The 71,449-nt window shown below is 42.0% G+C and overlaps 2 protein-coding genes, 1 non-coding gene and 2 pseudogenes across 4 annotated transcripts in view; 2 read left to right on the forward strand and 3 right to left on the reverse strand.

Moving 5' to 3' along the window:
- Window positions 1-5,576: 5,576 nt before the first annotated feature.
- Window positions 5,577-6,219, reverse strand: LOC124972461 (60S ribosomal protein L7-like; annotated as a pseudogene).
- Window positions 6,220-14,368: 8,149 nt separating this feature from the next.
- LOC124972668 (60S ribosomal protein L12-like) lies at window positions 14,369-14,945 on the reverse strand (annotated as a pseudogene).
- A 12,522-nt stretch (window positions 14,946-27,467) lies between these two features.
- Itih6 (inter-alpha-trypsin inhibitor heavy chain family member 6) lies at window positions 27,468-55,477 on the reverse strand. Its single transcript, XM_047536824.1, has 13 exons — window positions 55,352-55,477; window positions 54,113-54,267; window positions 48,901-49,011; window positions 47,828-48,075; window positions 45,569-45,738; window positions 40,973-41,089; window positions 35,706-35,877; window positions 32,975-35,005; window positions 31,120-31,212; window positions 30,344-30,379; window positions 29,994-30,107; window positions 28,696-29,073; window positions 27,468-27,787 (listed from the first exon to the last, which is right to left on the reverse strand). The coding sequence occupies exons 1-13, from the start codon at window positions 55,451-55,453 to the stop codon at window positions 27,576-27,578; spliced, it is 3,939 nt and encodes a 1,312-aa protein (XP_047392780.1). The 5' UTR covers window positions 55,454-55,477; the 3' UTR covers window positions 27,468-27,575.
- A 9,030-nt stretch (window positions 55,478-64,507) lies between these two features.
- The window catches only part of Maged2 (MAGE family member D2), an 8,282-nt gene continuing 1,340 nt past the window's right edge, over window positions 64,508-71,449 (forward strand). Inside the window, exons 1-10 of one of the 2 annotated variants that reach the window (XM_047535781.1) lie at window positions 64,508-64,590; window positions 66,075-66,148; window positions 66,488-66,979; window positions 67,592-67,900; window positions 68,021-68,084; window positions 68,311-68,390; window positions 68,875-68,969; window positions 69,794-69,873; window positions 69,967-70,009; window positions 70,326-70,388. In XM_047535781.1, the coding sequence (XP_047391737.1) occupies window positions 66,104-66,148; window positions 66,488-66,979; window positions 67,592-67,900; window positions 68,021-68,084; window positions 68,311-68,390; window positions 68,875-68,969; window positions 69,794-69,873; window positions 69,967-70,009; window positions 70,326-70,388 (1,271 nt within the window). In that variant the 5' untranslated portion in view covers window positions 64,508-64,590; window positions 66,075-66,103. Of the gene's footprint in view, window positions 64,591-65,129; window positions 65,221-66,074; window positions 66,149-66,487; window positions 66,980-67,591; window positions 67,901-68,020; window positions 68,085-68,310; window positions 68,391-68,874; window positions 68,970-69,793; window positions 69,874-69,966; window positions 70,010-70,325; window positions 70,389-71,449 lie in introns of those variants that run through there. The other variant, XM_047535780.1, reaches the window with a different exon arrangement.
- Window positions 71,235-71,362, forward strand: LOC124972762 (small nucleolar RNA SNORA11). The gene has a single exon (XR_007106538.1). It is a non-coding gene; the product is annotated as a small nucleolar RNA SNORA11 (small nucleolar RNA).

Raw genomic sequence — 71,449 nt, forward strand, 5'->3', positions numbered from 1 at the left:
TTCTACTACTATGTATAATTATAATGCACCAACAAAAAAGAATGAGAGCCAGGTGTGGTGGCACACACCTGAAATCCCAGTGGTTCAGGAGGCTGAGACAGGAGGATCACAAGTTCAAAGCCAGCATCATCAGCAGCAAGGCACTAAGCAACTCACAGAGACCCTATCTCTAAATAAAAAATACAAAATAGGGCTGGGGAAGTTGTTCAGTGGTTGAGTGCCCCTGAGTTCAATCCTCAGTACCAAGAAAAAAAGAATGGGAATAAAGAATGACAGTCATTGCAGGGAGAGGGCTTAATTTGGAGTTTGTTTCTCTGAAGTTAGCAGTTGTCAATTGTTGATTTTATAAGTTCTACTTGAATTTACTTTCTTGCATTTGATTGATGTGATCATAATCTTAAAAAGTCAGACAGTACATCAAACTAATTTAAAATGATATAATATAGTATTCTGTTGTTCTTCAGGTTTAATTGGGTTCAACTTTATTCCCTGGGAACTTGCAATGAAGTACTCTTGCTATGCAAATATTACTTTCTCTGCTAGCAACTGTCTGTGGGATAGTATGTGAAGAGGTCTGAATGTGTGATGCATGGGAATAATTTGCTTAATTGGAAAGGGGTTTGAATGTGTTATTAATCTTTGTGATTAACAGAAAGAGTCCCGTTGTATTGAGAGACATATTACTGGTAAACAATATCAAGTTCTCTAGGGTAGATTTAATTTCTTAAGCTCGCCTATTTGACTCTTTTCTCTGATTTTCTGTGGAAACTGGATACATTCAACATGCTCAAAATTATACCCAAACTTTCTGAGTTATGGAGAGAGCAGTTGAGACAAAGGTGGAGAACAACCAGAAAGAATCCAGTCCCTGTGGTAGAATTTAAATGCTCGATCCAGGTTTTTTATTCTTTCAGATGAATTTCATAATTGCTTGCTCTATTTCTGCAAGGTACATCATTGGGATTTTAATTGGAATTGCATTGAATCTGTATAGCACTTTTGGTAGTATGGCCATTTTGACAACATTAATTCTGCCTATCCGGGAACATGGGAGATCTTTCCATCTTCTAAGGTTTTCTTTAATTTCTTTCTTTAGTGTTCTGTAGTTCTCATTGTAGAGATCTTTCACCTCTTTTGTGAGATTGATTCCCAAGTATTTTATTTTTTTCGATGCTATTGTGAATGGGGTAGTTTTCCTAATTTCTCTTTCTGAAGATTCATCACTTATGTATAAAAATGCATTGGATTTATGAGCATTGGTCTTGTAACCTGCTACTTTACTGAATTCACTTATGAGTTCTAAAAGTTTTCTGGTGGAATTTCCAGATTCCTCTAAATATATAATCATGTCATCAGCGAACAGGGATAGTTTGAGTTCTTCTTTTCCAATTCGTATCCCTTAATTTCTTTGGTTTGTCTAATTGCTCTGGCTAGAGTCTCAAGGACGATGTTGAATAGAAGTGGTGAAAGAGGGCATCCCTGCCTTGTTCCAGTTTTTAGGGAGAACGCTTTCAGTTTTTCACCATTTAGAATGATATTGGCCATGGGCTTAGCGTAGATGGCCTACTACAAAGCAATAGTAACAAAAACAGCATGGTATTGGTACCAAAATAGACAGGTAGATCAATGGTACAGAATAGAGGACATGGACACAAACCCAAATAAATACAATTTTCTCATACTAGACAAAGGGTCCAACAATATGCAATGGAGAAAAGATAGCCTCTTCAACAAATGGTGCTGGGAAAACTGGAAAACCATATGCAACAGAATGAAATTAACCCCTATCTCTCACCCTGCACAAAACTCAACTCAAAATGGATCAAGGACCTCGGAATCAAACCAGAGACCCTGCATCTTATAGAAGAAAAAGTAGGTCCAAATCTTCAACTTGTTGGCTTAGGATCATACTTCCTTAACAGGACTCCCATAGCACAAGAAATGAAAGCAAGAATCAACAACTGGGATAGATTCAAACTTAAAAGCTTTCTCTCAGCAAAGGAAACTATCAGCAATGTGAAGAGAGAGCCTACAGAGTGGGAGAATATCTTTGCCAACCATACTTCAGATAGAGCGCTAATCTCCAGAATCTATAAAGAACTCAAAAAACTCTACACCAAGAATGCAAATAATCCAATCAACAAATGGGCTAAGGATATGAACAGACACTTCACAGAAGATGTACAAGCAATCAACAGATATATGAAAAAATGTTCAACATCCCTAGTAATAAGGGAAATGCAAATCAAAACTACCCTAAGATTTCATCTCACCCCAATTAGAATGGTGATTATCAAGAACACAAGCAACAATAGGTGTTGGCGAGGATGTGGTGAAAAAGGAACACTCATACATTGCTGGTGGGGTTGCAAATTAGTGCAGCCACTTTGGAAAGCAGTATGGAGATTCCTCAGAAAGCTTGGAATGGAAACACCATATGACCCAGCTATCCCACTCCTTGACCTATACCCAAAGGACTTAAAATCAGCATACTACAGAGATACAGCCACATCAATGTTCATTGCTGCTCAATTCACCATAGCCAGATTGTGGAACCAACCTAGATGCCCTTCAGTTGATGAATGGATAAAGAAACTGTGGCATATATACAATGGAATATTACTCCGCAATGAAGAATGATAAAATTATGGCATTGCAGGCAAATGGATGAAATTGGAGAATATCATGCTAAGTGAGATAAGCCAATCTCAAAAAACTAAAGGATGAATGATCTCGCTGATAAGCGGATGAGGACATATAATGGGGGGGTGGGAGGGGTTAGCATTCGGTTTAGGGTTAGGTTTAGGGTTAGGGATAAGGAGTGTGGTAAGAATGAAGGAAAGAAGGACTGTATAGAGGGAAAAGAGGGGTGTGAGGGGTGGGGGGGAAGGGAAAATAATAATGAATCAAACATCATTGCCCTATGTAAACGTACGATTACACAAATGGTATGCCTTGACTCCATGTACAAATAGAGAAACAACATGTATCCCATTTGTATACAATAATAATAAAAAAAATAAAATGAACATTTACTTAGAATGGAAAATGTTAATAAATTCAAATTTAAGAGCTAAAAAAAATAAATAAATAAATGCTTGATCCAGCAGTCCTAGAAGGTTCTCTCTTGGCTATCTCTATTCAGAGTAGTTATATTCAAAAGGAGTTTCTGTACCTGACTTATCATTCGACCTGGGTAGGAAAGAGGGAATAAGGTGTGGAAGTTAATGTCACAAATGTGAAGCATCACAGATATATAAGCACAAATTCAGATAAGAGTCAGTTCTAAAACAGTCAAAGATCCAGATAATGAAAGCTCTCTAGAGGTAGTATTGTTCAAACTTGTTCTTGATAATATATTCTCTGCTCTGTCAAGAATACGACTAAGTTCTGATAGTTCCTCCCAAAAGTATAGGTCTTACAAGGTAATCCAATGTATGTTTATGTGTTGTTTGAGTTATGTGAAAAATGATACTGAAGGCTACTCTAAAAATGTACACATCTGTGTTCTCAAATTAGTGGAATGTAGCTTTATAAGCCATCAAAAACCTATCAAATGAAAACAAAGACACTGGGTAAAAATTTTACTTTTTCTACTATTCTCAATGTACTAGACCGAATAAGTTGATTAAAATAAATTCAGGGAGCCATGAAAATGTAGATGCATTGACTCAAAGACATATTAACTATAAGTATTTGATGCTAGAAAATTTGGAGAAGGTGGCATAATACTTAATAGAATCATCGGAAACAAACAGTAATACTTTTTAAGGTTTTTTACTACTCCACTGAATGTATAGATCATATTTTATTTATTTTGTTCTGGTTATTTAGGTTATTTTCAACTTTCCCCCACCAACTAATGTTGCAGTGAGAATTCCTTTACCTTTCTTGTTGTATATACAAGCAAGAATTTCTCTCACAAATGTACCTGAGTGAAATTGCAGGAAGGAATACTTTGATGAGTATGAGTGATATCAGAATGTGTCACTAATTTATTTAAAAAACCATTTATTGAGCACTTGATAAGCTCTTGGAATATGATGGCTAAGGCTAATGAGATTCAGTTCTGATGCCAGTGCTTTTCATTGTATATAAATCACCTAGGATTCCTGTAAAAATGCAGATTTTAACTGATGAATTTTGTGTGGGATTGAGATTCTGCATTTCTTACAAGCTCCCATGTAATGCCAATGCTGTTCGTCCAGGGACCACACTTTGAATGGCAAGGGATTTGAGGATGCCTGGATAGCTGTTATGATATGTGATGAAGCACAGGTAGCATCTGCATTGGCACTATCTGAGGATTGTGGGGCAGTTAAGTGTACATGTGTGACATCTAGGTGATCATAGATAGTTGGTTAAAGAAGAGATGACATTTGAATAAACATGACTAAATTTGAATGAATGCATGTGACATCTGAATAAGAAAAATGTAAGGATGTGGGAGTGGAGATACCTGAAAGAGTGTGCATAACCTTCGAAGTCCAAGTGAATGTGTGACACTTGAGTAACTGTAGATCCTGTGAATAAGTGTAAGTATTTTATTGGAGTTAATAACACTTTAATTGGCCCAGTGCATTATGTATAATTTATATTAAGTCTCCTTTCAATAACGTGGAATAATTTTCCAATTTTTATCATGCAGAACTACCATCTCCAACTTCCTCTCCTCTTTACTTGGCCTTACATATATCCACCCATTTCTTCAGAATCCATTTGGTTCCATTTCTTGGGTGGGGATGTTGAAAATATTCAGTTATCTTTAGGTGTCCCTTCCATTTTAATGCCAGGGAAAGTATGCTCCAAATATATCAATCATCCACTCCTGAGCTGCCCCTCGTTAGCCTCAGTGCCAGAATCATGCATCATAAGAGGTTTTTTTGAGTATCCAGCAGTCATACAGTTGCATTTTCCTCTCTCAGCCCAGGCTCTTCTCCAGGTGAATGAGCAGCACCAGAAGTTAAGGGAGTAGCAGATGGTTTTATTTCACTTAGCATGATGTTCTCTATTTCCACCCATTTACCAGCAAATAACATAATTTCATTCCTTATAGCTGAAGAAAACTCCACTGTGTGTGTATTATATCATATTTTCTTTATGTGTTCATCTGTTGACTGATATCTAGGCTGATTTCATAACTTGGTTTTTGTAAATTGCACTGCTAGAAACGTTGGTATGCATTATCACTATAATATGCTGATTTTAGTTTTTTTGAATAAATACCAAAGAGTGGGAGAGCTGAATCATATGGTGGTTCCATTACTGGTATTTTGAAGAGTATCCACACTGCTTTCCAAAGTGGTTGCACTAATTAATAGTCCCACCAGCAATGTTTAAGTGTACCTTTTCCCTCACATCCTCATCAACAATTACTGTTATTTGTATTCTTGATGATTGCTATCCTCACTGGAGTGAGATGAAATGTCAGTGACTTTTGATTTGCATTTCCTTGATTTTTAAGGATGTTGAACATTTTTTCATATATTTTTTGGCCATTTGTTTCTTTTTTTCTTTTCTTTTTTACGTTGAGAGGAGGTACTGTTTTATTAACTGACCAGATTACAAAAATATTATTAGTTCATTCTTCTAATAAGTCTGTTGATCTGGTCTTCCCTGTTGCCAGCATCTCCACCTTCTACAAAATGGGTGGTCTTTTTCTTCACTCCACCTCTTGGAGAAGATAATTTGAAGGGCCACAGGAAGTTATTTGCTTCTTTGAAGTGTTTTCCAACAGTGTAGGTCTCATGAATCAGATCCTTCATGCAGATGATGCCATATTTACTAAGAAATCATGCAATCAAAGCGTTATCCGTCAAGGCAATTCGTTTCTTATTGATTTTGCCATAACCACGCTTGTAGATTAGTTCATTCATTGACTTCAGGTTTGGGTACCCCCATGCAATATATGGTTCCATGATCCTCAGCATGTTAATTGAAGCATCGTTGAGCTTAACAAGAGTGCCATTGAAGATCTGGCGAAGGCGAAGAAGTTGTAACACCTTATGAAACTTTGGGTTCACAACCGTTGATACTGCTGATCCTGATGACAAATGCCAGTTTGGGTTCTGCAGGTACATAGAAGTTGCCAGCTTTTCTTGCCATCTTAGCCATTTGAATTTCCGTTCTGTACATCTGCCTATATTCCTTGTAGTAATGCTTGGCTTTTTCATAGATAAGCTTCCTCCTTGCCTTTCGAAGCATCTTTTGGGCAAACTTCTTCCTCAGGTGCTTTACCTTCAGCTCTGCATAATTCCTTCACTTTTTCTTAAGCGTTTCTGGCACAGCAGGAACCTTTTCTTTCTTCTCTTCGGCAAACTTCCATGGTTCCAGCCGGAAAAAGAGGAAGTTTCCATTTATTCTTTTTTTGAGAAATGTCTTTTAAATAATTTGCCCATTTATTGACTGGGTTATTTGTTATTTTGGTATTAAGTTTTTTGAGTTCTTTATATATTCTGGACATTATTTCCTGTCAAGCAGTAGCTGGCAAAGATATTCTCCAGTTCTGTAGTCTCTCTTTTCATGCTCCTTATTGTTTCTTTAGCTGTGCATAAGCCTTTGATCTTATGGCATCCCATTTTTCTCTCATGTGTGGAAGCCAGAAAGAAAAAAAAAAAGGAATAAAAATGGGATCTCTTGGGTTGGGGAGACAGCTCAGTCGGTAGAGTGCTTGCCTTGCAAGCACAAGACCCTGGGTTCGATCCCCAGCACCGCAAAACAAAACAAAACAAAACAAAACAAAAAACAAAAAAACAAAAAAAAGAGTGGTGATTAAAACAAAAAGGGGATCTCTTAAAAATAGCAGGGGAGATACAGACAACATACACAAGAAGATAACCATCTGTAAGCCAAGGAAGCAGGCCTCTGCAGAAACCAAATTGGCCGATTTCTGGATCTTGAACTATGAGAAAATAAATTTCTGTTGTTTAAGCCACCCAAAAAAAAATAGCAGGGAGACCAATAATGTATGGAAGGGGATTAAGAGAGATGGAGGAGGAGAGGGCATGGAGAAGTACTGGGGAATAAAATCTATCAAATTATGCTATGTCCTTGTATAAATACACCACAATGAATCCTGCTTATATACATAATTATAATTGACTAATTAAAATAATAATAACAAAAATCAAAGTGAGCTCAGTTGAGTAGACAAGTGTATTGGAGAGGGAGGAGGGCAGAGGAAGGAAAAGTACAGGGAATGAGATTTATTAAATTATGTAATGTGCATATATGAATAAAGCACAATGACTCCCACTATTATGTATAATTATAATGCACCAATTATAATAATAATGATGAATACTGCATTAAAATAAAAGGTATCTGATGGTATAGGAAGAAGAGTCCAGGGCCCAGGTAGTTTATTGCCCACTGGAAGTAACTACTTAAAACCTGGGCCATCTTCTGTAGGTTACAGATTCCATTAAGACCAAGAGTAGAGCTTCCAATTTTTAGTAGGCAAACAGAAGGAAAATATTATTGATAACATCATTAGTCCAGCATCTCAGGACTGGAAAAGACCTTGGGATTATCTGAAACCAACTATTGCCCAGAATAACTCTCAAGGAATAATCCATGCTCTGGACAACTCCATGTATATAAAACTCATTTTAGAAGCAAACTATGATTCTGCTTTCTGTCAACTTGAGATAGATTAAAACTAATTTGAGTGGATTGGCAAGAAGTTCCTCACTTCCCCTAACCAAAAGAAAAACCTCTCTTACTGTCCTTTTTGCCCAGTGCCTGAAATATCACCATTGGTGAAAATAATTTCTCTGGGATAAGCATGGCTAGGAGACTAAATTGCCAGGGAGTTAACTCCACTAAGACTTGTCAGCTTCCTTGTTAATGAATTTCCCAAATGATTGATTTATAGGGGAAGAGGATGGGAGGGTAGGAGGCATGTATACAACTTAAAGTTGGTAGGTTTTCTGTCTGTGGGATCTCTGCTCCAGCACCCATCATTCCAGGTGCTAGAGCCCAGGGTTGACATGAAATAGGTTTCCAGATCCACTAGTACAGATTGCTTTCTGAGAGTTCCCTCCTATGGATCTCCTTGTTGATCTGTCCACTTTGAGCCTTAGCCTCCTCTTTTCTGTCATCCACAATATCACCTGATTCCCTGGAAAACCTCATTCTGCTATCACAACCTGATCTTGTTTAGAAACATTCAGTGGTGACAGAGTAAGATCCACACCTCAACCTGGCATTCATGCAGGGGCATAGTAAAGGGAGAATATAGGTCCATGAACACAAGTTTATGAAAGTACCATGAAGATGTGAGTCAAGCATGTATTGTGACATTTAGATTTGTTGAATATTGAATGTATGCTGTACATTTATTCAGTTATTTTTTTCTTAAGTACTGGCACATAACCTCTATTTATTATTATTTAAAGTATTATTATTATTGTTATTAACACAGGTTGTGCACATCAATGGGATTAACTGACATTTCCATACATGATCATGTCCACCCACCCTTCTTCTACCATTGACCCCGCTCTCCTTCCCCCAAGCACACTTCCTAGCTGTTAGAACTTCCTCTTAATTTCTATCTGTCCCTCTCCTTCCTATCCTTCCTCATCTCTAGTAACCACTATTCTATTCCATACTTCCTCAAGGTTGGCTTCCTGGTTTCCATAATGAGTTAGAACACGTGGTGTTTGTCTTTCTGTGTCTGGCTTGTTTCATTCAACATAATAATCTTCAGTTCTGTTTATGTTGCTAAAAGCGACAGGATTTAATCTTTTTTTATAGCTGAGTAGTATTCTATTGTGTAAATATAGCACAATTTCTTTATCTGTTCATACACTGAAGGGCTTGATTCCATATCTTGGTTGTTGTGAATAGTTCTGTAATAAACATAGTTCACGTATTTTTTGGCATAAAGATTTCATCTCCTTTGAGTGTATATACCCAGTGGGGAAATTTATTCAGTTCTGAGCTATTCTAGCACCTATATAAGGAGAGAGAGCACAGACACATTACATTGAGCTCAGGCACCATTTGTACCCCTCAGTCTTTCTACTCCCTCTTTCCAGTCTCCTTCTCTTCAAGCTGGGCTGTGTGTAGGTGGAGTACTATGACGGAAAAGACACTTTCTCATCCTGCTGCAGTGGAAGAAGGAAAGTGCGTCAGGTGGGGTGTGGCTGCTTCTTATCAGGACCACTTTTCTCTCAGAAAATTACAGGGTTCCCTTCCTTACTTCTTTCTGTTCTTAGGTCGATTAAATCCCTTAGTTTGCCCAGAACTGAAGTGTTTCCCAGGGCATGGGGTTTTCAGTGCTAAACCCAGGACAATTCCAGGAAAACCAGATGGTCGATCACTCTAGTTGCTCAATTGTCTACTTCTCAGTAAACCTTCCCTGACAAACTACGTTGTTCAAGATAATCATACACCCTTCCTCAGAGTTTCTGCTTTATTTTTCCGTTTCAGGTATTTGTTTATTTTCAGGCGCCCCCCCAATGCAAAATAAGCTCCCTGGAGGTGAGTTCTTTTTTTCTGTCTTGTCACTGCTGTATACCTAACACATAGTACAGTGTCTGACACATAATAAGCAATCAATACTCATTGGTGCATAATATTCATCTGGTTCACTTCTAGAAAGTTTGAGATATTTTTGTTTTTTAAAAAAGGCACTGAACTCTGCCAGGCATGGTGGCACACACTTGTAATCCTGGCAGCTTGGGAAGCTGAGGCAGGAGGATCCAAGTTTAAAGCCAGTCACAGCAACTTAGCGAGGTCTTCAGAAACTTAGCAAGACCCTGACTCAAAACAAAAAATGAAAAATGGCTCAGAGGTAGAGCTCCCCTGGATTCAATCCCCAGTACCAAAAAAAAAAAAAAAAAAATCACCAAGCTCCAAGACCAGGAGCTTATTACCTGTCACAGCCATTGGTGTCACTCTGCCAGGTATCCTATTAACAGTCTTTGACCTGTCATTTAATTTTATCTGTTTAGATTCCATTCTGTCATTTTGAGCTGTTTATTATTAAATCTTTTGTAGTAATCTCTTCCTCTAAATTCCATTGCCCTGGCCCTACATCAGGCCTTATCACCTTTAGAGCACTGACTCTTACAACAAATCAAACTTGTCATGCTCAATTTGTTTCCAGCTTCAGGGGTTTGCTTTAGTTGCTCTCTCTTGCCTGGAACATTCTGTCCCGGATCTGCCCATAACTGGGCCCATCGTTTCATCTGAATCTTAGCTGAAATGTCAGCTCTTTAGGGAGGATTTCCCAGATTACTTATCCAAAGAAACCCTACTAGTCACTCTTTCTTTTCCCTATTTTAACATTTATTGTTTTCCGAAATTAATTATTTTTACTTTTCTTATTTGGTTATTGTTTATTCTCCCTCCTACTAGCTCCATGAGAACAAAAACTTTTTTTCTGTCTTGTTTACTATTTTATTTCCAGAGGCTAGCACAGTGCCCAGAATAAAATAGGAGCTTCTAGGCTAGTCCCCTCCAACTCATCTTCTACCATCATCTCTAGAAACCTCACCCTAATTTGAAAATCTGAGCATGTCAATCTTCTGCCTAAAATCTTCACGGGTTCCCTATTACCCCTGGGATAAAGTCACAGCTCCTCGGTGCAATGTTCAAGGTTGTTTAGGAACCATGGGTACAGACAGTCCACAGTGTATTTCTGGTTTCCCTCCACATCTCCCCAGTGTGAACCCTCTTATTGAGACATATTGAACTAAATACAGTTCCCAAGAGCTCCAGACATTTTAAAGTCCACATGCCTTTATTCATGCTGTTTCCTTTGCCTTGATGCCTGTTCTTTGTTTGGGCACTAGGGAAACTCCCACTTCTTTAAGAGTAAAGACAACATTGTATTTTATGAGCATTCTAGTTGGAAGGGGTTGGGGGTGGGTGCTAGGACTATCTTGCATCTGTATATGTAGAGTAAACTCACTGCATTTACTCTTCTGTGATGTTGCTGATTTAAAAATGCTGTCAAATATTCACGGGATAGCCTTTTCCCTCTTAAAAAATATAAATATTACCTCATATTAATTGTATAAATTAATGGGTTTCACTGTTTCTCTACATGCATATACCTTGCTTCAATCATTCCGGGATAACTTTAAAAAAAACTGTTATATGAAAAAAAAACTGTTATGTGGAAGTGTAACTCACATGCCATAAAATTTACCTTACAAGTATACAATAAAAAATTTTAGCAAATTTATAGGGTTGTGTAATAATTACTGCACTTTATTTTAGAACATTTGTATCACCTTCAAAAATTCCTACCTGTTTACATTTAATCTGAACTCCTGCCTCTAGTCCTAAGCAATAATAGATCTGTTTTTCATGTTTATAAATTTGCCCTTTCTTGATATCTCATATGAAAAGCAACATACAATATGTAAACTTTGTCATCTAACTCCTTTTGCTTCTATGGTTTTTGAGGTTCTTCCAGGTTGTATCAATACTTCATTTCTTGTTTTGCTGAATAGTAATTCATTGTGTGCATATACTACATTTTGTGAATCTATTTATCCATCAATGGACATTTCTTTTGTGTTTTAGTCAGCTTATTTGCTGCTATGATTAAATGATCTGACCAGTACAATTATAGAGGAGGAAAGATTTACTTGAGGGCTTATGGTTTTAAAGGTAGGTCTTACTCCACAGAAGACCAGCTCCATTACTTGGGGCTCGAGGTGAGGCTGAGCATCATGGTGGAAATGTGTGGCAAAGAGAAGCAGTTTGCATTATCAGGAAGCAGAGAGAGAGAGTCTCCACTCTCCAGATACAAAATATATACCCCAAAGCCACACCCCAATCCAATCTCCTCCAGCCACACCCTACCACTTCAATTAATCCCATCAGGGATTAATGCACTGATTGGGTTAAGACTTTTACAACCCAATCATTTCTCCTCTGAACCTTCCTGCATTGACTTACATGTGAGCTTCTGGGGGACACTTCACATCCAAGCCATAACATGTTGCTTCCATTTCTTGGCTATTATAAATAACACTGCTCTGAATATGAGCATATAAGTATCTCTCTGAGATCCTGCTTTTGATTCTTTGGTTATGCCTAGCAATGGAATTACTGGATCACATTGTACTTCATTCTCTCTCTTTCTCTCTTTCTCTCTTTCTTTCTCTTTGAGAAATCACCATACTGTTTTGTGTAGTATCTTTAACATTTTACTTTCCTACCAATAATGCACTAATGGTTCTGATTTCTCACATCATTAACACTTGTTTTTTGTGTTTTTTTTTGGGGGGGGTACAGGGGATTGGACCCAGTGACACTTTACCAACTGAGCTACATCCCCAGTCCATTGCTTAGGGTCTCATTAAGTTGCTGAGGCTGGCCTGGAACTTGCCTTAGCTTCTCAAGATGCTGGAATTACATGCATGGGAATTTCCCTAACGATTAATAGTATTGAACATATTTTCATATGCTTATTTGCCATACATATGTCTTCTTTGGAGAAATGTCTGTTCAAGTTTTTTCCCATTTTTAAATTGGGTTGTTTCCTTAAATGTTTTTATTTTAATGTTTAAAAATTTGGGGAATTTTCAAGATTTTTTTTCCATTGTTGATTTCTAAGTTAATTTCACTGTGGTCATATACAACACATATCCTTTAAGTTTTATTGAGACTTGCTTTATGGCTTACAATATGGTTTATCTTCAAGAGTGTTCTATAGAAGCTTGAAAAGAATGTGTATTCTGCAATTCTTTGATCTACCTACCTACCCATGTAAAGATAAATGACACACACCATATGTGTTTTATGCTCTTTTTAATGTCTGTTACATTTACATTATAAACTCAACAATATAGTATCATAGTTTTTGATTTAGTCAATCTTAACATTTTTAAATAGTTCATAGAAAAAAATAGGCAAACCCCCCAGTTTTATATACTCTTATGTAAGTGTCTACATATTTATCATTTCATGTTTTGGATTTGGGTTATTATCTAGTGTCATTCCTTTCAGTCTAAAGCACTTCCTTTAATATTTCTGGCAAGAGAGATTAGTCACAAATTCTCTCAATCTTGGTTTATCTGGAGTATTTATTTCACTATTTTTGATAATTTAATTTTTATTTCAGCACTTTGAATATGTCATTCTACTGTCTTCTGGCCTCCATTGTTTTGATGGGAAGTCAATAATTAATTGTACACATTTCATTTTTTCTTGCCGCTTTTCATAATTTTCTTTTTGTCTTTGGCTGTCAGAGATTTGAGTATAATTTATTTGTAGCTCTCTGCATTTATTCTTAGAGTTCATTGAGCTTCTTGAATCTAAAGATTCAAATCATTAAGGCTTTAATTCATTAAAGTTTTTCATAACATTTGGGAAGTTTTCATTATTTCTTTATTCTTAGGGTTCATTGAGCTTCTTGAATCTAAAGTTTCAAATCATTAAGGCTTTAATTCATTAAAGTTTTTCATAACATTTGGGAAATTTTCATTATTTCATTATTTCCCCCTCTTCTTCTGAAACTTCTATTATGCATATTTTCTTTGTATGAGTGATATTGAGTCACAGGTTTCTAAAGATATATTCATTTATAATGAATCTTTTATTATCTTTGTTTTATAAATTGGATTTTTATTAATCTATCTGCAGGTTCACTGATTTTTTTTCTACCATCTTGAGTTCACTGTTTAGTCCTTCTAGTGAATTTTTCTTTAGAGTTATTGTGTGGTTTAGCTTCAAATTTCCATTCACCTCTTTAACAAAGTATTTTGTACCAATGCTGGATTTTTATATTTTCTCCCAGAATATTGTTATTTTTTGCTGTTTTTAAATTTGTGTCTTTGTTCAATAACTTGTCTACTTGCACATAGCCACGATGTTCACGTTGAGTTTTTTTTCAATTTGCGGGTATTTAATTAATCTTGAATTTCTTCAGTAAACTCAATTAGTTCAATAAAAAAGTTTTATTAGTGCATTATAGTTACACATAATAGTGGGGTTCATTCTGACATAATTCGAAATGCATGTAACAGTTTGTTTCATTTCAATTCCCAGTACTTCATCTTTCCCTCCTCCTGATTCCCTTCCTCTAATCTATTGGTGTTCCTTCTATTTATTGTTTTTTTAAATTGGTGCATTATGGTTATACATAAAAGTGGAAATCATTGTGATATATACATAAATGCATATAGCATAATTTGGTCAATTTCATTCTTGGAAACTCTATTCAATTTTTTAAAAAATACAATAATAGTTATATATACTTATTCTTTTTTACTATAATTATTAACACATTTTAATTGTACAAATTAATGCATTTGACTGTGACATTTCTATATATGCATATATTAAGCTTTCTTTTTGGTTGTCAGATGATCCTTTATTAAAATATTTTCCTGTGTATTTCTTAACTAGCTGGGCACTCCACTGCATTACTGTTGATGTCATCTATGATATCATGAGGGTGGTGGCCATCGATATTACAGCCCACAGACTGGGCAGCCCCCAGAATCTCCTCAATCATTCCAGAAAGTTCTCTAGCTAAAGATTTATGAGGTATCTGTCGGGCAATGTTGACAATTTCATCAAGAGTGATATTTCCACTGTGTTTAATGTTCTTCTGTTAATTTCTGTCTCTTGGTGGCTCCTTGAAGGCTTTCATGATCAGGGTAGAGGCAGAAGGTACCACCTCAACCTGGACCTGTCTGTTTTGAATGGTCGGTTTCACTGTAATCCTCAGACCCTTCCTATTGCCAGTTGCTTTGGCAATGTCATCACCAACCTTTTTTTGGAGACAGACAGGGGGCCGATCTTGGGGGCCAGGGCAGATGTGGCACCGACCTTGCCGCCAGTGCACTTCAGGTACACGACTTCGATGATCTCATCGGGTGGAACTTAGGCGGCATGGCAGAGGCGGCTGGTGTCAGATGAACCTGGATTTGGGAGGACTGAAGAGAGTTGCACCTTGACCTCTTCCACACCGAAAGCTGACCTCCTCCAAGGTGAAAGTCTAGCTTTGATTACGATCAAAACGTCCTACAAATCTACTCTCCTTATTATTCTCCTGTACCCTCCCTGCACCTCCCCACTCCCTTTGTCTCTTTTCCTGTCAATGGATAAATAGATAAAGAAAATATGGTATATATACACAATGAGGTTTAATTCAGCCATAATGAAGAACAAAATCATGTCATTTACAGGAAAACACGTGGAACTGGAAGTCATCATGTTAGGTGAAATAAGGCTCACACAGAAAGGCAAGTATCACATGTTTTCTCTCATTGGTGGAAGCAAAGAACAACAACAACAAAAAACCTGAAAGTAGAAGAGGAACTATTAAGGAAGGGGAACAGAGTTTTCTTTTTAAAATATTTCTTTGTTTAGACAAAACTGGCTTTCTAGCAGTTGCTCTTATTTCCACATAGCTTATTGGTGAGCCAATGACCAGAGAGAAGTTGTGCTCAATCACCTTGTCCTCTGCCAATGGATGTATGTACGAGTAGGGGAGGGAGTTCACAATTCAGACTGTTTCAAAACCTGCTCCAGATTTTATTTTCTCCTTTGAAGTAGCCTAGGGGCATGTGCATAGTCTCAGAGCTGGGCAGGAGGCTTGTGGACTTTCAGGCTCCATCCAGGAATATGCTTGCTCCAACCAGGATTATAACTTTAGGATTGTAGCTTCTGAGCTATTAGGTTCTCAACCACTTGCCCACTGTTAGGCAGTCACTTCCACTGATGGTGCTGTTGGTTTTGGGTATTAACTACTACTCCAAATTAAGTAATCTGTGTTTGACAGTGGTAGAGAAACTTCTGGTGCTCACAGTCTGTACCACCCTGGCAGAACTTCTTTACTTTTCTGTTTGAAAGGTGGGGATGGGGGAACCTAAGATCAGAATGCCATAGATTACCCATTCTTATTCTAGGTTCAGCACTTTTTAAAGTAAACACTTATTAAATTGTTATATACCTTTGGGCTCTGAAAAATTTGTTTATTCATCAGTTTTGCCCAGATTTATAGTTACTTTTTGGTGGGAAGATTTGCTGATCCCTTCATTCAGTCATAGCTAGAAATCTCTCTGGAAAAGACAGTAGAATGAATTGGACATAACTTTCCTATGTTCATACAAGAATACATGACCAGTGAAATTCCACATCATGTACAACCACAAGAATGGAAATCCAATTAGGATAAATTATAATCCATGTATGTACAATATGTCAAAATACTCTCTACTGTCATGCATATCTAAAAGGAACAAATAAAAAAATCTTTCTGTCTTATTTTATTGACACTTTACATAATATCAATAAACTGTAATTATCCATATCAGAGTGTCACTGTCAATCAATTTATATGAAATGGGTGTGGAGGGATTGATGGAAAGGCTAATATCCCCCAAAGCCAATTACTACTCCCACTACCTGGAATACACATAAATTTCTTTTTTCAGTTGTTTCTATCTCTTCTTAGGTCATGGAATACTTTCGGACTAGTGGTCAGATCTAAGTGCTCTCTGGTCTCCAAACTTGCCCAGTAATAGCTTGGAACCGAGGTTTTCTGTAAATGTCCGATGAATAAATCTACCAGCCGCATAAAACAGGCCAATCGATACTCAATAAAGAGGTGACCTAATGACTTTACCCTCGTAGTGTTTTCTCTCATTTGTGGAAATGAAAAAAATGACTCTGAAGTAGAAGGAGGACTATTAAGGAAGGGGAAAGAATTTTCTTTTTAAAATATTTCTTTGTGTGGATTGTCCCCAACATGACTCAGCTAGAAAGAGTGAAAAACAACTTTGGAGAAGGGCTTAGTAAGGAAAGGATTCTAGTTCTTTCTCTGCCACTTACTTGCTGTGAGCCCTCAGTCAAAATATTTTCCCTGTCTGACTTCAGCTACTCAATCTGAAAAAAGAGAGTGTTTGTGGGGATAGTCTTTAAGGCTCCTCCTAGATTTGAATTTCCACAGGCATAATAGTATCAAATACTATTTCTGCACTGAGCACTGTAAATATGTATATGTGCATGTAAATATATATTCATTTCTATAACCTTATAAAATAAGATTGATTCTATTTTACAAAGAAGAGTCAGACTTAGAGGAATTCACCTGAGGTGACACAGCAGAGGAGAAGAAAATAGTGTATGTGTGTGCTCTGCACTACCAAACTGTCATATGTCTGTTGGCTAATGGCCCCAGAGTGGCTCTTGAGATCAAGTCCTGGACTCCTGGAAGTGCTGGTTCAACCATCCTTTATACAACCTAAGAGTTTTATGGCTCCAATAGGAATAGGTTCTCAGATAACCACTGATGAGGTAGGGACCAGATTAGAAAGAAGAGTTAAGGGGAGGGACCATAATGCCATTCTCTCTTCCTCTTCTCGTGCCTTCTGAAATCTGTCTTTCAAGGTCCAAATCAAAGCTTGCTTCCTTTGGAAACCCTCCCAGTCTTAAGACTTGTTCCAGAGTATTTGGTGCTATTTTCCAAAGAGCTTCTGTGTGGGTAAAGCACTCCCAATCACTCTGACAGGAGGAAAGGGAGGTTATCTTTTTTTCTATAACTCCTACATTTCCATACTAGCGTTGCTAACTTACCATACTTGGAAAATGTTTATAGTGCATCTATTTTAAGAGTAGGTGACCCAATGTAGGAGCCCTGGATAAAATGATAGTAAGCCAGATATAGAGGGTATTTGCTAATGGTTTTGGTTACCAATTTCTCTCCTATACCTCATCCTGTACTATCTTATGAGGCAGATCCCACCTGCTACCACAGAAATTGAAAAGGTCAGAAAAACTACTTATTTGCCTTGTCTTCTTTGAAACTAGGGACTGGGCACATGAGTAGACTCTGTTAATCAGACTGATTTATCTCTTGGAATGAGGAATCAAATCCTAAGGAAAAATACTGTATGCAATCTTTTCTGGTGCTGGGTATATGCAGCTGCAGAAGTCTTATCTGGTTTCCAGAGACAGAAGAAGTGTCCAGCATCAGTGATGTGGACACTGCATATGGTGCTATCCAGTTTCTAGTGGCAGCATGAGCAGAGTTTCCTCTTGGAAACTTCTTAGGTGGAATTTTGGCCATCATTTTTGACTCTGCAGACTCTGTACCTGATTCTCTGGCCCTTTTTCACTCTTCCGGCTACCTAATACTTGTTTAGCAAATTTCGTTGTGCTTAAACCAGCCAGAGTTTATTTCTGTTGCTTACAGCTAAGAAATGACACTTTGTGGATTCTAGTTCTTTCTATGCCCTTGTGTTGTTTTGTCCTCCAAAATAAATCATGCACCTCTCTTGGCATCTCTTTATCTTTTGTTAATAGTGGCATTGCCAAATTGCAGATTCTACCTGACTTATATAAAGGAGGGAAGGAATGTGACTGTTATGGCAATAGTCACTGGTTACTATGAAGAAGCAGCTATATGAAGATCACCCTCAGAGTCATCACTATGTTGTCACTTTATACCATACTTCTTAGGAAGCTAAAGGTTTTGGGCTGCACAGTTATAGCTTTAACTTCCTTGAATCTTTTGGTACAATCACTACTGTGTACTTATTCCTTTGACCTAGTTATAGTGTTTATTAATGTTCGACCACTTAATTCTAATATAGTGACTTTCTTGGTGTTCTGTCTAGCCTCCATTGTCCCTCTCATCTAATATGTAGAAATCATATAGTTGGGTAGGATTAACACAATCCTTTGATCCATTAATGGGCCCAGATTTCCACTAGACTAGTTAGCACAAATACATATTCCAGGACTCAATGATTGATTCTGTATTGGGCATGTACCCAAGGTAAAGTGAAGCTCAGTAATTTTGTTCAGTGGTTGTTATCAGGAGAGCCTACCTTAGGATAGAGTGGCTTTGTGGAGAGATAGAAAAAAGCTGGATTCTTATTTAGTGACATCATTCAGTAGTTGGACTGGTTCAGTATTCTTCTGAAGCCCATATTACTTCTGAATTCTTTTTTAGTTATATGAGCAATAAATTCCCTCTTATTAAAGCAGTTTGAGTTAGATTTTCCATTACTTGAAATCAAAAGCATCTTAACAAAGAAATGTATGAAATTTCAAAAGATTTGAAGGAAGAAGTAAGATTGAATAATGAATAAATACTTGGGAGACCTCAGATACCTTAAACTAATGTGTTCTTCTCACCAAAACCCACTGCTTCTCCTGTGTTGTTCTATCTTAGAAAATGGCTTCAACATTCACTCTATTATCCAAGTTCCCAAAATAAACATGGAAGTCATACTATACTTCTTTCTTTCCCTCACCTCCAATCAAATAATCCATCATGACACCTTCTGCTTCTTTATCATTTCTACAAGATTCCCTCATCTCTCCGATCCATTGCTTCTGCCCTAGTTCAAATACTATGGTCCATAATAACCTCCATGAACTGAATCCTGTTTCTTCTCACATATGTTCTCTCCTTCCCTTGATTTCTCTATTCCTTTTATGCTGAACTGTTCCCTGAACAAAAATTTGGCAGTTTCATTTATTCTTTTGTAGAAGGCAAACTCTATGGAGTCTGTGGACCATATCCAGTTGTTCACTTCTGAATTCTCAGCATCCAGCACAGTGCTTGGTACATACTATGTGCTGACTAATATTAGCAGAATTAATGAGTGAATGAAAGAATCAATCTTTCAGGGTTTTTTTTATTATAAACAAATGGAGTACAACTTGTTTCTCTGGTTGTACATGAAGTAGAGGCATACCATTTGTGTAATCATATATTTATAGGGTAATTGTGTTTGATTCATTCTGTTATTTTTTCCTTCCTCCCACCCCTCCCTCACCTCTTTTCCCTCTATACAGTCCTTCCTTCCTCCATTCTTGCCTCCCTTCCACCTCCCATTATGTATCATCATCCGCTTATCAGCGAGATCATTCATCCTTTGGTTTTTTGAGATTGGCTTATCTCACTTAACATGATATTCTCCAACTGCACCCATTTGCCTGCAAATGCCATAATTTTATTATTCTTTATGGCTGAGTAATATTCCATTGTGTGTGTGTATATATATATATATTCCATTGTGTGTGGTGTATAGTGGTGTATATATGTATATATATACACCACAGTTTCTTTATCCATTCATCAATTGAAGGGCATTTAGGTTGGTTCCACAATCTGGCTATTGTGAATTGAGCAGCTATGAACATTGATGTGGCTGCATCACTGTAGTATGCTGATTTTAAGTCCTTTGGATATAGGCCTCAAAATTACCTCTATATCTGAAATGTTTTTCCCTTCCACTGTCTCTTCTTTGGCTACTTCTTTGTCCTTCTCCACTAGACCTGGATCTTGCCTCCTTTGGAAATACTGCTCTGACTTTTAAGCTGGATTCTATGATCATCAAGTGTTCCCACAGACTCCTGTGTTCACCTGTGTCCTAGCATTGGTCATATTATATTGTCATTATCTGTTTCAAAGTCTATATCCCTAAGTGGGCTTACTGTATTGGAAGACAGGGTCTATGTCACATTACCTGTTTTGCTCTGGAAACCTGTGATGAAAATTTGTTGAATGAATGAATGAAGATTGTGCATGTGAGTGGAAGATGGAACATTTGTGTGTATTTGTTCCCACCCACTAACACCTCAATTTGCTCTTCTCTCCCCACTCTTCTCCCTCATCTGGCTCCAAACACCTCCATCCTTTACCACAGGCTACATTTTGTTCTACTGGTACCAGAAGAAAGCTTTCAATTCTTATTCACACTCCCTCTTTCCACTTCACTTGCTTCCCCCTGCCATCCACCTTCCTCTCTAGTCACCACTCCCTCACACAGAGCACTCTCATGCCCTCTCCTCTCCTAGGACTCGGAATGAGTTCTTTCTCCCACTCCATTCTATTTTTGCCCTCTTTGCCAGTGGTAAAGCACTCTATTTTGCAAGGTTTGGAATTGAGAGCAACTCATATTCTTTGTATTCGTTGTCAGTGTATCCTAATGCCTATCCGTCCCATTTGTGTCTCTCAGTGTCTTTGTGCTTCAATGTCTGAGTGATGTAGTGTTGAGTAGATCCCAGTGACTGTGTGTTCAAGTATCAGTATGTTTCAGCTTCTGTGCATTCTGATTTCTTAATATCCTAGTGTCTGTGTTCCAGTGTCTCAGTGTTCCAGTGACTGTATGCCCTCACTTTACTTTATCTGAATCCAAGTGTCTATGTGTCTTCAGAATCAGTGTTTATATATTCTAGCATCTATATTTCCTGGCATATTTGCCTCTTTATATAGATGCCAGTATCCCTGCACCCCAGTGTTTGTGCACGTCCGTCCCAGTGATTGTATTGGGCAGTGTTTGTGTGTCTAAGTCTGTGTACATTTCAGTGCTTTTGTTTTTCCTGTTTTTAATATGTCCTAGTGGCTATGCCTCTCATTGTCTGTGTTTCCTAGTGTCTGTCACAGGGTCTGGGTATGTTCCAATCATACTCAGTTTTTGTGTTCCAGTGTCTCTGTGTACCTGTGTTTGTGTGTTCCAGTGTCTCTGTGTCTCTTTTGACCATATATACTTGGGTTTGTGTGTCCCAGTCAATGTGTTCCATATTCCAATGCCTGTTTCCCAGTGCCTGTGTATCTCATTGTCTAGGTGTCTAAAAGTTGTGTATTTCTCAATGACTGTATATCTTAGTGTGTGTTTGGTGTCTTTTGTGAGTTCAAGTGTGAGTGTGTGTGTGTGTGTGTGTGTGTGTATCTCAGTTTCTGTGTCAGTGTCTATGTACCCTGGTGTCTGTGTGTCCTAGCATTATTTGTGCTCAAGAATCTGTGTATCCTGATATATGCATGTGACCATGTCATTATGTCCCAGAATATGTTTGTGTCTCAATGAATTTGTATCTCTGTGCCTATATTTTTGTGTATTCATGTCAAAGTGTCTTTCTCTGATTCTGTGTGACCCAGTGCCTGTGTATGTACCTCAGTGTATACATATGTTCCAATGTTTGTATGTCCCACTGTCTGGGTGTCTGATTGGCTATAAGTCACACTGTATTTCTCAGTGACCATTTGTGCCTGAGTTTGTGTGTCCCATTGTCTGTGTGTATCTGGGTATCTGTGAGTCGTAGTATCTGTTTTTCATTATCATTATGCCCTAGAATCAACATGTCACATTTTTTCTTTCAGTTTCTCTGTGCCTCTATGTATCCCAGTGTTTATGTCTTTGCATCTGTGTATCCTAGTATCTGTGTACTCCAGTATCTCTGTGTCTCAGATGTATATCCCCCAATGTTTACTTTACTCCATATCTTTAAGTAGCAGTGTTTCTTTGCCCCAGTGTCTATGTCTTAATGACTGTATGCCTCAGTGTCTCTGTGTCACAGTATTTTTGTATGTATTACTGTTGATACTTTTAAGTATCTGTGTGACTCAGAATCTTTGTGTTTCTACAGGTCATTTTCAGTGTATTCCAGTGCCTGTGTTTCAGGGTGTCTCTTATATATCAGTGTCTGTGTGTCTCTGGGTCTGTGTACGTTTTATTGTCAATGTTTCTCAATGTCAGGGTGTCTCACTGTCTGCATTCTAATGGCAGCAGGTTGCATTGAGTTTCCAGTTTCAGTAGTTCTGTGCTAAGTGTCTTTGCATCTCTGTGTCTGTATGTACCAGTATCAGTGTTATATGTATATGTGTATCTATGTTCAACTGTCCATATGCCTCACCGTTAGTATAGCCAATAATTTTTGTCTCAGTGTCTGTGTATCCATTAATTTTTACCCCAGCATCTGTATGTCTCAGTGTCTGGAATGCCAATAATCTGTATATCTCAGTGTCTGTGTATGCCCTAAAGTCTGTGCTATTTAGATTATTGTATCTCCTGTTTATTCCAGTTTCTATACATCTAGTATTTGTGTGCTCCAGTGACTGTGTATTCCAGAGTAAACATGTTGCTGTGTGTCTATGACTGTTTATGTGTGTAATGGTTTCTGTATCTCAGTTTCTAAATGTTTTTGTCTACATACCCCAGTGTCTATGTGTCCCAGTGTTTGTGTGTCCCACGGACTATTCATCTCAATGTGTGAATATTTTCCAGTACCTGCATGTCCCAGTTTCTGAGTACCCCAAAGTTTGTGTGCTTCAGTATCTATGTGTGTATGCATTAAGGCATGTGTTTCTGTGTCTCTGTGTCCCAGTGTTTGTCCCAGTTTCTGTGCACTGGTAATTTTTTGTTCCAATTATCTGAGCATTGCAATGACTGTATCCTTCAGTGTCTCTACATCCAAGTGTCTTTGTCTGTCATGGCTATGTCCCAGTGCCTATGTATCTGAAAGTTTCTGTCCCCCAGTGTCCAATATCCATAAGTTTCAATATTTGTGTTTACCCCTGACTATGTACCAATGTTTATGAATCCCAGTGTCTTTGGATCTTTGTGTCTGCTCTCAGAGTCTATGGGTACCAAATGACTATGTGTCAACAGTGTCTGCATATTCCCCATTGTCTGCAGATCACAACCTCTTTGTATCTGCCTGAATAACCCAGCATCTGTTTGCTCTAATGATTGTATATTCTGGTGTTTGTATATCTCAATGCCTGTGTATGTCTTAGTATCTGCATTCCTCAGTTTCTGTATGTCACAGTGTTTGCATATACAGATGACCTGCATGTGTGTGCATGTCACTTTGTGTTTCTTAATTTCAACCTTTCTCTGTATTTCCATATCTGTGTGCCAGTGTCTGTGTGTCACAATGTGTAGATGACCCAGTTCTATGTTATTCCATGCTCGTATGTGTATGCCTCAATGACTATATGTCCAAGTTTTTGTGTGTCCCTGTGCCAGTGTACCTCAGTGTATGTATATCTGTGTTTGCTTGTTTCATTGTTTGTGAATCTCAATGTCTATATGTCTCAGTGTTTTTAATATATCCTTGTGTCTGTGTGCCTCAGTATCTATATGTCCCAATGTCAGCATGTTTCTGTGTCTCTGAGCTTCAGTTTCTATGCCCCAGTTTCTTTGTGCCCTAGCAGCATGTGTGTCCCTCCGTCCATCTGTATATGCCAGTGTCTGTATGTACCTGTACCTGTGTACCAATGTCTGATCCCATTGTCTCTATATGTCTGACATTTGTTTTAGTGTTTGTGTATGTTGAGTATTTGTTCATGCCAGTATCTCCGTGTATTTTAGTGGTTGCCTATATATTTCCCTTTAGTTATAAGGATCTTAGTATCTGTATGGCAAGTGTCTGGCTGGGATCCAGTATCTACATATTTCAGTTTCTGAAGGTTTTTTTTTTTATGTCTGAATGTCTCTGGAACGTCCATTGTGTACTGTGGTCCAGTAACTGTATGTTCTTTGTTCTCTAAGCTGTGAGTTTCTGTGTCACATCCTTTATACATCCCTACATCATCATACATCCTACAAGTCTGTTTCAGTGTCTGTAGTCAGTTGGTCTGGGGGTCCTGGCGGCAGGGAGCAGTCAGTCAATGTGAGGGTCCCAGAGGCAGGGAGTAATCTGTGGGGCTGAGTGCTCCTGGAGATGGGGCTCAGTCAGTCTGGCCAGGGGTCCTATGGGGCCTGGATGTTGTCTCAAAATGATGGCAGCCATGTGTAATCAAACCTGCAGGTACTGTAACAGTGAACTTCCAGGCAACAGCAAGCAGCTGGTGCTCCACTGGCGGTCAGCAATCAGTTTGCTGACTGTTGTTGGACGATCGGGAGGTGAACCTCATGCATTGGGTGATGGATAGGTATAAGGCGGGCGATGAACAGGCGAGAGGCAGGCAAATGGCGGATGATAGGCGCCTGACAGTGAGCAATCTGCACTCAAAAAACGCATCGATATGCTGGCAGACTGCAGGTGGTCACGGCAGACAAATGGGGTAAACAGCAGGGGATCGATAAGCAGCAAAAACTGCCTCACCAAGAAACAGATATCCTCTGCTTGAAACCGGAGTTATGGAGCTACAAGGAACGCAGCCTCCCTCTAGTCTGCCATCTTGGATCTCCTGTTTCAGTGTCTGCATATCCCCATCTCTGGGTGTCCAGATTCTCATATTCTTTATTTTTGTCCTTTGTCACTGTGTCCCAGATCTCTGTGCTTGAGTGTCTTTTGTCCTTGTATACACTTGAGTTTTGCATATCTTGAGCCTCTGTTCTAGTATCTGTGTCCCATTGTCAAGTTCCAGTGAACTTATGTGTTTGAGAGTGTGTGTTCCTCTTTCTGTACATCACTGAGTTTGTGTGTTAATGATTCTTTATATGTGCCTGAATCTCTGCATATCCCTGATCTTTGTCTTTCCTTCAATCTTGGTACATCCCTGAATCTAAATATTTCTGAATCTTTACATGCCCCTGAGTCTTTGCTTATAACCTAGTAACTATATACCTCTGTGACTGCTTGCTCACAAGATTTTTTGTTCTGTTATCTATTTGCCCCTGTCTCTGTGCACTCCCAAGTCTTTGCATGTCCCTGAACACTGTAATCAAGTGTACATGTGTCCCTGAGTGTCTATATTCTTATATCTGGGTATCTCTGAGTCTTTGTGTTCAAAGGTCTGCATATTTCTCCTTCCATGTACCTGATGCTTTTGAGTCTGTATATCTCCAGAATTTTGTTGTCCATGTTCATGTCTCTATTGGTGTTTTGGTTGTTATCCTCTTGTCCAACTATTTCTCCCTCATTTTGTCAGTGTCTCTGTATTCTTGTTTCATTTTATTACTGTGGTTGTGTCTTAAGTTGCTCTATTACTTGATGCCTTTCTTAGTCCCTGGGTCTTTCTCTATGGATCTCTATGAATATGTTCCAGGTTCTATGGGCTTGTTTGTCTGGTTTGTCTGGATGTCTCCCTGTTTCTCTTTCTGTCTTACTCTATTCTGGTTTTGTTTTGATCTGACCCACCATCTCTGTGTCCTCTCCCTCTTTGCATCTAGATTCATGCTTTTTTTTTTTTTTTTTAACTTCAAATCACTATCTTCAGGCCCCTGGGTTGAATTCACTGCCTCCATCCCTTCATTTGTGATATTGGTTGCCTGTTTGTGTGTCACTATTTCTGGTGCTCCTTGATTCTGTGTCTTTGTTTCCCTGCCTCTCTGGACAGATTTCCTTGTCTCTGTGTTTCTGCCCATTTGCATATATTCTGTGTTTAGTTTCTTTGTTCCTGTCTCTACTTTTCCAGTTGTATCTTTGCTTCTATCCTCTGTCCCATGTGACTGTGTTTGTGTGTTCACATTCCCATGTCTACTTGTTCTGGGTCTCTGTCTTTGAATTCCTGTGTTCTTTTTGTCACTGGTAACAATGTACCTGTGTCTGCACCTTGCCTTATGTCTCTGTTATATGACCTAAACCCTATCTCTGCTGCTATTTGTCACTGTTCAAATATCTTAGACTCCTCTTTGTCTCAGGATCTCTGAATATATGAATCCGTTCTCCTGTCTGACTCATTGTGTTTCTCTGCATGTGTCTATGTCCCCAAGTCTTTGTTAACAAATCTAGGTCTGTGTAATGTGTCTGTTTTTACATCTTTGTATGTCTTTGGCTCTGTGTCTCCATGTTCTTTCATCTCTTTAGGCTCTGACTTTAGGTTCTTCCATGTCTTTAGGTCAACATGTCAGTGTATCTCCGTGTTTTTATCTTTCTGTCATTGGTTTCTTGAACTTTGGTTCAGACTAGTGTCTCCCTTATTGCCTTTGTGTCCCCATGTCTCTGTGTGTCTTGATTTTTCTGTTCCTATGTCTAGATCTCTGTGTATATCTATCTCTTAGTTTATATGTTGTTGTGCCTAAGGGTCTTCACATTATCCATTGAATGCCTGTCCGTGAATTACCTTGTTTTTGTCTCCTTGCCTCTTTGTGACAGGGTCAGTAACTCAAAGTCATGGGGACACAGAGGCTCAGCAAGAGAGCATCTGTTTTTGTCTCTAGGTTTTTATTCCTGATTCTGTTGCCCTAGATGTCTGACCCTTTCTTTGTATGTCTGCATGTTCCTATATCTGTGTGTGTTTTTTTGTTCCAATATCCCTGTTCCTTGTGTTTCCATAGTGTCTGTCCCTGTATTTCCATGTTTGTGTCCTTGTTGCTGTCTTTCTGTGTGTAATCCTATCGCTTTGGTTGTAAGTGTATATATTTGTGTGTCTGCTGCTATTTAAAGTATCTCATTGTTCATTCATTCATCAGCAGATATTTATAAGCACCTACTATGTGCCTGGCACTGGGGATACATGGATAATTCAGAAAAGGCCCTTGCCCCGAAAGAGCTTACATTCCAAGTTAGGGATCCAAATGAGTAACTAGATGATTATTACACTGTATGATAAATGCTGTGAGCTTGAAGGGGATGGGATTATGCTATGGGAACATGGAGGAGGGGGCCAAACTGAATCCATGGAAGGGGTCAGGGAAAACTTTTTAGAAGAGGTGGCAACTGAGAGGTGTAGGGTGAATTAAATTTACTTACATGAAGTAAAGGAAGAGTGACCCATGCAGAAGGAAGAACTCATGCAAAGATCCAGTGATGGAATAGTGTGATTTGTTATGGAAAGTCCAAAAGCCTTAAATATACCATGAGAATCAGAGAAAGAGAAAGTTGTGAACAGGACAGGAAACTCAGCCAGATTTTGTTTTAAGAAAGTCACTTCCAGGGTTCTTTTGGCTCTTGACTTTGGTCTCCTGGAGCCATCACAGGACATAGGCAAGGTAAGGCTGGCCCAACAGCTGCTCTACATGAGAGCGCTTCACCACCCAGCAGGAAGCCCAACGGGGCAGCAGCCTTGGTGACTCCTTTAGCAGCCTCTTGCCTAGAACTACAGGCACATCTGGATCTTTGTGCCTCCGCAGGCAAGGCCCAGTGGGCCCTCTCACTAGTCGGATATCTGTGTGCTGGAACTGCCCTGAGAGAGAGAGAAAGAGAGAGAGAGAGAGAGAATGTATCAGTCAGAGCTGTGTCCTTAGTACCTGCTCAAGCTCTGAGAGGATCCTAAAGTAGGAAAACCAGAAGGAAAGTAGATGGGCAGCAAAAGCCTGGAGGAGGGAGGAAGATGGTCATTGTGGGAAATGTGGAGGAACCAGATGGGATGAGAGCATAGTATGGAAGTAGAGAGCCAAGAGAAATGAGAGAGCAGAGGAAGAAGGATAGCCAGATTTGAAGGAGAGACAGGGCAAATTGGAGCGAATGAGAGAAGTGCAGGGAGACCCAGAGGAGGTAAAAGTACCTGTCCAACCCAATGTCACTGCCCAAACTGTTGTGGACCTCTGCCTCAGGCTCTACCAGTATCTCTGGACCTGCAGTCCATTTCACAGTGGGATAAAGATCCAGAGAGAACTTAATAATACTCATATCTGACTGTGTCCCTTTTCTGTTATAACATTTCATGGCTTCTCATAGTCTTTAGGATAAAAACAAATTCCTCATCTTGATATTGAGTGCTGATCACTCTAGCTCCAGCTCCTCCAATCTCTATCCTTTCACACATTCTTGCTCAGTCTTCCAGATGGGCAGGTCTCTCTTTCTCCTCTAGGAGGTCTTTCTTGAGCTTTGAGGCTGAGTAAGTTCTCTCACCCTGGGTTCTTCTAGTTCCCTGGACTACTTTCTGGTCAGCACTGATCCTTCCCTGTGATCATCGTTCATGTCTGGACCTTTCTTTTTCTCAGACTAGGAGTTCTACAAGGGTATTCTGGCTCTGATTTCTCTTTGTGGTTGGGTATTCATAGTACTGGGAGTCCACTGGCCTTTCATCCTGGCAAAGGTCCCTCTTGGGACTGGTGTCCCCTGGCTCCTCCCATCCTTAGCAGTACTTACCCACTAGGCCACGGGCTGAGGAGCTGAGGCCTGAGCCATTGGTCACATAGAACCCCAAGTGGGGTAGTTGTAGGGCGCTGGGATGTCTGTAGCGGTGCCGGAGGATGAGGAACTCAAGGTAGGGTCCAATGTGCAGTGTGAGGCGGGCTGCAGCAGCTACTTGGAGATTTAGTTGGGGCTTCCTCACCAGGCAAGGCTGGTCCCAGGACAGACGCAAGGTGCTCTCACCTTGTACAGATATAGAACTCCGGCTGATGGTGATAGTGTAGGCCTGAGGTTTGTCTGCAGTGATTGTGATGATCTGGAAGTAGGTGCGGGTCTGGTCCTTGTGGCCTGGTCTTGGTGGTGCCCCAAGCAGTTTCCCACTCACATGCAGCCCTGGAGCAGGGGGAGTGTGGGCCCAGAGCATGGGCTTTCACCTGGGCATTCACATCATGACCCAAGCATGAGCAGGGATGAGGTCTTGGGGCTCAGGGTCCAGATGAAGTAGTACAGATTTGTGGCTAGAAGACTACTTCCTGAGAGAAAATGCTTCCACTATGGTTCACCCTCAGTTGTCTGTGTGTGTTGGGGGGGAGGGCAAGTAATATGTGTGCACATGCTTACCCAGTCTATTGATTTACACATATGTGTGTTTGCCTTTGAATGTGTGTGTGTGTTTGGTTATATTGGGATGAGTATCTCTGGGCACATCAGTACATCTCCAAGTTTGAAGAAGGTGGCAGATAGAGTGTGTCTTTTTTGTTGTATGATAATGTGTGCCTTGGATATGCTGGTGTTCTATGATTTGGTATAATAGTGTATGTTGTGTATATCTGGTTGTGTGTTGTATATACTGATGTATATCTGGGGTGTCAGTGTGCATGTATATGGATGTGTGTCATCACGTGTGTGGGTATGTCTGCACCAGTGCATTTCATTTGTGTAGAGTAGCAGAGAATATGTGCTGTCTGTGTGTGCTGAATTCCTGGGAATTGGGATGAATCTGGGTGTATCAGTGTTTGTGTGTCTGAGTGTGTTGATATGCAGGTCATTGTGTATATCTGGGTATGTATCATGTGTCACTGTGCATCTGGATGCATATTTGTGTATTTGTGAGTGTGAGGAGTGTAAAAGTAATTTACTGTATGCTCCAGTGTTTGTGTTTCTGTATCTTGGTGTTTGAGTGTATTTGTGTGTGTCCTCATGTGTGTTCTTGTGGATTACTGGGTGTTAGTGAGGTGCCAAATATTTGGGAATATTGACATGAGTATACTGGCTGTGGTGTTGTGTGGGGATGAAGTAACTGGGGCTCTCACCTGCCTTTGGGTCCTCTATGAGCTGCAGCAGATCTCCTGGGCGCCCATCAAGTGTGAAGCAGATCCTCTCTTCTGAGTGTGGGATATGGATCACAAAGTGGGGATCCCCATCCACTGCAAGGCAGGATATGTAACTCTGAAGTTAGGGCCTTGGAAGGAATGGGAGGGAGGAGAGGAAAGGGAAAGGAGAAGGGAAGAGGCTATATCTATTTCCAGACACACACACACACACACACATACACACACACACACACACAGAGGCAGAGGGAGCCCACCCCAAGCCCCACCCAGTCCCAGTGCATGAGTTGTCCTGCACTCAAGAAGGAGGGTGATGGAGATGGCTGGCTTACCAGAGGATGAGAAGGTGAAGATGCTTGGCAATGTGCCTGTGAAGGAGAGAGGGTCTGTATGGTGAGGGACAGATCTAACACATTCCTAGGAACCCTGAGACTCTCTGGCCTCTGAATCACCTCATCCTAGGCAAGGGTCAAATTCCTGAAATCAGCATTTAAGGCTTTTCTGGAATCTAGCCCCTACCTAACTCTCCAATTTTTTGTTTATGCTCTAGTTCAACTGAAATGACTATTCTTATGAATGTCCTGACTTCTCTTCCTAGTGATCTTTTTCTTCTGTTTTTCATGATACTTGGAATATTTTTCTTTTCCTTAACTACCAAGGATAAATTCTTTTTCAAGGTCAGTTCACCTAATAGATTAATGGGTTATCAAGAGTTGACTTTGTTTTAAGAAGTGAGTTCTCTCTGTCTACCTTGCTCCCTTTCACCAAATGATGCCCTAAACCACTTTGGGACTCTGCACAGGGCTCCTACCACCAAGGAGATTCTCAGAAGATGCAGCCCTTCAACCTTGGACCTCCCAGACTCCAGAACTGTTGAATGAACAAACTTTTATTCTTTATAAATTACCTAGTCTGTTGACAGTTAAAGCTACCTAAAATAGACTAAGATAATGGGCATTGCATTAAGCTGCTAAATTTGTGGTTATTTGCTATGCAGCAATAGAAAATTAATGCTTCAATTCTCTGAGTTCCCACAATATCAATGAGAATTCTAATAAAGTGGAAATGAAGACTCAAGGGCTCTTTGCCAGGGGAGCTCCTTGCTTACCTTTTGCTGGCCCCACAGAACTTCCCTGAGTGTCCATACTCCCTCCAATTCCTTCCAGAATTTTCTCAGAATCATGGTCCCAATGTGGATTTCCTGCCATGCTCAAGGAAATAAGAGAAATCCTTTACACCTCCAGGGCAAAGATGTTCTGTGTTCATTAAAGGGCCCACCTTCCTCTGACTAGGAAAACCCACACTGGCTTCTCAAAATGACCATCTCCAGGACTGGGACTTTATGTTCATTACAGTTGCTTTTGTCTTTCAAGCTCAGATATGTACAAAGTTCTTCTTCATAGAATTCATACATAAATAATACATTCATTCATTCAGGCACTGCCTAGGCTTCAGGGATATGATGTGGGAAAAGAGAGATACAGTTTCTGACCTGGTGAGTTCATAGTTCAGTCAGGGAGGCAGGCATAATTGAAATCATAATTACAAATGGTGATAAATGCTATATACAAAACAAATAATGGGCTAGCTGAGGGAGTGATAGAGGCCTGAAGTAGCCTGCAGGGGGAGGGTTGGTAAGGAGATATGATCTAAGATCTAAGGCAGAACTGGAATTTTAGAGGCAATGGAAGGAATGAGAGTAGTAGAAAGGGGGAGGGCAAGCAAAGGAAGTAACTTGAAAGAAGTTCCTGAGTGGAAGCTAGGAAAATCCCTTTGGAGGAGCAGAGAGAAGATCAGGGGGCCCCAAGTTTAGAAAATGAGTGGGAGAGTAGGAGAAGGTGAGGACAGAGAGGTACAGGGGTAGGGATCCCTAAAGGCCAGACCTTGAAGGTCATGAAGAGGACTTTGGATTTCATCCCCAGTGTGATGGGAAATCCTTGAGGGAAATTAAGTAGAAAAAGAACATGAAGAGATTTGTGACTTTAAAAGATCCCTTGGCTGCAGAGGGAGAATAACTTGTAGCAGGACAGGAAAGGAAGCAGAGAGACCAGTGAGGAGGCTGAAACAGTTTTCTAGATGAGATGCAATGGTGTTCTGCTCTGAGATAATGACAGGGTTGTAAGAAGTGGGTGGATTGGGGAAATATATTAGAGGTAACATTGCCAGGAATTGGGGATGGATGGGATATTGGGGGCGGGTGAGGAGGATGCCATTTCCAAATTTGCATCTCTATGATTTACTGCCACCCTCAACTGTTTTTAATCCTTCCCTATAAGATCACCTAGGACAAGTCACTCTTTCCTATAGGAAGGCAGAATAGCAGAGTGGTGAAGTACATTTGTCTTGGGACCAGATTCTGTGGGTTCAAATCTCTGACTAGCTGTGTGACATTAAAGAAGTTACTCTACCTTTGTGTAATTTAGTTTCCCCATGTGTAAAGCATTTATAGTCTTTTGTGAGCATTAAATGAGAGGCAACAAGTACAATGTAGAAAAGTACCTGCACGTGAAAAGAGCTAAAAATGTTATTAGTTTATAGTCTTTGGGAAATTTAAAGGTAATTATCACCATCTTCCCAAATTTTTATGCCCCTGTTAATTAAGCAGGGTTGTTCATGGAGCACAGAAAAACCAATCAGACCTCCTTTACCAGAGATACTGTAATTTATAATCCTACATCTCTCTCCAGCTTGGGAATCATCAGAAATTCTCTTGTCCAACAATGAAAATATCAAAACTACAGCTTGAATAGTTTGTTTATGTTCAACTTTCCCAAGTCCTCTAATTCTGTCCTTATGTACTGAGACCCAGAGATGTTAAGTAACTAGTTCAAAGTTCCAAAGCAAGCAAAGAGCTAGACTATTGCTAGAATCTGTACATGCCTTTTAGACTCCTAGTTTCTGATGCTTTCCATTTACCCTTCCCTCTGCCCACCATGGCTTGATCTTTTGCTCATGGCACTTACCATCTTTATCAGGAGTGACGAAGGTATAGAAAGCTGGTGGGTTCAAAGACTCCACAAACTTGGACTCCACCACCGACTCAGACAGCAGCTCTAGCTCCTCTGGGAGAAGGAGCAGACTGATGGCCTCAGAGAGGGTGCTGGAAGGCAGCAAGATTGGCAGGTTTGGGGGGCTGCCTTCTTGCTTAGAACTGGAGCTGTTGGGTAGGACCATTGTTGGGACTCCTAGCACAGATTTTTCCAGTGCTTGCCTTGTGCTCTGGGGCCTTAACAACAGGTCTTGCTGAGGCCAGAGCATTCCAGTGGGTAGCACAGAGGGCAGAGTGGGGGTAAGGGGAGAGGGGAGGGGTGAGAGGACAGAGGTGGTCATGGTACTGCTGGGACCTGTAGGACTAGAGGCTGTGTTTGAGAATGTGCTAAGGCTCTGAGGAGGTAGGGGCCTGGGTCTGGCAGGTCTAAGGGGTAGTGGAGTTTTGGGTGTATGGGGGGTTTGTGTTCCAGGTTTGGAAAGCGATAAGTTTATGGAAGTTTGGTGAGGTAGGGCACTAGGTTTAAGAAGTGATAGGATTTTAGGAGTCTTAGGCAAGAGGATTCCAGGTCTAAGGTGTGGCAGGTTATTTGGAGTCTTCGGAACAGTAATTTTAGGTCTGGTGTGTGGCGGGTGTTTGGGGATTGGAAGTGTAGAGACTCCAGGTCTGGGCTGTGATAGGGTTTTGGGTGATTGTGATGTGACTACCCCAGGTTGGGAGTGTGATGGGGAATCTGTTTTAGGTTGTGATAGATTATCAGGTTTAGAATGCCGTTGGCCAGCTTTGGTCTGGGCCAGGATGCCAGAACCTAGAGGTAGAACTTGTGCCTTGGAATTCATGGGTGATGTAATACCAGGGTTCTGATGTGATGGAGTGCCAGACTTCATAAGCAATAGAGCACTAGAATTTGAGGGTGTAAGGGCAGCAGGTTTTGTCTTGAAAGTTGGCTGGGCCAAGGTACCAAACTCTTGTGCTGGAGTTTTGGGCTTTGGGTGTGCTAAGGTAGGTAGGGTACTAGAGCTCTGACCCAGTGGCTCCAACTCCTTGGAACTGGGCATCCTTGTAGAAACTGTAGTGGTTGAGGTTTGTTTTACAGGCCTTGATTTGGGGGAGACCTTGAGCACCAAGGCTGGATGAGCTGTGCCTGTCCCTAAGCCATGGCTGCTGCTGGATGAGGGCATGATGGTGCTTGGCCCAGCTGTGGTGGATGACTGTCTCTTGGCTTCATCACTGACTTCCTTGGGCTGCACCATGACCAGTGAAGTCAAAGGTGTGACAAAACTGTATTCAAGGGATAGGTTGAGGATTTTGGCAGTCAGCAGGCTGCGAGTGGTGCTGTCATGGGCTTGAAAGCGTGCCTCCAGCAGCTGTCTAATGGTGACATAGGCCCAGAGGCGGCGGATGAATAGGGCCACATTGAGGGCTGGCTCTCCTGGGCAACCGAATGCCTTCAGGCTGCTGTTGGTGGCTCCTTCACTGTGGCGGGCCACAAGAAGCTGACCCTTGGGACCACGGGCTGCTAGGTGAATGCCCAGTTCCTGCTCACCTGGCTGTACCTGGCCAGCTACTACTAGCTCTGAGCCACCAAAGTAGTTGGGGAACAAAGCCCAGGAGGAGGCCCCAACCACGCCACCCAGGTAGTCCAGGCGCACATCTGCCAGAAGGGGCATGGAGATTTCTTCATAGAGGCCCTCTAGTTGCAAGGCTGCATCAGTGTCCTCATATATACGTCGGGCCACTCCCCGGTTCTCCAACGACAGGCGACGCAGCAATGGGAAATCAGCATCATCCCCAAAGGCCAAACTGAACAGGGATACTCTGTGGCCCAGTGCCTGACGAATGTTGGAGAGGATCACACTGGGGGTCGTAATGCCGGCTGTGGGCTCCCCATCTGTCAGGAAGATAATCAGAGGAATCCTCCCTGCACTGGGGCCCTTCCCAGGCTCCTGGTTACTATGGTTCAGCACTGAAGCAGCTGCCAGCAGGGCTGCATTGATGTCGGTCCCTAATTGGAGAGAAGACTGTGAGATCACTTTCTCTAGTTACTTCTACCCCCACTGTAGACATACTGAGTATTTCACCAATCTCCCAGGCTTAGCCATATATCATCTTATCTGCTTATCCTTCCCAACTCCTTTGGTCCCATCAAGTATCTCTGAGACCTGATGGTAGGGCCCACATGTCCTTGGCTTTTTATCACTTTCTGTTTCTGACTGTTCTTTACTTGGTTTTTTTGGGGGGGAAGTTTCATTCCCTAGTCATACTGGCAGCTACCCAAAGATAGTAACCCCACTTTCTTGCTACAGGGGAAGAATGGGCTGAGTTGACAGGAGTGGGTGAGTGGGAGAGACTTCAGTAATTGAGAGGGGATTGATGAAAAACAGAAGTTTGCTCAAATACTTGAAAATAAATATCTAGATTATTGATTTTAAAAGTCTTAGCAAATTCTTCTGAGTAAATACTTTGAAGGAGGAAACTCAGGCCCTTAGATAAATGTGCCCTAAGATACATAGAGAATCAGCTACACTCTTTCTACCAGGAAAGGGAGATGGGAGGGGAACACAGAGCCTGAAGGGACATATTTGTATAAAATGCAACAGTTTCAGGCACTGTGAGAGGTGAGGAGGATAGGATGTAAAATAAAGAGAGGGTTTCCTCAAAATTACCACAGTCTGCCCATTTGGGTAGTGAGGTCTAACACTTACAACCATCAGCTTCTATGCGACCCAAGTAGTCCTTGGCACTGTGGACATTCTGGATAGTGGCCTGAATTGAACCTCCAGCTTTCCAGACACTAACTGTGTCAGAAAAGGAGATGATGTTGAAGTAGTCATTGGCTCGCAGATCACTGAGGATCACATTCATGGCTTTTTTAGTCTGTGGGATATGGATGAAATGAAGGAGATGGGACAAGACTTGAGGTTTGTAAGCTTGAAAGGCTCTTTATATACAAGGCACTAAGGTCTAAATGCTGCATGGTTTTAAGACACTCTGACTTCAGCATTCTGTAAGTCTAGGATTATCAAGTCAAGATGCTCTATGGACTTTACAATTCAAGGTTAGAACTGTATTATCCAATATGGCAGCCACTAGCCATATGTAGCTATTTAAACTAAAATGTGAATTAGTTAAAATTAAAGAAAATTTTAAAAATGTAGTTCTTCACTTGAAAGAACTACATTTCAAGTGTTCAATAACTACATGTGGCCAGTGGTTACTATAACTAGATAGCACAGATTTCAGAATATTTTCATCATCAAGGCAGTTCTGATGGACAGCAATGGTCTAAAATGTTCAAACTCTGTTTTCAGAGCCCTAGAATCCATGTGTTCTATGGTTCCTAACCCTTTGACCTTGGACTCAATGAGTCCAGGACTCTAAAGTTTGGGTGTCTTAAGATTCCAGGTCTGTGTAGCTGACTCTCAATGAATTTGCATGCTTTCATTTTGCTCTAATCTGTTTTCATTTTCACTCTGTTTCTTCCAGGCTAGTCTTCTCAGCAGCCCCCAGATAACCTAGATTTCATTTTTATCTCTACAACTATGCTCTTTTTGTGCCATTTAGCACACCCTACCACTTCCTCTTTATTTATTCAGTTCTTCATTATTCTTTCAATTGTTCCTTCTCTGGAAACATCTTCTTTGAGTTGCCAACTCTTACCCTTCTCACCCTTCTCACTTGCTGTGTTCTAGACACCATATTAAATACATTAGATGCATCAGACGAAGAAGGCACTAATATCACTCCTGTTTTGCACTGAGGCTCAAAGAGGTGGAGTGACTTGCTCATAGTCACACAGCTAGTAGTTGATGTGTTAGGGACTTAAATCCCTATTTGAGATATGTCAAATCCAGTGATCCTAAGAAAATACTATATATTCAATTCTTTAGACAGGTGTGGATTTCAGAGATCACAAGAAGGACATTTGACATCCACCTTAAACTGGTAGGAGATGTCTTGAATGCTTCTAAGTGGTATCTTTCTTGCTACTGGGAGAATTCATGGGTTAGGTCATGGATCCTGGAGTAGGGAGCTGAATGTTTTTTCCCTTGAGAGAGGGATGAGACTTAAAATGATAGACTTTCATATGAATACATGACCAGTGTAACTCCACCTTATGTACACCCACAGAATGGGATCCTTATTGGAATGGGTTGTACTCCATGCATGTATAATATGTCAAAATACGCTCCACTTCATGTGTATCTAAAAGCAACAAATAAAATTTTAAAAAATGAAAAAAAAAATCATGGCCTTTCCTGAGAGCAACAGTAGAAAAGTGAGAGTCTTTGGGGACCTAGAAGGTAGAACCCCTTGTTAATCAGGGACAGATTATGTTTTTACAAGTGTATTGTTTAATTACTGATTGTTTTGAAATTTCCCAGCTATCTTTGTTATTGACTTCTAGTTTAATTCTACTTCATCTGAGAGTATAGTTTGTATAATTTATATTGTTTTAAATTTCTTAGGGTGTGTTTTATGGTCCAGAAGGTAATCTATTTGTAAAGTTTCCATGTGAGATTGAGAAGAATGCGTATCCTGTTTTGGTGGAGGAAGTATTCTACAAATGTCAATTAGATCCTGTTGATTGATGGTGCTGTTCAGGTCAACTATATCCTTACTGATTTTTTGCCTGTGAGATTTGTCAATTACTGAGAGAGGGATAGTGAAGTTGCCAATTATAATAGTGGATTTATCTCTTTCTCCTTTCAGATATATTAGTCATTACCTCATGTATTTTGGTACTGTTGTTAGGTGCGTTCACACAAAGAATTGTTATGTCTTGTGGGGGAATCGAATTATTTATCAAAATATTATTCATTTGCTTCTCTGATAATTTCCTTGCTCCGAAGTGCATTTTATTTTAAATGAATATAACTACCCCCGTTTTCTTTTGATTTGTGTTTGTATGGTATATCTTTCTCTTTTTCTTTACCTCTACTCTACCTGTGTCTTTATATTTAAAGTGAGTTTCTTATAAATATATATATATATACACACACATATACATATATAGCTGGATTTTGTTTTATTATCCACATTGGCAGTATTCTGACCACTTTGGTACTGGGGATTGAACCCAGGGGTTCTTAACCACTGAGCCATATCCCCAGACCTTTCTTTAGTTTTTAAATTTTGAGACAGGGTCTCGCTAAATTGCTGGGGCTGGCTTTGAACTTGTGATACTCTTCCCTCAGCCTCCCGAGTTGCTGGGATAACAGGCATGCACCACTGTGCCTGGGAATCTTTGTCTTTTAATTGGCATATTTAAAACATTCATGTTTAAAGTCATTTACTGATATACTTGGATTATTCACCATATATAACTGCTTTCTGTTTGTTGCCTTAATTTTTATTCTTATATTTTGTCTTCCACTAATTTTCTGCCTTCTGTAGTTTTAAGTGAGTATTTTACATTGTCTACTTATCTCTCATCTCTTAGGATATCCGTTACACTTGAAAAAAATGTAGTGGTTGCCCTAGATTTTGCAATATGCACCTGCAACTAATTCAAGGTCATTTTTAGATAATACTGAACAGCTTCATGCATAGTGCAAGTACCTTGCAACAGAGTATTTCTAATACTTCCCTCTCATGTTTTATAGCATTGTTTCATTAATTGCACATATACATAAGCTATTTTCACTGAATGCACTGTTGCTATTATGATTTTATCTGTTATATTAAATATTAAGTTGTTATCTGTTGGATCAGTTAAAAAGAAAAATAAAATATTTTATTTTAGTTTCATTTATTCTTTCTCTAAACACCTTTTCTTCCTTTATGTTATAAAGTATCTTAAATATACCATTTTTCTGCTTAACAAATAGCTGCTTTCAAAAATTCTTGCAAAAAAATGTCACTTACTGTTGATTCCCTCAATCTTTGAGAAAGTAAGTCCTTACTTCTTTTACACTAAGAGGATAATTTTGATGTACTAAATTCTAGGCTGGGGTGGTTTTCTGCTTTGACATGAAATATTTCACTCTAGTCTCTTCTTGTTTTCATGATTTCTTTTTTTAAAAAAAATTTAGTTGTAGATGGACACAATACATTTGTTTACTTATTTTTATGTGGTGCTGAGGAACAAACCCAGTGCCTCCCACGTGCTAGGCAAGCTCTCTACCACTGAGTTACAATCTCAGCCCCATGTTTCCATGATTTCTGAAGAGAAGTCTCATGTAATTCATATCCTTGTCCCTCTACAGGCAAGGCACTTGTTCCTATGGCTCTTTTTCCCCAAGATTTTCTCTTTCTCTTCGATTTTCTACAGTTTGAATGTGTTATATCTAGGCATAGTATTTTGGTGTTCTTTGAGCTTCTTGGAGCTCCATGGTTTGGTCTCTGTCAATTCTTTTAGAAAATCTGCATCCATAATTAATTTAAATATTTCTTCTGCTACTTTCTCTATTTTCTATTACTTTTTCTTCTCATTCTATTAATCCCATTCCATATGTATTATGCTTTTGTGATGCTCTTACACTTGTTTCAAATTCTGGGGTATTTTTTCCATTCATTTTTGAAAAGTTTCTATTGACATATCTTCAAACTCACTGATTCTTTCCTCAACCATGTCTAATCTCCTGATGAGCTCATCAAAGGCATTTTTCATTCTTTTTTATTTCTAGCATTTTATAGGGTTTCTATATCTCTGCTGCTTACATTAATCATCAGTTTTTGCATGTGGTCCAATCTATTCATTACAGCCGTTGGCATATTAATCATATGTATTTTAAACTTCTGCTCTGAAAATTCCAACATCTTGTACACATCTGAGTCTGGTTGAAGTGATATAATTATTTCTTCAGATTTCAGAGTTTTTAACTGTTTCACATCCTTCCTAATTTTATGTTGAGAGCAGACATGATGAAACAAGTAAAAGGAAGAGAAGCAAATAGACTTTTAATGTGAAGTGTTATATCATCTACCTGAGAGACTACATTGGTTGTTGGCAGTAATTGAAAGGGGAAGAGTTTAAATGGTATTCCAGTGCTTGTGTTTCCATCTCATCTTCTGTTTTTTGGTTTCTCTAAGGACTACTTCCTTAAATAAGGTCTAACATTTGTAGTGCTTTCACCTGTAGCATCCACATATTATGCAATGGTTGAGTTGACGTGTTCAAGTGCAGGGTGAGAAGAAGTATTCTACAATCGTTTGGTTAGGTCTCAGTTTTTCGGTGAGCTAGTGGCCCTGGTTATGAACTTCACGAGTGATTTTGAGACCCTACCCCATGCACTTCAGTGACACAAGAAGGCTGAAAAGTTTAGAAGTTGGGTACATCTCTTTCCCTACACTGAAGACTAGGGAGCTGGGTTTGAATATTTCCCTTACTATAGGTTGGATGATTGCTAAAACATAATTCAGTCTTATGTCTCAAGTGTCTGTGATTGAAAACTCTAGGACACAAAGGTATTACTTTATCAGGGCAATCAAACATTATCATTCTAGAGCCTAAGAGTATTATGGTTTAAAATGCTGCTACCAGAACTTTATGGATTCGGGCACTAAAGTCAGATTTTCTATTATCTATGGCCCTAGAATCCTGATTCAAGGGTGAAAAATAGAAGTAGTAGCATATTATTTTTATGAACCTCAGAACTTCTACCCTATAACATTAAAACTTTACATTTTAAAAAATTAACTAACAAAATCCCGCCAAAACTCATGACTTGGGTAAAAGAGTCTCCATTATCTAAGGTTTTATTGATTCGGAATTCTATGACACAGGGCAATCTAGCTTGAGGGTTTTATATCCTAGAGACAAACTGGAACTTAGAGTTCCTAGAATTCTGCGTTTTCATGGCTACGATTCCTGTTATGCGAGGTGTCAGGGACCAAGAGCAGACCTACATATAGGAGACCAAAGGATATGGGAAGGAAGGAATTCTAGACTTAGGAAAACTAGTGTTCCAGCACTCCCAGCTTTATGAACTTCATGAATCATCTAATGCCAGAACAGGGCCCTTCTTACCTGTTTCATCTTGGTACCAAACATGGAGCCACTCACATCAATAACAAACACCACATTCTTCTCCACAGGCTGTAGGCCTCGGGGGGCAAAGTAATGAATGAAATAGCCACCATAAATCTGAAAAAAAGAAGTGAAAGCAAGAACAGTGAGAATGGGAGTAATCAGGCCCCTGTTTTCCTTCTGCATGACAGCCTGCTGTTTCCTTCCTAGGACTTCTCACTGTTTCTAGTTAAAGAGGCATGTGTGCAATTGTTTGCTCAATGTCCATCTCCCCCCAGCAGAACTCTTCTGTTCAGACCTTCATCCCAGGCCTTGCCCAGAGCTGTGGAGTGAAGGAGACTGGCTTGCAGCCCAGGGCTCCAAGGATCAGGATTTCTGTACTATGTGAGTTCCTGTCCGTGAGAGAGCTGGGCTTGCACAGTCTTCAGGGTCCCTAGGGACACTTTGCCTGGGCTCCAGGAACTGTAAGTATTGTTTTAACCTCCCTCAATAGAGTGAGCCTGGGGCCCAGCTCATTGCTGCCAAGGGCTGGGAATTTGCAGGGCCTCCCTCTCCTCCTAAAACCTCCTTTCTGCTGTTGCTGGGCAGAGCAGGAGGGGAGGAGGCAGCAGAGGCCAATTGAGCTGTGTGTGCAGAGGGGATTGGTTACACCAGGTACAAATGCCTTGGGCTGCCCTGGCTGCGATTGGCTGCTGAGTCTCTCCCCCTACTCCATCTCTCTCTGGCTCTCTCTGCAGAGCCAGGGGGCTGGACAAGCTGAGCAAAGGGGAGGGGGCCAGAAGGTCCCTCAGCACCAGTGTCTGCTCAGCCCAAGGTTGTCTGGGCTTGCTGAGGCTCTGTGATCCCCTGAAGCCTGAAGCAGGCCTGGCTCTGGGAGATTGGCTCATCCTCCTCTTTGCCCTCAGGCACTCTGTGACCAGAAGGCTGGACACTGGCTTCTCCCGCCTCACTGGGAGAGAGGAGATGGGAGGCCCTGGAGCCCTAGCCCTTGCCCCACTTTGAATTAATGCATAGGTGCATGTGTGGCTTCTGTCTCCAGGTAACCCTGGCTCTCTCACAGCTGCCCAAGGCATGCATCACTCACCCTACCATTGCCTCAGCCACCAGAGGACCCAGCTGGCCTCCTGTGTGACTCCCCTGCCTGGGTGGGGAGAGCTGCCGGGGAAATCACGCCACCTAACCTTGATCTCAAGCTAACCAGGCCCCCGCTTCCTCTCCCGAAACCTGGGGCAGTGCCCAGCTCACCACCCTCTCACTGTCCCCTCCACAAGCACCACACCCCGCCTTCTCAATTCAGGAAGAATGTGAAGAGCACCAGGACACACACTTGCGCTGCCCACCTGCCCATGGCCTCGTCCCCCTTCTGAAGACCACACAGTACTAACACAGACCCTATGCACTTAGGGATCTCAGCATTCTCTTTCTCCCCGTCTTCCTTTCACCATCTCCCCAACGTGCATCCCACTGGATGTTCCTTAGAATGTAAAATTAGGTGCCTTTCCCATCCATGGAGGTGACCCCTTGCTCCCAACCCCCCTCAAACTTCTATCCAGCCTCTTCCCTCCCTGCAGCTTCCCAGGCTCTTTAGCCTCTGGGATGGTCTCTCGCCTCCTGTTCACACCAGCAGAACCACCGGGACTGCTCCTGCTCCCAGCTCACGGGGGCACTGCTTTGCTCAAAGGCAGCGACGTGCTAGCTTACGCCCAAACTCAATTTGTGCATTAGGAATCTCACCAGACTACACCTCGCTGACGAGCTGCAGGGTGGACATTGACTTCCACTCCCTCCCAAAGCCTTTCTCCTTGGCATTCTGACAGGATCAACAGCTGTCCACATTCTCCTACCCATCTCAGGCCACTTCATCCAGTCTCTTTCTCTAGGACCCTTTGTCCCCTGTCCCTTTGCAGAGCTTCCAATATGTCAGATCAGAGTATGCAGAGAAAGTGATTAGGATTGTCTCTCGGTGGAGTAAACTAGTGAGGACAGGGGTGCCGAGCAGGCTTCCTGCTGTTAGTGGGGCCTGGCAACCTGAAGCCTGAGATCAGTGGCTGCTGATCTGGGAACTGCACTGACTTGTGGACATCAGGGCCCTGGCCTCCTGACTCCACTCATTCTCGCTGTGTGGCCTTGCTCTCTACCTTGAACCATACCACTGACTCTCCACCGGCGTCCCCACACCTCGTTCTTTGGCCCGGCGTGCCCGTTTCCCCACCACGACTGCCTACACACTTGCCGTGGACCTTTCACCCGAGTGAATGACGATGCTCTCAACGGACGCTGCCCCAACAGTCACTTCATCAACTTCCCGCCACACAGCCCTTCTGTGTTTTTCTCAGGTGGGGGCACCAGGATCGTGCCTCACCCAGACATGAGTGTCACCTTCAGTCCTGTGCCCCTCCTGTCTGCCACCGTTCCGGCCGGTTTTATCTGCTGGAGACGTCTCGGGCCACCCCACTGCTCCCTCCCAAACTAAACAATCTCAAATTCAGGGTTACTTTTCCTCACGTTCCCTGCTCTTTTCTGAAGGCTCTCCATCCTTGTGGCTAGGCCACAGCAAGCTACTGGGTCGCCATACACATGACCTCATAATGTGTTGCCTTGTCACGGCTCCCTCATCACCGACAGGACAAATTGTAGCTTCCTTTGCATGCCGCCGCAGGACATGCCAGCCTTTTTCTTATCTCTTACCATTTTGCATCTCAAATCCATGCTCCCTTGTCCCCAAGCCATTTCTAACTCCCTGCACACACTCAGAGATGTCTGGCTTCCGTTGCTTTCCCCCTGCAGCCCCCACTTTGCGGGCATGCCTTTCCCTTCCCTCAGGGCCCCCGCACGTGGCCTGTTTCTTGGGACTTTCCTCAAGTCCCAGGTCAGCCTTGACATCCTCCAGGGTGCCATTCCCCCTCATCTTGCTGCCAGCACACCTGTGCTGTCATGGAAAGGGTATGTCTCATCTCGTGTCGGGATTGTTTCCATCTGCTTGGCCACAGGGAAGAGGTAGGTCATGTGTGTGGAATCCTCCAGAGTTCCCTGCACCGGCCTAAACTGGAAATAACGCGATTAGGTTCCCAGGGAGTCCTGACTGAATGAGCAGTGAATGTACTGGGTTTGAAAGGTGGCACACTCAAGTAGGTAATGGGATGGAGATGCAGGGTTCCCGGCAGGTGGCAGGAGTCAGAGCTCACAGTTAATGGAGGTCCCGGTTGTCCAATTTAATGCCGATTCCCATCTCTCCAGTCTGTATTCTCACTCCAAGCATTTGTGGACACGGTCAAGAACCAAGCGACAGAGGATGTCTCCATGAATTAAACACACCCAGGTAGGTGACAGGAGGGCAGGTTATGCTCCTGCTGCCACCTGCTGGCAGCGTACCCTGAGCTCCTCCTCTGGGTGGATCCAGTGCATTCCTTCCTCCTGCGAAACAGGCTTGCCCTACCTCTGCACCCCTGCACATGCTGTTCCCACTCTGGCATGCTTTTCCCTTCACCATGTTCACAGACGTGGAAGCAATGCCATTCATTTTCCCCATGCTATCTGAAATGTCAACTCCTTCAGGAAGACTGTCCTGATCCCACCTTCTCTGGAAGCCCCCCCTTAGTCCCACAGACATACACACAGTACCTATGGATTTCATGCTCGCGATGCCAGATGTGATCCGACTGCATCAAAATGGGGAGACCGGGGGTTGAGGCCACAGATTTCTGAGTTTGTGGTGTCTGAGTACGGGACTCGCCTAGATTAGCTCTGCTGAGTGGAGGTGTGTCCAGGTATGAATGAAGTGGCTGGAGCAAAGCACAATATTCTGGCAGTATTCTGGCAGGGGAGACAGAGGAATTGTGGATGGGATGGAGTCTTGAAGGGGGATTAAGAGGAGGATGCTGACTTGTGGAGAAGGAGGAGAAAGACAGTCCCAGGGCAGCAGCTGGTCTGAGAAAATGTTCACACAGAGAAGAGGGGCAGGCTTAGGTGACCCTGGAGAAAGGTGTGTGCTGCGGGCTGGGGTTGTGGGTTCTTTTTGCTGGCAGCAGGGAGATGTGTGACCCAAAAGGCAGGCTGGGACCAGACTGCTCAGGCTGTCCCCATCCTCCTGGAAAGCCAACGTCTTGGATCAGTGCTCCACTGCTCTGATGCAGTAGGGAGCTCTCAGGGTGTCCACGAGCTCTCAGGGTGAGCTCAGAACCGAAGGACTCCCTGTTTAGGCATTGGCTCATTTGAAAGTAAAAGGGCCATTTCAGAGAATGAGAGACAGCAGGAAAGCCCAAGAGAACATGAGAGTATCAGAGCCACAGAAAGCATGAGAGACAAATCGCTGGCCAGTGGGTCACTTTGCAAACAGGCTGGCACTGAGTGGGCTGTGCCTCGGTCCATTTGGCAATGGGTTCATCTGGACTGTGATTCGATTCCTGTGTTTCCAGGTTCCCAGCTCTCTGGGGATACATGTGGGTCCCAGGGTGGGAAGCCTTGAGAACGTACATACCACCCTATTCTTGTTCACTAGTTTGCATTTATCTCTATGGAGACTCAGAGGAACAGTTGTAAAGAGCAGGGCATTGTGCAGACCTGTCCAACTTCAGAACCCATGTTCATTCCAAGTACCTGCACGTCCCCAATGATGTCCTCCATGACCACATCATACTGGACCATGAAGTCAGCCATGATGCCTGAGCTGGAGAAGGCAGACTGGTCTTGCAATGTGGGGCAGAAGATGATTCGGACACAGGTTGCTCCCTTCTCAATCCTGGTAGATGGAGGTGAGTCAGCCTCACCTGTATGGGAGGGGACGATTGGGGAAGGGTGGCATGGAAGACTTGCCACACCGAAAATCCAGGGATACACACAGCACAAGGGGCACCATCAGGGAAGGGTGAGAAATCCAACCCTTGCCACCACCCGCCTACATCACCCTTCCACCTGCCCCCGTGCCACATCCTCTCCCAATCCTGTAGCCAGCTCCTGCTTCTCCTCCTCCATCACACCCAGCCTGGCAGACCCAGCCGCCCTCTGCTCCCAGCACTGGCGGCCTGTCCCTCACTCACAGCCTCACCCTCCATGCTTCCCATTCTCTCAGGGCCAGACTCTGGAGGAGTGTCACGTGCCCAGCTCACCCAGAAGCCTGAGTTCCCTCCCAGAGAGGCAGTGTGGTGCCTGCTAGGGCAGAGACAGGCACACACAGGGCCTGGGTCTCCTCCCATCCCCGATTCTTCTGTGGGAAATAGCAGTCTAGCAACGTCCTCCTGTGCCATAGAATTTCATGTGCTTTCTTCCCCCCCTGCATCACGTGTGTGAATAAGCCTTTTAGCGTCTCATGAAATCACTGATGACTTTCTGGTCCCGGATGTTTGCTGAGCTGGCCACAAGATCAACTCTTCTGGAATTTTAGTCCAAGACAAGTGTCCATTTAGAAAGGTCTGTGTGCCTCCTTTTTCCCCAGAAAATGGAGACTTGGGAATTCTGCTCCCCCTCCTTCCTGCTACAGCTGTCAGGAAGCTTAGGGGCAAACTGAGCCCCCATACTCTCTAAGGCGCCTGCTCACATACATTCCCTGGGCTTCCTTCCTTTCAGAGCTCTTTGTTCTGTTTTATCCCCACAGGATTGGTTCTATCCTCTGTTTTAACCTTTAAGGGGAAGGGGGAGGGAGCTGCCATTTATAGCTTAGGGCTGAAGAGTCCGGGCGGCAACACTCAAATGGCTTTTGGGTCCAGCTCCCTGCTACTGCCCTGTGTCCCTGGAGAACTTATTCCCTCTCTTTGAGCCTCAGTTCCCTCATCTGTAGCATAGGGATAATAATTACCCTGTGTTTACAGTGACTTTGGGCCTAAATAGGAGCAGTCATGCAAAGTATTTGGAACCATACCTGGATATTCTTGAGTGCTAAATAGTTTTAGCTAGTACAATCCTTACTACTCATTACTCTGAACCAAATGATGGAGAGCAGAATGTTCTCAAATTCTCACAATGGTCCTGTGACATAGAATGCATCTCCTCCATTGTGAAGATGGGACAGTTGAAGTAGATCCTGCAGTGATTTGCTTTGATGATCCTATCTTAAGAGTGTCAAACTGGAATCAGTATCAGTCTGTTTTCTGTCTCTCTCCACTTTGTCCCCCACTCTGTCTCTCTGGGTAAGCAGGGTCAAATCTGCCAGGACCTCCAATGCTAAACACATCTGTGATGGTGGCCACCTGGGCTGGGGGACTTCCCTGTGCTTGTTCACTGTCCTCTCAGAAGAGCCATACAGGCTGGTTCAGTTGTTCTCCAGCCTGGTTGGACACCGAGTCCAGATACCGGTTAAGGATTAAGATTCATGGGCTCTACCACAACCTACTAAACCTGGTACCAGAGGGTTGAGGCCCAGGAATCTGTTTCTGAACGCTCACACAGTGATTCTGATGTAGCCAGTCAGGCCTTCCCAGTCCTCTGGTGAAATCTGAAGCAAGCCTGGCAGCCAGGTTGCCTCTCTGCTCTACGGGTCCTGCAAAGGCATCCTCCAGAGTGCCTGCAGCCCCTGTCTTCCCATGGTCCTCCCACTCTCAGCAGTGATGTCAGGGAAAGCAGTGTTGGCCAGTGTGGCTTCACTGTCCTTAAAATTATAAACATGTGATTTTGTGATCCCATCCAACAAAACTTTCCCTAACATTTATTCTTTTTAATGAGGGAAATCAAATCTTTGAGATGTTTGTAACATGCCCCAAATGTCTTTAACTTCAAACATGCCTTCTCCCCATTGAGGTGGGAAGGGCCTTGGCAGTTAGTACAAGGCAAAAGCATCGCTAGTGTAATGCCCAACAGTAAGTAAATGGTTCCCATTCGGGGAAGATCAGTATGGTAGTTGACCCAAAAATGATGTCCACATACTTGTGTGGTGCTTGGTGCGCAGGCGGCTGGTCCTCAAAGGTGGTACGTGAACATAGGAGATGCCTGTTCTTTCTGACACTGTGACTTCCACCTTCAGTTTTGGCACCAATTGACCAGGCCTCACGCTTACCATCAGCTGGTACTGGCCCTGGTGCCGCTGCAGCAGCTCCTCATAGGCCAGGGCAAAAGTCACCTCTGTGCCTGCTGCCAGGCTGGTGGAGATTTGGAATTTCTCTGATTCCCGGTCCCTGAGTAGGAAAAACAGAAGGGTGGGAAGAGAATGGTATTTACGGAAGAGTAGGGGAGCTGTTAGATGCCCTGTAAGTTGACCTGGTTCTGCTTTTCTTCACTCTTGTTTTAGTAGACCTGACTAGGTTTCTGGTTCAACTAAGTTCCTGGCTCATAGTCAGTCATCCAGGCATCAACTGATCAGCCTCTTTCCTTCCTTTACTTCTTCTTCTAAACATTCTGCCTGAGAAATTATATGAAAGGTGGTTCACCCTTAAGGAATCTCATTCTGTGAAAATTCGAATCTAGAATGCTTTGTTTTACAAAAAAGAGTTTTCACTTTATGCCTCTTCCCCTTCAAATAGCCCCTTACAGAAACCCCTCCCCTATGTGTTAGACTGAGCTTGTTTATATGGCATCAACTCAGTTTGCAGGAGCCAAATCTAAACTTTTCCTGCAGGACGAAATTCTCTTGGAAGCTGGGAGGAAATATTGAAAGAAGACAATGCATTTCTGCCAACTGAATGGAACTCAGAAAACAGAATTCAAATTTAGAAAAATCTCACTTGCATATAACCTTCCAGGAAGGTGCAAATTCTTAAACAATCTATATTCTGAGAGCAGGAGAAAAGTAGAAATGAGGAAAAAAATTTCCATTTGTTGAAAACACTCTGTTACAGACTTTGATACTCATTAACTCTCACTATCTTCATGTAATCGTATGAAGTAGAGATCATTCTTCCCACTTTACAGAATTAGAGACTGAGGACCAGAGAGAACATGTGTCTCCCCTGATCACACAGCTAAGAGGGCTGAGTCATATTTCAGACTGCGTGGCGTCTTACCTGATGCCTACATGAGCAGCTGTCTTTCCCTGGTGATGGGATTCCTCATAGATTTTTTTTGCTTGATGCTTCTCTTTGACTTCTGCAACATAGACTTTATTGTTGATGGTCCTGTTGGTCCAGGAAAGAGAACAAACAGAGAAGACAGAGAGAGATGGTCGAAGACATGGAAAGACATAAAAAAAAAGAGGAGGAGAGGAATGGAAAAAGGGAAAAACAAAATTGTATCATAAAACCCAAGTTTGAAAGGGAAGAAGAGAGGAGAGGAGAGGGAGACAAACCAAGGTGAAGTTGTTACCATGATCTCCATTTGTCAGATGTGGAAATAGACACTACACAGCATGTGATGGACCTAGTATTAGAATTTTTGTTCTCAAGGTGTTAAATGAGTTTTGACTTTTGACACACAGAGTCTTTTTAGGTGAGACATAACTGAACATTTTTATTATAATTGTTACATATTTTCTATAACATTTATTTGAAAACAAAAACATTTTGAACCCATGAGCTCACAGATATTGTTGTTTAGGATGAGACTAACTTAATCTTAAAAAGTGCATCTATTTAAAGGAAATACACTAAGTTAATAATATGGTTGGGGGCATAGGTGGTAAAAGTTGTGAAAGTGGTGTGCGAATTAATGCAAAGCCTTCTGGGACTGACTAGGGAGCTCCCTGTTCTCAGGGAGCTCAGAGATAGATGAGAAATGAGAAAAACAGACTTGCCAATCTTCCAATTTCTCTTAGGTCACAAAGTGTAAGGGAGAATAAAGAAGGGAGAGGGAGAGGACACTTTTGCCCAAGCCTACAGGGAAGGGTCCTGGAGGAGGTGGCTTTGGAGCTGGTTCTGAGAAACAGGGAGGCTATGGATAAATAATCTGCATTGATCATGCCTTCTCAATGTCTTTTGTTGTCTCCTCCTCTTCCTAGTCTCTAAATCTTTGGAACACTTTGACGCTCTATTCTTGATATACTCTCTCTCCTCTTGCTTTTCCTCACTTTCCCTCTCTTTTGTCTTCTGTACTTTCTGCATTCATTCTCTAGGTGATTTCATTCAGTCCTTAAATATCTATTTGCAGCCAGGCATGGTGGCGCACTCCTGAAATTCCAGTGACTCAGGAGGCTGAGGCAGGAGGTTTGCAAGTTCAAGGCCAGTCTGGGCAACTTGAGCGACTCTGTCTCACAATAAAAAATAAAAAGAGCTGCAAATATAGCTCAGTGGTAGAGCACCCCTGGACTCAATTCCCAGTACCATCCCCCAAAAAATGTTTAAAATACTATTTATACACAAATGAATCCCAAATGTATTTCCAGGGTGGATTTGTCCCCTGAACTCCAGAGCTATACATCCAATTGCTTACTTCATATCTCCACTAGAATGTTCAATAGGAACCTCAAGCTTAACAAATATATCCAAAACTGAGCTCCTAGTTTCTACCCACTCCCAAATCTGCTTGTCCCCAGGTCTTACTTATCTTAGGAAATTGTTATTCCATCAAATCTTAGAGCCATGCTTGACTTCCTCTTTTTCTTAAACTCTATTCAATCCATCAGGAATTTTCAGATCTATTTTTAGAATATATCCAGAATCTGACCACTTCTCATCATCCCCACAATTCTTTCCCTGGTTCAAAGTACCAATGTCTCTTGCTTGGGTAAATGCAGTAACCTACTAATAGGCCTTCCTCTTTAAACCCTTGCTCCTTGTAGTCCCTTGTCATAGCTGTCACAGAGATCCTGTTAATCGTAAATCAGGCCACGTATTTCCTCTGCTCAGAACTCTCTGTGACTTCCATCTCATCTCAAAGTAAAAGTCAAACTCCTCACCACAGCCCCTGTGGCCCTACACAATTTGGCTCACTGTTCACCTCTATAATGCCACCACCTCATATTCTGTCACTCATTATTTTCCAGCCACACTGGTCTCCTTGTTATTCCTTTTGATTAAATTTATTTTAAACAAATACATGAAATCATAAAGTTGTACATATTAATGGGTATATACGTTGTGTAATGTTTAAATCAAGTGAATCATATTTATCTCCTCAAGCATTTATTATTTCTTTGTGGTGAAAACTTTCAAAATCTTCTAGCTTTTGGAAATGTACAGTACATAGTGTTTATTGTGCAATAGTACCACAGAGCTTTTTGCACCTATCTAAATGTAACTTTGTACCCATTGATCAGCACTCCCATATTCCTACCCCAGTCTACTTTCCCCAGCCTCTGGCCACAACCATTCTACTCTCTACTTCTATGACATCAACTTTTTTAGATTTCACTTGTGCGTGAGATCATGTGAGTACTTGTCTTTCTGTGCCTGACTTACCTCATTTAACACAATGATCTCCAGCTCCTTCCATGTTGTCACAAATGACAGGATTGCATTTTTATATGGATTTTATGTATTTCATGGTGTATGAGTACCACGTTTTCTTTATCCATTCATCAGCTTAGGTCATTTCCATTTCTTGGTTGTAGTTAATAATGCTCCTGGCTATTTCTTGAGCTTGTTCAGCATGCTCCTGTCTTAGAGCCTTTGCAATTACTGTTCCCTTTGCCTGGAATGCTCTTCATCCAGATCTTTGGAAGTTTTCATACCCTCTCTTTTTTAAGATCTTTGTTCAAATGTTAGTTCCTTAAAGAGACATCTTTGATTACTGTAAATTAGCACCTTTCACTTACTCTCTCCCTTGTTCCAATTTCTCTTTCTTTAGAGCACTTCTCATCTACAAACTGATATATTGTTTTCCATGTCTGTCTTCTCTATGAAACTGTGAGCTCCCTGAAGGCAAGGGTTTTGTCTTTCTTATTTGCTGTAGTATCTTTGGTGCCTGGAATATAACCTAGCACACAATAAGCACTCAATTATTATTTGCAGTCTGGGCATCCCAGACAGACAGTAAGGAAACAGTGTGTTTCAGGGAATAGAAGATCAGAGGGGCAGAGAAGGGAGATAATAGAGTGCTTGGGCAGGCCTAGAGAATCGAGGCTTTGAGTATGAGGCTCAATGAGCTCACACAGCAGTCTCTGTTTCACGAATAGAGTAACTGAGGCACAGATATTGAGAAAGATTGATCAAGGCAGCAGCTTCCAGGAACACTGAGAGAGGATATACAGCAGGCAGAAGAGACCACTCAGGCGAGGAGTGTTTCTAGGCAGCTGAAACAGTATTGCTATGGCTGGACTAGTGTGGGGGTGGCCCAAGCTGGCAGGGTCCCAAGGTCTCCTGGGGGGTGTGGGGGTGTAGGGTGGAGTTGCTCTGGCAGCAGCACACTGGGGCCTCTGTGTGTGTGTGCTGCCTCCAGCCAGCATACTTTCCACAGAGTCTGCCCAAGAACATTTCCTCTAGCCTGCTATGCTTAATTTTTAAAAAATCTTTTGGTGTTTTTTCTATTGAAGCAAAAATTCAAATTCTGCCTGACTATTTGGTCCATGTATTATTTGAATGCCAACTTTTTGGGTTAGCCCCCATACTCCATATCATCCCTGCTTTTTGTTTTTCCCCCCTTTGGTTCTGTTGGTCCCCCACATGCAGTGATCTTGGTCCCCTAAATTTTACCCATATGGAAATTCTGCTTCCAGGAAGTCTTCCTGGACTACCTTAGTGCTTCTCCCCAGCACTTCCTGCCTCTGGCTCCCCACCAATCACCTCCTCTAACCTAGCTTCTCTCCAGAGCAGTGGTTGGAGGACCTTGAAGATACAGATTGTTTATGGCATGAGAACTTTCTCCCCACTAACAGGGTTGAGGGTAGCAGAGATTCTGACTGTGGGGCTCACTTAATCTCTTAGGTCTGAGAGTGTTAATGCTCAAAGTTAGAGGCATTTATATAATTCACACTAGAGTGTTACATGGGCTCATGAGTTCTACTCTAAACTTTTACTTCCCCTGCTCATCCTTCCTAGTTTATACCTTAACCAAGGTTCTGTCACCTACAAGGTCTAACAAGAACAACAACAACAGAAAAGTAGAGCCCATCTATATTTACTTACTCCCAATGTACAATCAGGTTATCTCTCCCTCCAGTGGTCTCTCAAATTCTACCAGCACTATACTACTGTTCCAATCTCCACATGAACTTTGTCCCCATCTCCTTACTCAGTTTCCCAACTTCCTGACTGCCCCCTTCAGCATATCCCTACTTCATTATTGTCACTTCTTGCTTACAATCTTACCATGTCTTGTCATTATGGGCCACAGTTATTTCTGAAGGGGGGTATACATGCCCCTAGGCATGCTACAGACAAATCAGAAGGGAATAGCACTCTATTTATATTAGCACTCTATTTATAGAGTACCTCATACCATTTCTATATAATATATTTATATTATGTATACATTAATAAATATACATATTTTGGGAATATATTATCAAGTTTTTCTTGATAGGTACACAAACACATAACTTGGTCTGGAGGCCATAAGTAAAACCCAAGTGCTCACTGTAACATTGGAAGCCCTACATAGCCAAGTCTTTCCCTACCTCTCAATTCTCATTTCTGATCACTCTTCTACCTCCTGCTCGTACCCTATGCTCTAGTGATATAGGAGCACATGCAGTTCCCCTAATAAGGGGAACTTTATTCCTTGATTCCACAGTCATGCCTTCACCTTACTTGACTGGTGAACATCTCATATTTCAAGCTTCAGGTTAGGTGCTATATCTCAGAGGCTTTATTCAGCTGACTGGGGTTAGGAAACTGACCATTGTCTCTTTTTAGGCCTCACCTTCCTACCATTCCAAATTTGTATTTTTCTTTCCTTGTAGCATACTTTATTAAATCATCTGCTTCTTTTTCATGTCCCTGATTAGATAGTGGACTTTGTGGGAGCAGAGACTGTGTGCAATACATCTTCTTCTTTCTGTCGTATCCATAGTGCAAGTCACATAGTCAACATCAGGAAATGATTGTTTAAAAAAGTAATTTAATATTATCAAATACTTATATGTACCTGACACTGATTTTAGCATAAATTTCCACATATACTAACTCATTCCTTGCAAGTGGATTCAAATTTTATCCCCGTTTTTTAGATGAAACTCCAAAGTAAACTAACTTGTCTTGAGTCCCATAATTGGCAGAGACAGGATTCAAACTCAAGAAGTCTGATCTCAGAGTGCATCCTCTCAATTATCATGTTCTTCTGAAAGAACAAACAAAAGGATGTATGCACAAATGAATGAAGTGTTGAATTTGGAACCAGACTTACATAGTGAAGTTGGAGATAAACGCGAGGTGAGGCAGATCCAGGTCAAAGATGGCTTCGTGGGCTTCAGCGTGTGGATTGAACAGAACAGAGGTGACCAATGTGTGGGCATAGCGAGACACCACAGTGGAACGTATAGAGTAGCTAGTCATCAACAGCTGAGAAAGAAGACAGGAGGTGGGTTAGGTAGATTCTTTGGCTTAGATGGCTGGTACTTGAGGACTCAAGATTTCTAGACTGACCTCAGAGTATGGTGGGAAATTGAGGCCCAGAAAGGGAAAATGGCTTCTGTCACTCATATAGTGGACATTCTTGATAGTTCAGGAAGCTTTAGCAAGTCTCAGGACTAAAGAGTCATAGAAGATCAAGAATCAAAGGATCTATGCACAAGTGTTTTTCCAACTTTAACGTGTACACAAACCTCGGGATCCTATTAAAATGCAGATTCTGGTTCAGCTAGTCTGGGGTGAAGCCAGAGATTCCACCTTTCTAACATTCCCCCTGGGGGGATGCTGATGCTGCTGGTCTACGGATATCACTTTAGAATGAATAAAACACTTTAGCAATGCTTTAGAATGTAACAGAGCAGCAGTATTCATTGAACTCTACTCTGTGTAAGGCATTTAGTCTTTCTTCATTAAGAGCTCAGGTGTAAAGAATTACATCTCATAAGTGCAATCATTCACTGCAAGCACAATACATATTTGCCATTCATAATCTTATTTAATCCTCCCATCAGCCATATGAGCTAAATGTTATTGTCCACATTTTAGAAATGTGTTAACTGAGGCTCAGAGACTGAGGTCACACAGTAGGCATCTTCTTCACCTTTCCTGAAGTTATCATCACTCTTATCTACTCACACATAATACACAGTTAATTTATTTCCAGAGTGGTGCAGTGGGAAATGGAAGTAATTTAGGATTAGACGGACCTAGGTTCAAATTCTGTTTCTGCCACTTCCTGTGTCTTAACCTCTGACCATCTGTTTTCTCCTCTTTATAATGGGGATAATAATAGAGCCTGGCTTATAGGGATGCTCTGAGGATTAACTGAAATAGAAACTTTAAGACCCCTGGTGCAGCACCTGACATGTTCTCAGCAAATAGTAACTCTTCTCTGATCCTACCTTCTCAGTCATAGGACTGAAGAAACAGACTGAACTGCTTCCCCTAGTCCCCCCCCTCAAAGAGCTATTTTTTCACAAATCCCAGAACGTTGTTCCCTCATTCCAGAACTGACCTTTGTGCTTGATGAAGAGGGGCCAGGAGGTCCCTGGTATGTCAATTCAAGGAAAATGGTCAGCAAGAAGCTGACACAGATGAGGCACCTCCACCCAGACATAGTGCCACTTCTGATCTGGGTCTGTTGTTCACTCCCAGAAGGTCTGAGCCTGATCTCCAAACCCTTGCTCTTTTAAACCTCCAGGTATCCCTTCTCTTGAGAGGGAGGGACCATCCTGAAGGGTGTGGAAGGCTCTGAATGTGGCATTGAAGCCTACACAAGCCAGGATTGTCCAAGAGCTGGGGCTGGCATCTTGCCTGGAGAAGGGCTGGTTCCATGCCTCCCTTTTTCCCCTCATCCAGCTGTAAGATGAATTGAAACTAAACATACCAGAGAGCTGGGTCTGTCTGTTTGCTATGTTGGCTCAGGGTGGGGTTTTTCTTTCCTATAAACATCCACTGGAGCCTAATAACTAGGGCCAGAGGAAGGTCATTCAGCACTGAGCATCTTAAAAAGGTAGCAGAGATGAAAGAGGGGTTGGAGATCCAAGCCCCAAATCTTAGTTCTTTCTGGTACTGACTTTAGTCTTGAGATGGGTGGGTCTTACTCAGGGCCCATAAAAATTTAGGAGTCCCACAGACATGACACTTGTAATCTCTGAATAGTCAGAGGCCATGGTGGGCTGAGGCAGAGCAGTGGTTCAAAATACAGGTTCTGGACTCAGACCATCTGGGTTTGAATCTCAGTTCTGCCAGTTACTGACTGTATAATAATGAGCAAGTCAACTAAAATCTTTGTAGCCTTAGTTTCCATATTTCAAAAAATGAGGATAATAATAGCACTTACTTCATAAAGTTGTTGTGAGATTAAGTGAATTTGTACTTTTGGAATGCTCAGCATAAGGTAAGCGTTCAGTAAATAGCTGCTAGCATGATCTAAGATCAAAAGTATGGAAAGATCCTTGTTCCTCCGGTGGCTGAATGAGTAGGGAGATGCCAAGTTGAGGTGCTCTGGACTTAGTGTTTGCAGGTCCTATAGGTGAAGAGTGGGGCTGAAAAATTAATGGAAAGTACATAGAGGTCTGCATGGGGGCCATCAGCATTCATCAGAACCCTTATCTCTCTCCTTTCTACTCACATAGATTACACATACCTCTAGCACTTACCTTCAGGGCAAAATCTCTGATGACTAACTTCCCCTAGACACTCAGATTTTCCCTATGGCATTTGGGCATTGAGTAACAAAAACCTTCTCATTCTGACATTTGGGGGTACCAAAGCTTGTCAGTGGCCACCTCCCCCAAGTCCACACAAAGTTTTCTGTTGGAATTTCTTCAGAGGGAAAGTCTTAGCTACATAACAGCTTTCCTTATACAGCAACAGAAAAGTTACATCAGCTACCCAGTTACTTTCTGTTGAAGATGAATAGATAACCAATGATTCTCAGGCAAATTAAGGAAGTCTGTAGCACGAAAGCAAAATACTAAAATAAATAGAACAACTGACCCTAGAGCAATTTGGGAATTTGGGAACAAAAGAGAACTTCAGGGAAAAAATGGTAATGTTCCTCAGTGAGATTTAAGACATGCATAAAACAAGAACTAGATGTCACAAAACAGAAACAATCAGAGAAAAGAAAGACTCCTCAGAAATTGAAAACAAGTTGTTAAAATAAAAAAGCAACAGAAAGACTGAAAAGTAACATTGAGGAAATTTTCCAGAATGTATGGTAAAAAATCAAAGAAACAAAATATGAGAGAAAATGTAAGAGATTATAGGTCAATCTAGCAGGTTCAACATTTACATAATAGAAATTCCAGATCAAAAGAACAGAAACCATGAAGAAAACTTTATAGAAGACATATTAGAAGTCAATTTCCTCCTGCTAAAGAATGATCTGCAGAGTAGGCTCCCAGAACAGCGAATCCAGGAAATAGTGGATCCAACTCAAACAGTTACTGCAGCAGTCCCCACACTGGTCCTTTGTCATTCCCTGTTCTGCCCCATCCCCCATTAGTATATTTTCAGATCCTTTAAAAACTCGAGTCAGATCCTTTTCCCTTTGTCCAAACCCCTCTGGTGGATACCACTATGGTTTACAGAGTCCTATGTGAGAAGGGTTGGCAAGGTGAGCCCTCATTACCTATCTGACCTCATTTCCTATTAGTTTCCTCCCTTCCTTTCTCCACCACTGTAGCAACCCTGGCTTTTATATTCTTCAAAAATGCCAGGCATGGGGAAAAATGCCATGAAAGATCCTGCCCCAGGGACTTTGCACTGATTTTTCTTTCTGCTTGGAATACTCTTTCCCCAGGTATCCACTTGGGTAGCTCTCACACCTCATGCAAGTCTTTGCTCACATGCTACCTTTTCACTGAGTAATTCTCTGACCACCCTATTTAGAACTGAAATAACCTCCTACCTTCACTGGCATTCTCCATCTCTTTTAACTTGCTTAATTTTTCTCTAAAGCTCTTATGTTACATTTTAACTTTATGTATTTTACATATTTATCTGATTAGTTTTTCTCTTTCCCTCACTAGAATTAGTTCCATGATGTGCAAGAATTGCTATCTGTATTCTTCACTGCTGTGTCTTCAGCTCCCAGAACAATGCCTGGAACATAGTGGACACTCAATAAATATTTGTTGAGTGAGTGAATATAATAAAAGAAATGCAATTCAAGGGAAAAAGTTATTATAAACTCTGTATAATTATGCAAGAAATTCATGGTTCAAATACAAAACAAAATAGAATATGACTATAAGCAGTTAATGGAGTATAAAAGAAACTCCATTTGACCTTGTTTGTTGCTAGAAACATTCTCCTTTGAGAGGCCCAAAGGTTGTGACATTGGACTTGTAGAGAAGGAAGTGTATTCGTGGCTCACTACTTGGCTGGATTTTGAAAAATATTTACATAGCCATGATAATGTAAATGTTTCTTGTTGGTTTTTCAGATTTTTGAGTCAATCATTAGAGACAAAGCAGGGAAGAGCTAATGTGGAATGGAATGGAATGTAAATGTTAATAATCTGGATAATGCAAAAGTAAAGATAAAACTGACAGTGAGGGACATTGAATCTGCAGGGGGAGGGCAGTGTCCCTAATATCCTTGCCTCAAAAGTGGACAGTTGAAATTAACTTTCAAAAATGAATAGAATAAGAAATGAATGTCTTAGTATTTTTTCAAGATACAAAATTAAACAGTAGCAAAAAGGAATATTGATGTTAACCATTGCAGGCGATTAGAAGTAAGAGTGAGGGAGCAGTATACATAAAATCCTCATTGTTATCTTCAGAAGTGAATAGGATATTGTCTAAATTTTATAAACCAAGAAACATTGCATACATATTATCTAGAGTTTTGAAGGAAACCGCTGGGAGAACCAAAGTCAAAGAATCTTAAAAGGTGGTTTGGAGGGGTAGATTGGAACTGGAGAGGGTCGAGCAGGGGATTATTTTCATCACAAGATTTTCTGTATTGTTTGATTTGTTGCCAGGTAAACTCATGAATTTTTTAAAAAAATCAAATGTTAAAAACTTTATGTTGATCACACAAATGAAATAATTATATATCCTATTGAACTTTATGACAATATCTACATGGGTATATGGAGATCCAGTTAGACTTGCTTTCATAGCTGAAAATCATACTGTAATATACCTAACATGTTTATGAAGAGGATTGATATATTACCTTGTTTCCTATTGCTATGACAAAATACCCAAGCTGGTTACTTTATGAAGAAAAGAGATTTATTTAGTTCACAGTTTTGGAGGCTCAAAGTCCAAGATTGGGCCCTAGCTGTTTCACATCTGGTGAGGGACCCCTTGAATGCATCAAAACATAATGCAGATGACATCATGGTGGAATCACATGCAAAAAGGATAGATCATATGGAAATTCAGGGGCCAGGCTAACCCATTCTTGCAGAAACTTACCAGGGCCTCATAAGAACTACATTAACCCTTTTTAAGGGTGGTTCTCTAAATGACCCCAATCACCTTCCACTAGGCCTCATCTCTTAAGCTTCCACCACCTCAACATCATCACTCTGAGACCCAAGTCTTCAGCACATGAACCCTTGGGGGACAAACTATATCCAAATTATAGAGTTGGAAGGAATATTCTGGAACTAGCCTAATGTAGAGGCTAAGGGTGTGGTATTTGGCATCCCAACGACCTGGGTTCGAGTTCTTCCTGCGCCACTCAATAGTTACTTTGCATTTGACAATTTACTTTTTTTCATTCCCTAATGTTGTCCTCTGTAAAATGAGGCTGGTGCTCATAGAGCAGAAATATAATTCCTTTATAAGCAATGATCACCTCTGTAGAGACAACTAATAAGTAGTTGTTCCTCATTTTCTGTTGAATGGCTCAATCCTGCCTCACAGCTTGTTCTGATGAAGGAATATATGTATAAAGAGCAGGGGAGAAGCAGTGTTAGTCCAAAAGTAGGTAGTAGATTTTTCTTATCTACAGGGAATTTCCTGTTTGTTTAACAAAACACAGTCATTTTGTTTTAGATATATGGCACTCAGGGTTTAGAGTGACACAAAGCAAGTTAAATTGCCTTACATATAAAAGGGGAAAAATTCCACCAGCAGATCAAAAGAGAGGATGTAGAAACCTGGAAATGGAAAGGAGTGGAGCTGTCAGTATGTTGGGGGACAGATAAGGCCCACTAGGAATGGGGAATGGGACTCAGGCTGTGGAAATTAAAGAATGAGAAAGTCTTATGTCCAATTTTAAATTTGTTGTGCTGTACAGCTTAGATGACTAAAGAAATATTTGGAATTCTTGGAAGGAAATCTTTGTCACCCTCTGCCAGCATTATCTCTGAATTTACCAAAATTCAGAGATACCGATTCTGTACTTTGGGGGAAAGGAAGTTTGCTAGGACAGTATTGGTGCTGAGGATATTTTGGGATTCTCAATTGATGTTCAGAGGTCTGAAGTCTTGAATCCTCTGGGATTAGAAAGGATTCATCCTGACATTTTGCACTAAGCAATCTTTAGCCTACTTTTCCTTACCTCCTAAATGGAGATAACTCATCTTTTCATCTTTGTCCTTAGTTGATATGTAGATTCCATATAATCTCAGGTTTTTTTCCTTGCCAATCTATGGATATTGGAAATAGGCCTAAGATCTAGTGCTCTAGGTTCTTCAGTGTTTATGGGTAAACAGTGATGAGCAAAAGATTCTAAGAGTTTATGAGAAGGTGGGAAGAAATCTCTCTAATCAAAGGGTGAAGATTTGTGAACCAATTTGTTTTTTCTCTCCTGATAAGATTGCCTCCTGTCCTCTGATCTCCAGGTTGCAAGAAATTTTGCAGTATTATGAAGGTGTTAAAATTGAGATGGGACTGGTAAAGTTTGGGTTTCAAAAAATCTCTGGGAGTTGTCTCTCTGATTAACTGGTACTGAGATTTTGCTTCACTCCCTTGAATCCAATAATATCTCCTAAAGTTTATGACTCTGTTACTCCAGGATTCTAAAGGCTTAAAAATGTTGTAAGTTGTAACAGGGTAGATCTAACAGAGTGGTAGATGTAACACAGGGTGTTTTATGGAGAAGAATTCACATGATCTAAAACTTGTAGGGAAGAGAAGGCAGGGCACATGTGGTAAAAGTGAAATATTCTGTTTAGGTGGAATATAGGCAGTTATAGATAGTTCTCAGAAAAAAACAGCAGAAAAAGGCTAGAAAAATAGTGAGGCCTAGATTTTGGGAAAGCCTTGAAAGCAGGTTCAGGCATTTCTTGAAAAGCTACTCATTGCCATGAATACCTCACTGCTATTCACATCTCAACTCACTGCAATAAGGAAACCACTACATGGGATAGACTCAAAAATAGTAATGGGTTAGATAAGGCATACATTCATTTATCTCATTAAAAGGAAGCCAAGGGTATGCAGTTCATGGTGGCTCCATGAAATTGTTAGGGATCCAGGTTCTTTTTAGTTTACCACTCCAACCTAGAGGTGACCCTAGTCCTCATGGCCGTCATTCTCAGGGAAATTATATATCCATCTAAAAATGAGATGTTCTATTACTAAGTGGGGGAGAGGAGAATGGATACCAGTGTAAGTAATTGACAATCAATACCATTAAGTATCTGCACTGAAAATATTCCTTGTAAGATGACCAGAGACCCCACCAAATTGTGAAAATTCCTGCACATTTCCAGGACTTACTTTTCTTTACATCTTAGCACCATTAAACACTATTGAACCTCTCCCTCCTTTTAAAACATTCACTTCCCTTGTTTTTGTGGCACTGCTTTTTTGTTTTTTTCCTTATACCTTTGGTCACTTCTTATCAGACTCTTTCATGGGATATTTTCCCTCCACCTATACCATAGACGCTGCAGTCCCCAGAGCTCTTTCTTAGGGCCATGCCTCTTTTAGCATAATACATTCTTCCTGAATGCTCTTGCCCTTTCCCACGAATTTGAGAACCATTTATATACTGATGACTCCTAGATATAGAACTTCCGCCCAGACCTTTTTCCTGAGCTCCAGACATGTATATTCAACTCCCTGTAGACCATTTCCATTTGTGCGTCCCCTACGTGCCTCAAAATGTTCAGTTTCCCTCAAACCTGTCCCTTCTTCTGTATTCCACATCTCAGTGAAAGTGGTTACCATCCACACAATCTGTTAAATCAGGCCCCCACAAGTTTCCTGTTACATTACCTTCCTGCTAACTCCTCTATACACAATCCAATTACTACTAACAAAGTCCTATTTTTTCATTTCTTTAGTATCTACTGAATTCAATCATTCCTCACTACCTCCATTGCTACAACCCTGGGAAAAAACAAAATCATTGCTTACCCGGATGTCTACTTGCGTCATAACTACTCTCCTTTTTTCTGTGAGACATACCATATAGCAGCTGGGATGTTCTTTCTACGATACAAATCTATGTTTTATCCATTCCTGGAGTCCTTCAATAATCCCTCAGTATTTTCAGGATTAAGACTCAGGTCCTCGTCTTGGCATTCATGTCTTGTTATAATTTGGAAGGGATAGGAATTTGGGGCGCCAGAATTGAAAGAAAAGGAGGAGTTACATCAAGAATGGATGAGGCAGGAAACTAGAAGGCAAGAAAGTGGTGAGATGATATTACAAACTTGGAAGAAATAGCAATTCAGAGAAAAAAAGGAAACAGGAGAATGGAAACCCGCTTTGAATATATGGGGAAATTGTGTGTGTGTGTGTGTGTGATGAATTATTTATAAAAGCGATTCAAGACGTTTTATTTGCTTTTAAGCGGAAAGGTGTTCTCATGAAGTAGAAGAGTTGTAATCATTTGAATCAAATTTGGATACAGGAAATATATTGAATGTTATTTCTGCAGTTAAGCACAATGCTAAATTATACTATGGTATTTAACAAGTTTTTAGTTGATACTCTTGAGTTTTCTGGGTCTGCATTAATATGCTTTGTAAGCAATGATGATTTTGAGTACTCTCCACAATTTTTATTTCTTATTTTATTCTAATAGACTCCATTGCTTATTTTAATTTATTGTGTGATTGAGGTACCACTTCAAATGAGTTAAAAGATTATTTAGTTTGCACATGGTATAGGGGTAAGAGACTATGATTTTGGCAAATAACCAAACTGAATCCTTATGCAAAACAACCGTTGGAATGATTACACATTTAAATTTAAACAATAGAGTCATAAAAATGCTTGAAACAGGGATTTTTATAAATAGAAGCGGTGAAAGCATCTTTCAGCAAGAAACAGCATCCAAATGCAACCACCATATGACCCTGCTTATACCACTCCTCCAAGTTTACCCAAAAGAATTAAAGTAAGTGTACTATAGTAATTCATGCATACCCATGTTTATAACAGCGAAATTCACAATAACCAAGTCACAGAATCAGTTGGGTGCATGTCGACAGATGGGTAAAGAAAATGTGGTAGATATACACAGAGGAGTTTTATACAGTCATAAAAAAGAAAATTGCATCATCTGCAGGAAAATGGATGGCATGTGAGAGCATTATGTTAAGCAGAATAAGCCAGACTCAGAAAGTCAAGGGTCACATGTGGAATCTAGAGAGAAAAAAGGAGGAAATAAGTGTGGGAAATCTCATGAAAATAGAAGAGAGACCAGTAGAGTAGAAGGAAAGGACCAGGAGGAGGGAGGAGGGAAGGTTAAGGGGAGGTAATAGGGAATGAAATGCACCAAATTGTTATGTGCATGTATGAATATGTCATAATTAATCCAAATACTTGTATAATTATAATGCATTAATAAAAATTAATTAAACAAAAAAGCAAAAAAGAAGCCAGTCATGATAAAGGGAAAAGTGATATATTTGACTATATAATAATTAAACATTTTGTACAGCAAATCCTTTTGTATATCATAAGTAACATGAAAAATGTTTGTCACATGTGACACAAAAACACAAGAGACATTGTTGGTGGGAATGCTATTCTGTGTACTTTTTGAAATGTTGATACACTTTGTATCATTTGAGTTATATAGCAATTGTGTTAGCAAAAATTGCCATAACAACAACAAAAAATGAGTTCGATACAGATTTTGGGATGTATCCTGTAGCTCTACATGCAATAGCGGAGGAATAAAATGAAGCAATCAGAATGTCTGAATGCTGGACTGGTTAAATAAGTTATGGGATAAGGAAAAGATTATGCAGTTGTTAAGAAAAATGTGCACTAAGGGAAAGATGTTTAAACATATCTGGAGAGAAAAAAACAGGTCACAGAACAGTAAGTATAGTGTACCATGTGTGGGGAGAAAACCCAAATAATTAGTAAATGAATAAAAAAAATCTAGAGGAATGAGTAACTAAATGTTAATAGTGGCATTTTGGGGGAAATGAGTTAAGGGTGGCCTTTCATTGGTCTGTTACATATTTTTGCATTATTCAAATTTTGACAACATTAACACATTACCTTTGTAATAAGAAAAAATAAAGATATAAAAATAAATAAATTCAATGAATGACTCGCTTTCAGGGGGTGGTTTGGGTTGGAAGGGCTTCAGACCGAGCCTGGTACAGTGGCATAAACATGGGCTTTGGCGTCAGACAGCCCTGAGCGGGGCCCCATTGCCCCACCCCCGAGGAAGGCGAGGGGGGGTGGCAGGGGGCTGCGGAAAGGGGCTGGGCTGGGCTGGGCTGTCTGCAGCTCTAGTCCAGGAGGCTGAGACTTCGGAGAGGGACTGAGAGAGGGCAGACGCATCCCGGACTCGCTCGAGGACAAGGTGAGTGGCGTCGAGATTGGGGTTTTCTGGCGGCCAGACAGTGATTCCAACCCCCTCAAACCCACAGAAAGGCAGGTGGTCAATTCTTATTGCACCACTGCAGCTGGAGCAGAGATGACCTGGAGTGGGTGGAAGGCAATAAGGACGATTGATAAAAGTAGTAGGCTGTATATGGACTGAGGAATAGAGACTAGCGGAGGAGGGGAGAAAAGCGGCTAACGGAGCATGCCGGGTCGGGGACAGGGAATACAAGGGTGAAGGGAATACTGAGGAGGAGTGGAGATCCACAGAAGAGAGTCCGGGATGCAGAGAGGGGTTAAGGAATACTGGGGGGAGGGTGTGTATAGGTAACTCAGAAGAGGATGTAAGGAATGGGAATAGGGAATTCTGTGGGGAAAATAGGAAATACGATGGGGGATTAGGGAGTAGGGAGCGGGGCAGAGGGAATAGGGAGGGGGGATAAGGAATGAGGAGCAGGGAGCGGGGGAGGGGCAGACAGGCTGGGACGGAGGCCCCCTAGGGAGGCGGAAAGGGGCGGGACCACTTCCGGCCTGGAGGGGGGAGGGCAGTCTCCGAGTTTCGGAGGGGCTTGGAGAGAGTGGACGCGCTCGGGAATTGTAGGAGGACGAGGTGAGCAGTGGGGCCCAGCTTTGGATGGGAGCCCGCTAGGGGTCGGCCCCACCCTCTAGGATCTGGAGAAAACCTGCCTTAAGGACCGGATCATACCGGATCCATCCGGCTGGAAAGGGAGGGAACTGGACCCAATTTGGCTGGGCCCAGGATGGAATCACTAGTTCAATTTGAGGAGGGGGTGTAATAGGAAAGGGGCGGGACCTAGATGTGTTTTGCCCCTGTTTGAAGGGGGGCGTGTTAGGAAAAAGGGCGGGACCAGGAGGTACTGTGGACTTGGTGGGGTGGGTGTGATTAGGGGAGGGGCGGGGACCACCAGACAATGCGACAATTTGGGAGAGAGCCTTGTTGGGGAGGGGGCGGGACTGAAGGGCACTGCGGACCTGAAGAGAGGCGTGTATTGGGGCTGGGTGCTGGACTGAAAGCATAACTATTGCGCATGCGCATCATATATCGCTAGAAAGGGGCGTGTGAGAAAGGCTAGCACCGAGAAGGGCCAGCTGCCGAATGCGCATGTGCACGGTGGACATCAAAGAAAGGGCTTGTGCTGGGAAAGCAGGCGGGGCTGAGATGGGCCCTGCTGCAGACGCGCATGCGCACTGTCGACCTGCGGCTGGGGGGTGCACTGGGAAAAGGGGCGGGGTCCCCAGAGCTGCCGCGCTGGCACATCTTCCTGGAGAAGGGGAGGGTGCGGCTGCAGAGAATTGAGACCTAGTCTTTGGATTTCTGTATCTGAGAACAGAGTTGTCGGGGGTGGGGGAGGGTTTTGGGATTGGGGCCCTAGGGAAGGTGAGGCAAAAAGGGAGAGGACATTCATTGGGCTCCCTACTTGACTCAGATCTTTTCCCTTTCAGGCTCAGCTCTTGCCAGGCCAACTTGAGACATGTCTGACACAAGCGAGAGTGGTGTGGGTCCAACTCGTTTCCAGGTAAGGCCTCTTTCTGTCCTCTCTGCAACTGCTTTTCCTCTCCAGCTCCTGTTGCTGCTCCAAATCCCTTGGCACTTCCCTTCCCATCCCACTTGTCCTTCTCCACCCACTTCCTTGCCTGGGTTCCCTCAGGAGGGAGGGAGGGAGAAAGGGAGAGGGTGGGCGGGCCCCTCTTCTATCGTAAGTTCTTGCTTAGAGGAAGGAGAGGCAGAGGTGGTCAGAACACACAGCAAGTAGGAGCCCATACAGGTCAGAGAAGTGTGGCCTTGGAATTTTGGAGCCATTTGCTCACTTGTGGGTGGGGAGAAGGTCAGTGAGCTTCCCTGCTTCCTCTTGCAGGCTAAAGCTTCGGAAAAGAACAGTGGCTCCATGATGCAGACCCTGTTGACAGTGACCCAGAACTTGGAGGTCTCAGAGACACCGAAGGCCTCAGAGGCTGCAAAGGTCCCAAAAGCCTCAGGGGTCTCAAAGGCTACAGAGATCTCAAAGGCTACAGAGATCTCAAAGGCCTCAGAGGCTCAGGAGTCAGCTACCAGCCAGGCCTCACCTACCACCCAGCTGACTGATGCTCAGGTTCTGGCAGCTGAAAACAAAAGTCCAACAGCTGACACCAAGACACAGAATACTGACCTGCAGGCTGTAACAATGCCTGCCACCGAGACCAAAAAGGTCAGCTGTGTGGCTGATACGAAGGTCAATACAAAGGCTCTGGAGTCTGAGGCTGCTGCCTCTCAGGCTCCAGCAGATGAACCTGAGTCTGAGGGTGCAGCTGCTCAGGCTCAGGAGAATCAGGATACTCGGCCCAAGGTCAAGGCCAAGAAAGCCCGAAAGGTAAGACTTCTGCAGTCACCACCCTTGCTTTTCCATTCATTTCTTCTCACTTGGTTCATTTGTTCTACAAACATTTAGAAAGATTCTTGTGGTCATCAAGGCTATGGGGAACACTGAGAAGACTGTGATATCATTCCTTTCTTCAGAGAGACTGGTGGGGAGATGAGACAGGAATACATGTAGTTACAATCTGAATGTGATGCAGTTTATATTTATATAGTAATTACTCATGCATTAGGTCCCGAACTAGGCACACTCATATAAGTTATTTCATTAAATATTGAAAGTAATTCTTATAGTCTCAGTTTTATAAAGAAGGACACTGAGTCCTAGAGATAAAACTAGTCCATGATGGTACACATGGAGCCAGTGGGGCACATAGAAAGAGGAAAAAGACTCAGGTTCCACCCTTGGTTTGTTCCTGGTCTGCTGTGGGGATGAAACTCCCAACGGGAAGTGAGGGAAACAAACCCAACACTCTGTAAGGACTGTGTCTAGTGAGTTAGGCTGTTATTACTGGGGCAGGATTAGGGGTGGTTCCTGGAAGAAATAGGGTGAGAAGAAAGAACCTGTTTCACTTGGTGGTGTTGAGCTTCCTCTCTATCTATGCAGGTGAAACATCTGGATGGGGAAGAGGATGGAAATAGTGATCAGAGTCAGGCTTCTGGAACCACAGGTGGTCGAAGGGTCTCAAAGGCCCTGATGGCCTCAATGGCCCGCAGGGCCTCAAGGGGGCCCATAGCCTTTTGGGCCCGTAGGGCATCAAGAACTCGGTTGGCTGCTTGGGCCCGGAGAGCCTTGCTCTCCCTGAGGTCACCTAAAGCCCGCAGGGGGAAGGCCCGCCGTAGAGCTGCCAAACTTCAGTCATCCCAGGAGCCTGAAGCACCACCACCTAGAGATGTTGCCCTTTTGCAAGGGAGGGTAAGAACTTTACCCTTTCCATCCTGCTTTTTCCACTGCCTTGGCTGCCCTCTTCTCTGCTAACCTCTCAGCTTTTCTGCCCACTTATATTGCTCTTTTCATCTTTTCTTCCTCTTCCAGGCAAATGATTTGGTGAAGTACCTATTATCTAAAGACCAGACAAAGATTCCCATCAAACGCTCAGGTAGAGTCCTACTAACCTTACCCCTTCCCCAAGCTCTGCCCTCCATTGCCCTTTCTCCCATGGACTGATCCCTCACTCTTACATTCCTATCTCTCTCCTCCCAGAGTTCTAACTTGGCAGTGCTAGAACCTGGTTATGCCACCTATGGCATGGTTGGCAAAGGGTCAGTAGCTTGGGCATGGGGCATCTCTTTAGCCCAGGTGCTGGCAACACTCTCCCCTTGCAGACATGCTGAAGGACATCATCAAAGAATACACTGATGTGTACCCTGAAATCATTGAACGAGCAGGCTATTCATTGGAGAAGGTGAAGGGGCAGGCCTGGGGGATGGGTAGACTGGGGAAACCTTAAATGGAACAATGGTACACATTGTCTCTTCTGGGTGGGGAACCACAGAGATGGACTAATAGATCCTCATCACTGGGAAGATGATCAGACAGTGGCCTAAGGAGGGGCATAGACCAGCCGTGGGTCATGCAGCAAGTCAGTGGTGAAAGCACAGCTAAGATCCAATCCACCCAACTTAGTCCTGGCATCTGTCCTCTGCTGGACATATACTTTTGTATATTTCAGATACTCACCTTTCTCCCTAGGTTCCCACTAATCACAAAGATAATGACAAGAGTACATTTATTGCTTGTTTACTTGTGCTGGGCACTTAGCTGTGTGCTTTGCGAGCAGTATTTCACTGATTTTTCACACACACACGGAACCCTTAGGTACATGGTTAGCTGCATGGTGCCTGAGAAACTGAATTTTGTGATCTCACAAGATATTCTCCCATCCACAGGTATTTGGGATTCAGTTGAAGGAAATTGATAAGAATGACCACTTGTACATTCTTCTCAGCACCTTAGAACCCACAGATGCAGGAATACTGGGAACGTAAGCTGGAAAAGGGATGGGGTTGGAGTGGGGCTTCTGCTTTCATCCATTGTACTACCTCTTTCTTGCCCTCTCTAACCACATCCTCTTAGAGAGTCAGGAAAGACAGGGCCTAAAAAGTCCTGTACCAGCTCCCACTCATGGTCAGAGTCCTCCACACAGTAGTAGTACAAGACTATGATTGACTGAAGAGCATAGGAGCCTAGGGTGGGACATTCTTGCTGTTAGGTTACTCACCTCTTCAGAAGCTTCCCAGGAAAGCAGGCCTATTGTTGCCTACTTTCTTCCTATTGAATGACTGGCCTGGCCTTGGCAGAGTGGTTCTCATGGGAGGGCCTCCTGGTGTGGGTCGATCTTGATGCTCCAAGGGCAAGAACGGTTTGGATATGCTGTGCGTGCATCTGTGCATAGTGCTTATTTCATACTGCCTAGATATGGAGACTGAAGGCTGGAGAGAGCAGGGAACTTCTCCAAGATCATGGGGAGTGTTGTCACTGGGGCTTTGCCTAGAATTGGCTCAGGTCTGAGGACTCTGGGAGAAGAAAGGACTCACATTGACTGGGTACCTGTGCTGTTACCTGGTCAACTTGTGACAGGTGTTCTTCCATCTTGGCAACTTGGGATAGAGATAGGATGTGGTTTTCCCACTTTACTGAATGGGACACCTTGGCTCATGAGTCTGAGTGACTTGCCTGGGGTGACATGAGCTGGAAACATAGACTAGAAAGAATTCTCCCTTATCTGAGGAATCTAGGAGAGGGTAGCCTAGTGAGCTGGAACATGGCTTCTGGACATAAAGTTTCTCTGTCCTGTTATTTCCTTAGGACCAAGGACTCACCCAAGCTGGGTCTCCTCATGGTGCTTCTTAGCATCATCTTCATGAATGGAAATAGGTCCAGTGAGGGTGAGTGGCTGGGCATGTAGCCTAATGGGTGGCTGTGCTCTGAATTCCATATGTTCATTTTCTGTCCCCGTCCCCTCTTGCCTCCCCTTGCAGCTGTCATCTGGGAGGTGCTGCGCAAGTTGGGGCTGCGCCCTGGGTATGATTGGGCTCTCTCAGCGGTTGCTGTCCGTGTTGTCCTTTGGCAAGAGAGGACGGTCCCAGGATTGCATCAGCCTGGTGGTCTGGTGGAGCAGGCGGTGGGGGGGGTGCTGGGCTGGGTAGAAGATCCAGGGTTCTGACCTGGGTGGATGGGCAAATGGTCTTGAACTCTGTTCCCTCTTTCACTGTCTCTTAAGCTTCCCCCTGTGGTGAACTTGTTTTCTATACTGGAAATGCCTCTGACCATGTCTGGGAAGTGCCACTGTTCTGGTGGCATTGATTTGTTTGTTTATTTGTCTTTCTTCTGCTCTCAGGATACATCACTCACTCTTTGGGGATGTGAAGAAGCTCATTACTGATGAGTTTGTGAAGCAGAAGTAAGTATCTTTGGCTAGTGTTGGTGTGTTCCATGTATTTTGCCTTTGTAACAACTGAGCAATGAGGGCATCATAAGTAAATTTCTATATGCATATGTGCACATGTGTGTATGTGTGTGAATGCATGTATGTGTGCAGCTGGTAGCTTATTTTGGGGGCATTGATAGGGAATAAGTGCATTGTGTATTTCCTGCTCTATTATGTGGACTCTCATGTGTCTTGGGGACAACTCTACAAGGGAGGGATTATCACTAACAGCATTATATAAGTTGTGGAAACTCATCCTTGGAGAGGTGAAGTCATTTGCTCAGGGTTACACCAATATCAAATGGAAGAGTTGTGTTTAGGTCTTGATTCCAATGCCTTGGTTCACTTTACTGTGCTAAGCAAAACTTCATAGAAATTCATTTCCATAAAGAAATGCCCCAGCATTAAAACTTCATGTAGCCAGTTACCATGCTGGTGACATGACTTGTCATCTGATTTCATTTTCATAAATATCCTGCAGAATGTCTTCCCATCCCCTTTTATGGTTCAGGGACTTAAGGCTCTAAGAGGAGTTATTTGAATATCCAACAGCTGGTAAAAGGGTCTTTAGGGCCTGCAGTCCAATCCTCTTGACTTTCTAACATTGTTAGAGCCACCCTAACATTGTTCTTTGGAGAACTTGCGAAGACTCACACAATTACACACACACACACACACACACACACACACACACATGATTGGTAATATATAAAGAGCAGGCTGCTCTTGGTTGACTGTTTCTTCCTTTATAGTCTCTCTAGTCATTTTCTATAATAGATCTTTCCAGGGGCCTCAGCCAGGCTTCAGAACCCTTGTGGTAGGGTGTGCTCAGAGCAGGGGGCCTGAAGAATGCTTCTCTGTTTACAACACACCCAACAGGAATATGGGGTTATTGTGACAAGGGGCACAAAAATTGTGGCTTCCCTATGAACAAATGCCCTACATGTGTACCCTCTGCACCTCCATGTGACTTTCAGAGAGGACCAGTGAGATGACTCAATACTAAGGGGAAAGCTGCAGTATTTAGTTTGGGA

This window comes from Sciurus carolinensis, chromosome X (assembly GCF_902686445.1).
Source record: "Sciurus carolinensis chromosome X, mSciCar1.2, whole genome shotgun sequence".
Classification (NCBI taxonomy): Eukaryota; Metazoa; Chordata; class Mammalia; order Rodentia; family Sciuridae; genus Sciurus; species Sciurus carolinensis.

Bases quoted from the DNA above. Each gene is read 5' to 3' on its own strand.
- Itih6 (XM_047536824.1), bottom strand. From the start codon at position 55,453: ATGTCTGGGTGGAGGTGCCTCATCTGTGTCAGCTTCTTGCTGACCATT. The intron at 35,006-35,705 runs GTAAGTGTTAGA...CTCTCCAATTAG, and splicing joins TCGCATAGAAGCTGATGGTT to GGACCGACATCAATGCAGCC. The intron at 30,108-30,343 runs GTAAGCCAGCCA...CCTGCCTTGCAG, and splicing joins CTTCACCTTCTCATCCTCTG to TGGATGGGGATCCCCACTTT.